The sequence below is a fragment of the Sander vitreus genome, chromosome 9 (genome assembly GCF_031162955.1).
Source record: "Sander vitreus isolate 19-12246 chromosome 9, sanVit1, whole genome shotgun sequence".
NCBI lineage: Eukaryota > Metazoa > Chordata > Actinopteri > Perciformes > Percidae > Sander > Sander vitreus.
The window spans coordinates 29,512,055-29,573,198 of NC_135863.1; the positions used below are offsets into that span (position 1 = coordinate 29,512,055).

The 61,144-nt window shown below is 44.7% G+C and overlaps 5 protein-coding genes across 7 annotated transcripts in view; 1 reads left to right on the forward strand and 4 right to left on the reverse strand.

Annotated features, from left to right (window-relative positions):
- slc5a9 (solute carrier family 5 member 9) overlaps positions 1-312 on the reverse strand; it is a 13,819-nt gene extending 13,507 nt beyond the window's left edge. Inside the window, exon 1 of the mRNA XM_078258200.1 lies at positions 280-312. Within this exon, the coding sequence (XP_078114326.1) occupies positions 280-297 (18 nt within the window). The 5' untranslated portion in view covers positions 298-312. The remainder of the gene's footprint in view (positions 1-279) is intronic.
- A 7,397-nt stretch (positions 313-7,709) lies between these two features.
- On the reverse strand, positions 7,710-10,333 carry ndufa11 (NADH:ubiquinone oxidoreductase subunit A11). Its single transcript, XM_078258201.1, has 4 exons — positions 10,205-10,333; positions 9,503-9,595; positions 9,037-9,159; positions 7,710-7,893 (listed from the first exon to the last, which is right to left on the reverse strand). Exons 1-4 carry the CDS (start codon positions 10,281-10,283, stop codon positions 7,781-7,783), a joined length of 408 nt encoding a protein of 135 aa, XP_078114327.1. The 5' UTR covers positions 10,284-10,333; the 3' UTR covers positions 7,710-7,780.
- Positions 10,334-11,148: 815 nt separating this feature from the next.
- Positions 11,149-13,978, reverse strand: mrpl55 (mitochondrial ribosomal protein L55). Its single transcript, XM_078259563.1, has 3 exons — positions 13,869-13,978; positions 12,920-13,148; positions 11,149-11,711 (listed from the first exon to the last, which is right to left on the reverse strand). Exons 1-3 carry the CDS (start codon positions 13,916-13,918, stop codon positions 11,562-11,564), a joined length of 429 nt encoding a protein of 142 aa, XP_078115689.1. The 5' UTR covers positions 13,919-13,978; the 3' UTR covers positions 11,149-11,561.
- A 1,150-nt stretch (positions 13,979-15,128) lies between these two features.
- Positions 15,129-26,591, forward strand: ctns (cystinosin, lysosomal cystine transporter). The gene is made up of 11 exons (XM_078259567.1): positions 15,129-15,236; positions 17,079-17,211; positions 17,723-17,801; positions 18,768-18,858; positions 20,021-20,124; positions 20,216-20,353; positions 20,736-20,835; positions 22,046-22,165; positions 23,568-23,738; positions 24,163-24,280; positions 26,184-26,591. Exons 2-11 carry the CDS (start codon positions 17,100-17,102, stop codon positions 26,312-26,314), a joined length of 1,164 nt encoding a protein of 387 aa, XP_078115693.1. The 5' UTR covers positions 15,129-15,236; positions 17,079-17,099; the 3' UTR covers positions 26,315-26,591.
- Positions 26,592-29,786: 3,195 nt separating this feature from the next.
- Positions 29,787-57,480, reverse strand: trappc8 (trafficking protein particle complex subunit 8). Of its 3 annotated transcripts, none has more exons than XM_078259565.1 (30): positions 57,219-57,480; positions 55,110-55,319; positions 53,532-53,615; positions 50,384-50,473; positions 50,031-50,205; positions 49,121-49,274; positions 48,925-49,033; positions 48,305-48,567; positions 47,618-47,733; positions 47,374-47,524; positions 46,970-47,070; positions 45,563-45,668; positions 45,323-45,454; positions 44,537-44,761; positions 44,297-44,402; positions 43,350-43,544; positions 42,354-42,526; positions 42,190-42,264; positions 40,558-40,663; positions 40,148-40,305; positions 38,793-39,226; positions 37,098-37,254; positions 36,916-37,012; positions 36,656-36,724; positions 36,510-36,568; positions 34,366-34,569; positions 34,135-34,236; positions 32,705-32,844; positions 31,909-31,998; positions 29,787-31,033 (listed from the first exon to the last, which is right to left on the reverse strand). In XM_078259565.1, exons 1-30 carry the CDS (start codon positions 57,373-57,375, stop codon positions 30,787-30,789), a joined length of 4,485 nt encoding a protein of 1,494 aa, XP_078115691.1. In that variant the 5' UTR covers positions 57,376-57,480; the 3' UTR covers positions 29,787-30,786. The 3 variants fall into 3 exon arrangements, with proteins under 3 accessions (XP_078115691.1, XP_078115690.1, XP_078115692.1); XM_078259564.1 differs by having other exon boundaries at positions 53,523-53,615; XM_078259566.1 differs by lacking the exon at positions 53,532-53,615.
- Between the last annotated feature and the right edge of the window lie 3,664 nt (positions 57,481-61,144).

Here is a 61,144-nt window from a genome sequence, read left to right on the forward strand (position 1 = left end):
CACCTGTTCACCTGAGATAGTTCTTGAGTTATGTTTAAGATGTTATTAGGAATAATGGTAAATATTGGTGCAAGTGTAAAATAGTCCAGAATTAACCCTTGTGTTGTCTTCAAGTCGACCATGCAACTTTATGTTTTTCTGGGTTGAAATTTCAACATTTTGTCGTTCTTTTTCTACACTTTTCTCGAAGTTTTTGTCGATTTTATTCCTATTTTTTTTGTCACTTTCTTTCCAATTCTTTGGTCACTTTTTTTGGCGTTTTTGTCACAGTAGTCTTACCCAGATTCCAACCCCCATGACAAAAATAAAGTAGACGACAACCACAGCGATGTCGGCAGCAGCCACACTGACACCTGTGCTGGGAGGGGCTGCAGTGGTGAGCCCAGAGGAGCTGCTGCCTGCATGATAAGGACAAAGAGTAGAGCATCACTATGATAACATTTCTTCTCTTTGGCAGACACCAAACACAGATATGCCAAATGTCAGCTGTGACAGCAGTGGGGTTGAATTTCCAATGATTATTATTACTTTATTGAACACACATTAAAGATCATACACAATCTTGCTGATAATACATACATAGAATATAATACAATATACATTAATCAAAAATAGATTAAGGGGGATTTATATGAAATGGTATATATATAATTAGTTTAGTTTTAGTTGTACTGGTTTACACACAAATAAATACTACAGATTAATATACACATAATCAATAAAAGATGTGATGGAGAGGAACAAAAAACCCTCAGAGGGGTTTAATCTGGCCACTCTCCAGTGCAAGCCAAAACTAAAACTACACACAATATCAACACAACAGAATAAATACGAAAGGTAAAATATAGTAATTGTCATTTCTTAATCACTAGGCATGGCTAAGATCAAAAAAGAACAAAGAGGAGCAATTACTTCTAAAATAAGGGGCATGAATCAAGACAACAAGAAAGGAGATAAGGCAAGGCAATTTATATAGCACAATTTGGACAAGATCATTTAAAGTGGTTTACATTAGCCTGGATGCCACTCAAACTTAGCCCCGCCCACAACATTGGTCGGGAAGTTCGGTCTGGACTCGAGCCGTTGTGGAGCAACTGTGCTCAAACCAGAGCTGTTCGGACCAATCAAATTGTCAGGGCGGGCTTGATACGATGATGAACAGATGATCAACAGTAACGTAATCAACCACGTCACCAAAGAACACTTGGGTTGAATTTGTTTACAACAAAGATGGCTGCCACTGTGTAGATCCCGCCATCGCCTCTGCTAAAGAAGATATCGACAGCGCATACATTTAAAAAGAGGAACAGAGAAAGTATACACATTGCCACACCCGTCCGCACGACACGGAAACTGCCGCCTCCGCCTTTGCTCTGTCGAAGCCTGCCTTTGACTTGCAGCTTCTGTGACGTCTGTCTCCGTTGCTCTGATTGGTTGTAGGTCTATCCAATTGAGTGCAGAGGCATTTTCTTTCCTGGTTTGGTTGAAACACCCCCCCCCCATAATCACAGCCCAATGGAGCAGTATCAGACTCATATTCTGACTAGAATCTGAGTATGACGACGTCAGGCTAGGTTACATAAGCATACACATATAGAATGGGAGCCAGAGCATTTAGCTATCAGGCTCCTCTCGTGTGGAACCAGCTCCCAGTCTGGGTTCGGGAGGCAGACACCGTCACCACCTTTAAGAGTAAACTTAAAACTCTCCTCTTCGATAAAGCTTATAGTTAGGGAGTGAGGAGTTGCAGTGTTCGCCTAGACCGGAAGGTGTGTAGCCACAGTCATGATGTACCGCCTCGCTATCTCGGCTTCTCTTCATAGAAAGCTTACTATATTTAGGGTATGAGGAGTTGCAGCGTTCGCCTAGACCGGCGGGGGTGGGTGTGTAGCCACAGTCATGGCACACCCCCACCCTATCTCTGCTTCTCCCCATAGAAAGCTTACATATACTTAGAGAGTAATGAGTCGCAGCGTTAGCCTAGACCAGCAGGGGAAGGTGTGCAGCCACAATCACGGAACACAGCCTCCCTATCTCCCCTTCTCTGCAGCTCTTAGTTAGGCGGTTATAGTTCTAGACTACCGGGGTACCTCTTAGACACACTAAGCTTCTCTCTCCTCTCTCTTTCCATCTGTGTGTATTCGTGTCACAGAAATGCTTGTTACTAACATAGCTCCGGGGAGCTTATTCCCCGGAGTCCTTATGTTCTTTTTCCGCCCAGCATCATCATCTTGGATCATGATGGCACCTACATCATGGTGGCAGCTGTCGCCGTGGTCCTGCCCTTCGCCCTGCTGTGCCCTATTACACCCTGCTACGCACTGCAATACCCGGCTTCGACTTGCTATGTCCGGCCAACGCCCTGCCACGCCCTGCTGTGCTCTACAACACCATGAAATATTATAACTATTACAATATCTTTATTGTGACTATTATTGCCATTGTTCATCACACCCCCAACCGGCACCGTCAGACACCGCCTACCAAGAGCCTGGGTCTGTCCGAGGTTTCTTCCTAAAAGGGAGTTTTTCCTCGCCACTGTCGCATTTACGCATTCATGCATGCTCTTGAGTGTGGTCTAGACCTACTCTATCTGTAAAGTGTCCTGAGATAATTCCTGTTATGATTTGACACTATAAATAAAATTGAATTAAAATTGAATTGAACATACAAAGCAATTAAAACAGAAAATTCAACAATCATAACAAAAACCAACTAAAAACAGACAGACGGTAGATTTAAAAGACTTTAGAACCATAGAGGTGTAGGAATGGCCAACAGAAAAGTTGTAAGCCTTGGTTTAAAAGAACATAGAGTCACGGCAGATGTCTAGTGTTGTGGAAGTTTATTCCAGATCTGCGGTGCATAGAAACTAAAAGCTGCCTCTGCACATTTGGTTTTGACCCTGAGGACGGTGAGCAGGCCTGTCCCAGATGATCTTAGAGCTCCGGATTTCTCCTAACGGAGCAACATGTCATGTATTTTGGTCCCAACCAATTCAGTGCTTTGTAAGTCAATAACTGTTATTTATCACGGATAACCCCAACCACCCTCTCCACCCCACACTGGTCCAACAGAGGAGCACCTTCTCTAAGAGGCTCCGACAGCTTCGATGTCGCACAGACCGCTACAAGAAATCATTCCTACCACAGGCAATACAACTTTATTAACACTTCATCACTGAGTGTTAGACATAGACATCACACAACAACTTTATCAATACTAGTTAAGTAATTGTACATTTTTATTCCCAACTTGTATATATTTTAAATATTTGTTCTTGTATTCTATCCTATTATTATTATTATTTCATGTATATTGTATCCTATTATTTCATGTATATTCTGTATGTGTGCTGTGTGTCTGATATTTTGCTGCTGTAACACTTTAATTTCCCATTTTTAGGGTCAATAAAAATCTGTCTATCTATCTATCTATCTATAACAAGATTTTGAAATCAACTCTTTGATTCATAGGAAGCCAGTGCGAAGCTCTAAGAACTGGGGTGATGTGTTTTCAAATGTCTTGGTTTAACTGAGGACTAGGGAGGCAGCGTTCTGAATACACTGCAGTTGTCTGATTTATTTTGTACAGACCTTTAAAGTAGGGCTGGGCGATATGGAGAAAATCAAATATCACAATATTGTTGACCAAATACCACGATATCGATACCGCAACAATATTGTAGTGTTGACTATTGGTACTTTCACAAAATATTTACACAATGAGATTTTTGATAAATAATCATCAGTAATGTGGATATAATGACTAAGTGGGTAAAGGCAAATAATAGAACAGTTACAACAGTCTGGTAAGTTCAGAAAATGACATCATTTTACTGTAATGCAGCCTTTAAAACCAGGAAAAAACAACACTTGTGCCATATTACGATATCCAAAATCTAAGACGATATCTAGTCTCATATCACGATATCGATATAATATCGATATATCGCCCAGTTCTACTTTAAAGACACTGTTACAGTAATCAAGTCTACTAAAAAACAGTCCAGTTGAGACATGAGTCCTTTAAGTCTCACTATGTTTTTGAGATGGTAGGATGATTTAGTAATTCTGATGATGTGGGTTTCGACACTGAAGTCAGAGTCCAGAACTACACCAAGATTTAAGAAGTCCTAAACATTAGAGCATCAAGAAGAGCACTGACATATGACAGATGATTTTTGGCACCAACAATAATTGTGTCAGTTTTATCCTTATTGGAACTGGAGACATTTTTTTTCCGACATACTATACTATGACTTCTTTTTACACAGTATACTATGACTTCTTTTGATAAGTTTTTCGACATACTATAATATGACTTTTTCATCATATACGATGCTGCCTTTTTATGACTTTTATCTACATACTACTATGACTTTTCAGGACTTTTCTCGACATGTACTATGATTTTTTATCATTTTTCAACATACTGACTACTTTTTTGACTTTTTTTATTTCAGGACCATGCACTATTTCAGGTTTATTTATCAGGGACAAACTAATTACACAATAGACATACTATAATATGACATGACTTTTCCATACCTTTTTTTAATTTACTAAACTATTACTTTTTTGACATAATATACCATAGTATATACTACATACTTGTAATATATTACGACTTTATTCAACATACTATACCTTTTTCATGATTCTTTTGACATATGACTTTTTTTTACTATACTATGACTTTTTCGACAAAGTATACTATCATTTTTGTCGACATATTATTCCTTTTTTGTGACTTTTTTTCGACATACTATACTATGACGTTTTTGTTACTTTTTAAAATACTGTATTATGACATTTTGTGACTTTTTTTAACACACTTTATTATGACGTTTTTGTGACTTTTTGACATACTATACTAAAACTTTTTGTGCCTTTTTTTAACCCTATCCCTTTGACATACTATAATGTTTTCGACATCCTATACTATGACTTTTTTTTAACCATCGACATACTATACTATGACTTTTTATAACTTTTTCAACATAATACAATGACTTTGATGATGTTTTCGTCATTCTATACTATGACTTTCTAGGAGCACCATCTGGATGTCACCAAACTGTGTGAGACTGGGCTACGACCTCCTCTCTACCATGTCACCTGGAAAGAGCAGAACCCACAAAAAACAAAACCAAAGCACATGACGTTATGTGTAGTATGTCATAAAAAGTCATAGTAAAGTACGTTGAAAAGTCAAAAGTTCTAGAAGGTGCGGACCTCTCTAATCCCCTATCTTCGCAAAATGAATGTTGAAATGTCCATTTGACAAATTTTAGATGTGCTTTATGTGGTTGATGTTGGACAGTAATGACATGTGGCTATCAGTGGGGGAATCAACCCCAGTCTCCTGCTGACTCTGGCATCCTACTAGCCAGTGGCAGGCATCGGGCGGTGAGCTGGCTGGCCTTCGTGGGTTTCCAGCAGGATGTTGGGAACAGTGGTGTCCTGTCATTGGGACTTCCTGGAGTCCTGATGCCATTCAACTGAGAGACACTTCTACTGTGTGCCGATCTAAAGGCCACATTCTGCTTAGTGAGGAATTATACTTGAAGGATCTGATGGGATTACGTTTCACTGAAATAATACTTTGTAAAGTTTTACATCACAAATAACATTGATTGATTGTCATAGTATAGTATGCCGAAAAAGTTTTTTTAAAAGTCATAGTATGTCAAAAAGTCATAAAAACTCATAGTATAGTATGTCACAAAAGGTGATAGTATAGTATGTAGAAACATTAAAAGAAATCGTAGTACGGTATGTCGAAAAAGGTTTAAGTCATATATATAGGTGGCCGGGTTAGCTCGGTTGGTAGAGCAGGCGCACACATGTCAAGGTTTACTCCTCGATGCAGCGGCTGCTGGTTTGACTCCGACCTGGGGCCCTTTGCTGCATGTCATTCCCCCTCTCTTTCCCCTTTCATGTCTTCATCTGTCCTGTGGAAATAAAGGCCTAAAAATGCCCAAAAAATAATCTTAAAAAAGTCTTAGTATAGTATGTCAAAAAATAGCCATTAAAAAGTCATAGTATAGTGTGTTCAAAAGGTCATAGTATGTCAAAAGTCATAATATAATTTATTTAAAAAAGTAACTAAAAAGTCATAGTTTAGTATGTCGAAAATAAAGAAAAAAAATTTAAATGTAAAAAGTGTAGTATGTTGTAAAAACTTATAAAAAGTCACAGTATAGTATGTCAAAAAAGTAATCAAAATCATACTTTAGCATGTCGTAAAAGTCTTGTATACCTGTATTGTATAATTATGAACGTGTAATTGACTAACCCTTTTTTTTAGAATATTGTGGATGTGTTTTGAAGCAGTTCTGTACAGTGTGTAGTAATTCATTTACTGCCCCAGCGCTCCCTGCTTCCCCTCCAGAGGGTGGCAGCAGACACTACTGTAGCTTTTTTACTTACAACTTAGGTTAACTGACACTTCCAAGATGTCTTTACCAGCTACAGCACAGGGCATTAACAAAGATACATTGCTCAACTGCTTCTTCCTTATTATACCACTATAGGCCAATAGGTCTCCACAGCCAAGGCTTTTGTCTTGCCCAGGTTTAACGGTAAAATGAAAAACACTGCTGATGTAGCGAAAAGCCCAGGAGGCTGTGTAATACATTCCAGTTGCTGAATCAGCTGCTTTAACACTCATTTATAGGCCGTATCTCTGCTTTGCCCTGTGCTCCTGTGTCACATACTGTATATGTCTTTAAAACCTGCTTTTGACATGCCATAAAAAATATGTCCATGAGCATAAATCTGAGTTAAAGAAGGTTCAGACCTGTGGTGAGACTGGCAGACATGTTGCTTCCGATCTTCCAGATTGTGTTGATTTCCTACAGACACTCCAGTCCTCCAGCGTTTCCTCTTCTGACAGTGTAACAGTTAGTGCTGGGAAAGCTGACAGAGGTATGTGTGAATCCGTGCCGTCAACCTTGAAGCTTAATTATTAACCCGTGTGTTATCGAAACGTGTAAATCTCTCATCAGGATGTAAATTAGTAATTCATCTCTTAATAAAGAAGCATCCAAAAGCCTTGTTTTCTCTGACCCAGTTCACCTGTTAGTTTCCCCACACATATGAGAGAACATACTGTATACTGAACAAAATTAATAACCCATTCAATATCCATTGCTTTGCAATGTTTGTATTTAATTTAAAATCTACAGATTTGCAGAGACTTTGTATGTTATTGCTACACAGGAGAATTAGGGCCACATTTGACATTTTGGAGTATTAAAAGCTGGAGTTAAAGCCAGAATATTCTGAGTTTGAAGTCAGAATTCTGAGGTTAAAGTCAAATAAATTTTTCACATTTGGCACTAATCCTCTTCCGTATATTGCTTTTCATGTAGTGTCTTTATTTTTCACCCAGCTGTACGTAGCCCGTTTTGTACCCTTTATTGTAAACATGCTGACGTTGTAAGGTTAGTGGACCTCTCAGACATGTCACTGCCGAGATGAAGACAGAGGGTTTCTCAAACCTGGATCTGATGTCACATGCACACCAGATCAGAACCAGGATACTAGTGCACATGCTAATGCACTCATTAATAATAAAAAAAACATTAAGAAAATCTGTAAAAATGATAAATCGGAATAATCAAACTGCTACTTTACTGTAGATTTGCAGATACTCTTTCACAACTTGTTTTCTCTGACCATACTTGACACTCTCAGACTTAATTGTTTTCACAAGAACTTTATTATATGAACTCTTTTTACAACATACAGTTAATGTTCAGCCATCTTCCTCCTCATAGTTTGGGGGGTGCAGAGATCTTCCATCCCTCCATCTTACCGACTTTTGTAAAGAAGGCCAGTGTACCAAGACCCAGACACGCTGACGTACCCGTCATAGCACTGTGGGCTGGACACACACACACAAAAACACACACACACACACACACACACACACAGTTAGACAATCGTTTGGCATATTTTTACACTTTCTCTGCCATAAAACAGTAATCAACAGTATTTAAAAAATAATATAACTAATCAACAGGGTTTCCCCAGAAGAGTTGTTAGGCTCCGTGTGATGTGTCTTTTTTGACACGGCCCGACAGACTGATGGCAGCATTAAGGTAGGGCTCTGTCATAACATTATCTTGGACGGAATCGCAAAATTAGGAATAAAAAGCTCTAGCACAGATTCCATAGGCCCCTACATTAAGTCTAAAACATGTTGTGCTAAGTGCTAAAAGCTGACTGGAGATTTGAAGTTTCCACTAGTTTAAAGGAGACCTGTTGTATACCATTTTAAGGTTCATAGCCTACTTGTATTTTTACTACGTTTTCTCATACTGCCCGTGGCTGCTGCTGCTGCTGCCCCCCGATGAAGTGCCTCTCTTTAAGCCCCCCCCCCCCTCCTGAAAAAAAGTCAACTGCGACTGAGTTCCAACCTTTCCTTTCGGTCCGTACTGCAGCTATCCTTACAAAGTGCAGTCTGCATACAGTTAGGAGATACTACTTCTTCATGACATTAAGCCTTGAACTTTGAACTACTAACAAAAGGATAGTTGGAGAGTCGACGCTCAGCGGAGCATGGCGGCTTTAAGCTCAGAGTGAGGAAAAAATCTGCTAACGATAGTAACACAATCAACGATAACTCGTAGTTTTGGTGTGTATTCCTAACTGTCATCGCCGCGTGACTGCCCCCTGGTGGAGATCCCCATACGCTGCTAGAACTAAATTAAACAAAAATGATCAGCATCGGCCCTCTGTCGGCAGATATTGCTCATTGACGATCGACAATCGGTACCGGCAGCTAAAAACGTGATCGGGGCATCTCTATTTGACATACTATGCATTGGGACATACTAACTCCTTTTCCTGGCACACTAAATAGCATGGTACTACGGGTACTGGAACGCAGGGTTTTGCACCTCAATAAGATATCATTTTAAACAAAGGATTGGAACATTCTCAATTATGGCGGACACAAAATGTGGTTCAGTGGCTGGAAGAGCGTGGTCAGGAGGAAGCAGAGTCAGCCGCGACGGATACTTACTTCTGGCTCCCAGGTAGATCCCAGAGGCACAGCCCCCGATGAAGTAATTCAGTGGGTCATCTGGGGCGTCCCGAGCCTGAGCACTGAGGCAAGTCGCCATGCCGAAAATGGCTCCCAAGGTGGCTGAAACAACACAGACAGACAGACACCCACATCAGCATTACACAAATTTGAATACAGTTTGTGGAATCCAAACAACAGTGGCGTCAACACATTTAGACCAAAATGACATATTCATCACGGTCGTGGCTTTGTACTTCAGCACTTTGGATTCAAAGCGAAACAATGAGGCTGAGAAACCTTTAGCTTTAAGGTAACACAGCAGTTCTGACAGTCATCAGAATAGGATTTTTAGAACTTTCCTTGGAACAGTTCAATGTATTTGCGAGGTTTCCTTGTCTAGCAGGAGAAATCTGTCACTTTATCACTGTGTTTTTAGCAGTAGGATATGAATGATGATATTTACCCATGGTAACAGTTGTGCTGGTGGCCCTCTGTAGCGCTGCCACTGCAGAATCAGGCTGGAATGCCACTATGTGATAGGCTGAGCCAACCAGACCTAAACACACACACACACACACACACACACACACACACACACACACACACACACACACACACTTAACCAAAGAACAAGGTTCTAATGGACCTTTTTCACAGTAGGAAAAGCACAGCTGAAATTGATAACCTTAACGATGGCTCAGTTCCATCAAGTGTCCCAGTAAGCTATTTTCAGTGAGTCAGCATGCACAATACTAGGGCCTCTAAGTGGAATGCAGCCATCATTAATGGTTTTGAATACACTTGTGCTTTTCCTACTATGACATGTCAGCCGTGAAAAAGGGTCTATCTAGGCTGCCTGTGGACTCTCTTCTTTCTCACAGAGTCTAAAAGAGGCAGTGGCAACAACAAAAGGTACTATTGGTAGAGAAACTCATTATCAGGGATATACATTAAAAAAAAAAACACCTCCTCAGTCAAAGAATAAGCCAAAACTAAAAGCTTTTTTTATCGCTTTACATTTTATTAACGTTGTGTTGTGTTGTATCCTGAACGCACCAGGCTAACCTGCTAGCATTAGCATTAACACTGGTTCAGCAGCACACAGTTAACGTTAGTTATGTTTGGACAGCCTGCCTCTCCAGCAGCATAGAGCTGATATATTTACCCAGAGCCGTGGCCAGCTTGGTAGTTATCCATGTCTTTTGGACGCAGTCTGTGCCCTCTACCAGGTCCCAGTACCCCATGTCGGACTGAGCAAGGACGCAATCTCAGGAATTAGCATTCTCGCGAGAAACTTGTTTCTCATATGTTTCTGGCGGCTGATAACCCAAGTTTATGGTGCATTACCGCCGCCTACTGGAGCGGAGTGTGAAGCCGTGGACTGCCAACCACCAGTGCTCGAGCGGTTTCATCATTAGCTACTTAATGAAATAGCTGTCAGTAACAAGGAGACATCTTAACTAACTTATCTTCCTCCACTCAACAATATAACTGATGCTGGTTCGTGCTGTATTAGAAAAGAAAGTGTTAATGAAAGTGCTACTCCTGACCAATGTAATAAAAGCATGGTTGTATTTCAGTTAGCCTGATAGCTGGTTTGATTTGCATTGAGAGCTGATTTTATGGAAAGTACCCCACGCCAATCTCTAGGTATGGTGAAGGGGATGTGATGATGTGGGGCTATTTTAATTCCAAAGGCCAAGGGAACTTTATCAGGATGCATAGTATCCTGGATCCACGAAATAACTGGCCTTTAAATAAACATCTGCCTGCCTCTATGGGAATTTAACATAGGGGTGTACTCACGGTTTAGACATTAATGGCTGTGTGTTGAGTTATTTTGAGGGGACAGCACATTTACACTGTTATACAAGTTGTACACTTAATACTTTACATTTGAGCAAAGTGTAATTTCTTCAGTGTTGTCCCATTAAAGATATAATGAAATATTTACTAAAATGTGAGGGGTGTACTCACTTTTGTGAGATACTGTATGTTCTAAACCTTGAACATCCCACCTCTGCTCCCAGCATGCCTTTTGTATTCTATAAATATACGTAGGTACACAACAGTTTTTCAGATTCCAGGAGGTAACACACAGTCAGTCAGTCTGCTCAGAGCCTGGAGGCTTTATTTAACTCAGCGTAGAGTAGAGAGAGGACACAGCATCAGCACATCAGTAACCAGGACATGTGTAGCCCAGCAACGCTTTAACAACAATAACAGGATTGTGTGCTTTATTAAAATTCACCACACAGATACACAGCTTTATTAAACCAAAGTATTAACTCAGCATGGTAATGGTTCCAGCTTTAGCAGGTACAGGTCAGGGAGAGAGTCAGCACCCAGCAGCAGAGCTCCGCCGGCTACACGTGGCCTTCGTCCTGCCGTACTCTGCCAGTGTCGTTGGTCTGAGTTTCAGTGTCCACCGTTTGATCTTTTCCAATAGAAAAAAATATACTGAATATGGACGAATGCAGGTATATGATCTTTATATATATATATATTCACATATAAACAAGTCACTTCTTCTTCCAGAAGTGGCTGTATTTGTCAGCTTCAAAGTCGTCTTCATAGTGGATGGTCGTCTGTTTCTTCGTCTTCTTCACTTCCTTCTTTTTCTGTCGAGCTCGACGCTCCTCCTCAGACAGACTGGACAGATCCACGGGCATCTTTCAACACACAAAGAAACACCGATAAACACACACATATATGAACACATACTCATGGACGTGTACGCTGTAGGAGCAGTGCAGGTTATGAGTTATGTTCTGGGGGAGGTCTGTCAGTCAGCAGAGCAGGAGGTGGTTTTGGAAAACGGCTGTATAATGTCCTCTGTGGCTCTGCCTGAGCTTTGCCAAGTCTGAGAAAATAACCCTGATGAGGTCATAGCGATGTCATCAGGGTTATCTCTTGGCTTGGCTGGAAAACATACTAAAAGTCACGATACCTCGGCTATTGACCATGGTTTTTCAAATGTCTATGGAAGTCTCCAAACTCAGACATGCCAAGATCGGAAAGTGTTTGATGACTGAGACTTTGACTTGCAAAATGGTGTGCGACAGGCTAACATACTGCTTTCTAATAAGTCAGTAAGACTCGGTTACTGCACATACACATGTATCACTATGTGTGTTTTGATGCAGGTCCAGACCCGTTTGAGATTTTTAAAAACATGTTTCTAGCCTGGATGCCAGCCGAACTTAGCCCCGCCCACAACATTTGAGGTCGGGAAGTTCGGTCTGGACTCGATCCGTTGTGGAGCAACTAGGCTCGAACCAGAGCTGTTCGGACCAATCAAATTGTCAGGGCGGGCTTTATACGATGATGGACAGATGATCAACAGTAACGTAATCAACCACGTCACCAAAGAACGCTTGGGTTGAATTTGTTTACAACAAAGATGGCTGCCACTGTGTAGATTCCGCCATCGCCTCTGCTAAAGAAGATATCGACAGCGCATACATATAAAAAGAGGAACAGAGAACCGCGATCACGTATATGTATACACATTGCCACACCCGTCCGCACGACACGGAAACTGCCGCCTCCGCCTTTGCTCTGTCGAAGCCTGCCTTTGACTTGCAGCTTCTGTGACGTCTGTCTCCGTTGCTCTGATTGGTTGTAGGTCTATCCAATTGAGTGCAGAGGCATTTTCTTTCCTGGTTTGGTTGAAACACCCCCCCCATAATCACAGCCCAATGGAGCAGTATCAGACTCATATTCTGACTAGAATCTGAGTATGACGACGTCAGGCTAACATGTTTCTGTACTATTATTAATATGATCCAACTATCTTGTCACTCACGTTAACATAAGCAGGAAGAATGAAAGCCATGTTGTGTAGAAAGAGAGCAGAGTGTACACTGTGTACTCTCACCATGAGGATGCGTCTGGGTTCTTTGTATCTGATGTTCACTGTGGATCCATCAGGTTGGACCAGCATCACCGGGTACAGCCGCTCATACTTCTGGCGGCCACAGCGCACCACCGACGTCCTGTTGGAGTTCCACTGAGCGCGGTGGGTGTGCAGCAGGGAAGCCTGGCCGAGCCCTGCAGCCGAGCCCCAGGCCAGGGCCACTGTCTGGGGGAGCACAGGGAAAACACACCTGCACGTAGACACACACACAGTAAACCACAACACAACACACACAGAGAGACAGACAACACACACACACACACACACACACACACAGAGACACACACACAGAGAGAGAGAGAGAGAGACACACAAACACACACACACAAAACCACAACACACACAGGCAGAGAGAGAGAGAGAGAGAGAGAGAGAGAGAGAGAGAGAGAGAGAGAGACAGACACACACACACACACACACAGAGAGACACACACACAGAGAGAGAGACACACACACACAAAACCACAACAACACAGAGAGAGAGAGAGAGAGACAGACAGACAGAGACACACACACACACACACACACACACACAGAGAGAGAGACATACACACACAAAACCACAATAACAACAACAACAACACACACACACAAAACCACAACACACAGAGAGAGAGAGAGAGAGAGACACACACACACACACACACACAAAACCACAACAACACAGAGAGAGAGAGAGAGAGACAGACAGACAGAGACACACACACACACACACACACACACACACACACACACACACACACACACACACACACACACACACACAGTAAATGTCGGATGGGCCATGAGCTGCCAAACCAGCACCAATGACGTGACCCTTCCTTTCCATTCTTTTCTGTCTGACAGTAAACCAGCACGAGCGCTAGCGTGCACGTTAACGTGAACCGAGTGTGCGTGTGTGCAGCCTTACCGTGAGAGCAGACTGCTCGGTGAAACGGGACAGAGCTTCGTTAGAAACATGTTGGCGAGCGGCTCTCTCTAACAGGAACCACGGAGCACTGCACCGGAAGGTCACATACTGGAGTCCACACAGTAAATGTCCTACTGAAACTTAACACGCAGGTTGGTTCCGACCTTTCAATGTAAATCTGTGAGACATCGCAACTATAGATTGTGAGATTGCTTTGATAACATTATCGTTATTATTGTCTTACTGTTTTCAATAATTTAACCTACATTCTAAACAAAAAGTGCATTACAGACCATATTATTTTCTCTAAATAAAGATGTATTAATATATACATCTAAATACCACATAGGCCTACCTGCAATTCCACAGCAGGGTGTTATGGAAACTAAAAGTATGCTTGTAGACCATTTTCCAATATAAACCAGCTGAGGACGTGAATAATGTAACCTAGTCGTATCTTAGAAGTTGATCCTTGTTTCCACCACAACACACACACACACACACACACACACACACACACACACACACACACACACACAGCGACAGAGAGAGACGCACACACACACAGAGACAGACAACACACACACAAAACCACAACACAACACACACACACACACACACAGAGACAGAGACACACACACACACAGACAGAGAGAGACACACACACACACACACACACACAGAGAGAGAGAGAGAGAGAGACACACACACACAAACACACACACAGAGACACACACACAACACACATAGAGAGAGACACACACAGCACACACACACACACACACACACACACAAAAACACACACACACACACACACACAGAGAGAGACACACAGAGAGAGAGACACACACATAAAACTCATAAAACTGCTGGGATATGGAACCAAAAGCTGCTTTCATTTTCATTTTTTTCTTTTCCAAATATAATTAAAGTTAGCCTGGTTTATAGTCTATAAAGGCAATCAAATCTATAAATGATTGCATTTTTGGGAAGTGACATCGAGTAAGCTAGATGATTTTTGAAATGCACTCGGCCAGTAATGCCTTTGAGAGACGAATTACATAAATCCTGATTATTGTGAATGTTGAGATTGTCCAGTGTCCTCATCCTTTGTAATGCCTATGGCTGATTGAACAGGTATTCATTCATTACTCATGTCTATGATCTAGCAGCACAGGACCATAGACAGTTAAAGAAAGGACTGATGATGCCAGGGTCAGAGTCATTCTGTGAGTGTCCAGCAGGGGGCGGCAGGGCACCGCCCGGCCGGCTGCAAACCACCGGGCGTGAGAAACAAAGAACAAGATGCCACTGCAACAGAAGAAAGAAAAGTCATGTGACTGAGCAGCTGCGAACAAGGAAGCTCAAGTAAGTGAAGTTTCATCTTTATATTTACGTGTTAAAGACAGTGAACCGTTTCAGTATTAAGATCGATAACTTGCTGTAATATACAGTATGTCTGTAGACTCTGACGTGTTCTAACCTAGTTCTATACAGTGTGTGGTTCTTACCTAGCTAGTTCTAAACAGTCTATGTTTCTTAACTAGTTATATACAGTCTGTGATTCTTACCTAGTTCTATACAGTCTGTGGTTCTAACCTAGTTCTATACAGTCTGTGGTTCTAACCTAGTTCTATACAGTCTGTGGTTCTAACCTAGTTCTATACAGTATATGGTTCTAAGCTAGTTCTATACAGTCTGTGGTTCTAACCTAGTTCTATACAGTCTGTGATTCTAACCTAGTTCTATACAGTCTATGGTTCTACCCTAGTTCTATACAGTCTGTGGTTCTAACCTAGTTCTATACAGTCTGTGGTTCTAACCTAGTTCTATACAGTATATGGTTCTAACCTAGTTCTATACAGTATATGGTTCTAAGCTAGTTCTATACAGTCTGTGGTTCTAACCTAGTTCTATACAGTCTGTGGTTCTTACCTAGTTCTATACAGTCTGTGGTTCTAACATTAACAGTAGATTAATTATAGATGTAATCTATAATTAATAGATTAGATATAGATGTAATCTATACATAGACTGTATAGAACTATGGTTCTAACCTAGTTCTATACAGTCTGTGGTTCTAACCTAGTTCTATACAGTCTGTGGTTCTAACCTAGTTCTATACAGTCTGTGGTTCTTACCTAGTTCTATACAGTCTGTGATTCTAACCTAGTTCTATACAGTCTGTGGTTCTAACCTAGTTCTATACAGTCTATGGTTCTAACCTAGTTCTATACAGTCTGTGGTTCTTACCTAGTTCTATACAGTCTATGGTTCTAACCTAGTTCTATACAGTCTGTGGTTCTAACCTAGTTCTATACAGTCTGTGGTTCTAACCTAGTTCTATACAGTATATGGTTCTAACCTAGTTCTATACAGTCTGTGGTTCTAACCTAGTTCTATACAGTCTGTGGTTCTAACCTAGTTCTATACAGTCTGTGGTTCTAACCTAGTTCTATACTGTCTATGGTTCTACCCTAGTTCTATACAGTCTATGGTTCTAACCTAGTTCTATACAGTATATGGTTCTAACCTAGTTCTATACAGTCTGTGGTTCTAACATTAACAGTAGATTAATTATAGATGTAATCTATAATTAATAGATTAGATATAGATGTAATCTATACATAGACTGTATAGAACTATGGTTCTAACCTAGTTCTATACAGTCTGTGGTTCTTACCTAGTTCTATACAGTCTATGGTTCTAACCTAGTTCTATACAGTCTATGGTTCTAACCTAGTTCTATACAGTCTGTGGTTCTTACCTAGTTCTATACAGTCTGTGGTTCTTACCTAGTTCTATACAGTCTGTGGTTCTAACCTAGTTCTATACAGTCTGTGGTTCTTACCTAGTTCTATACAGTCTATGGTTCTAACCTAGTTCTATACAGTCTGTGGTTCTTACCTAGTTCTATACAGTCTGTGGTTCTTACCTAGTTCTATACAGTCTGTGGTTCTAACATTAACAGTAGATTAAAGATTCAGATTATTTAGCCTCCATAAACCTCTTCAATGCCATCTGTGCTTTGGGATAGGCAGTCTGTCTGATTTAACACGTCATATGAAGTGAATATGTGTGCATAGTGAAACCCCCCCCCATATACTCACTGTACATGTCAAGGTGTTAGTGACTGTCCCAGCCAGTGTGGGTTACAGTTCAGTGACAGTGACAGTTGTGATTATCATAACCTCTGTGATTGTGTGAAAGGACTGCGTGCTGTGCGTGTGTATGTGTGTGTGTGTGTGTGTTGCAGACATGGCTGTTCTGGGCTGGGTGAACACAAGGCTTCCTGCCCAGCTGCTGCTGCTGCTGCTGCTGGGAGCGCTGAGCTGCATCTCTGGTGACTCACTCACTCTCCTGGATATTATCTGTCTGTTTCAATGACCCGTGAAGATGTACAGGTTCTGAAAATGTTAAACATGTTCAGTCACCCTTGTAGTAACCTCATGATGATGATGATGATGATGATGATGGTGATGGTGGTAAAATTGTAAACAAATATGCCCATGTACTGTTGGTTTCTGGGAGCATCTTGGATTGAATGTAAAATGATTATTATTCTGTCTGTGTGTCTGTCTGTGTCTCTGTCTGTCTGTCCATCTGTCTGTGTCTCTCTGTGTGTCTGTGTCTGTGTGTCTGTCTGTCTGTGTCTCTGTCTGTTTGTGTCTCTGTCGGTCTGTCTGTGTCTCTGTCTGTCTGTCCATCTGTCTGTGTCTCTGTCTGTGTGTCTGTGTGTCTGTCTGTCTGTGTCTCTGTCTGTTTGTGTCTCTGTCGGTCTGTCTGTGTCTCTGTCTGTCTGTCCATCTGTCTGTGTCTCTGTCTGTCTGTCTGTCTGTCCGTCTGTCCTCCAGAGTCCACAGTGTTCTTGTTTGCTCCAGAGTCTGTCACACTTGAGGAGAACTCTAAAGCCAACGTCACCATTACCACCAGGTAACCATGTACTGTGTGTAGCGTTAGATTCTTTCACTCCCAAGCTGACACCATGTTGTAGGAGGCTTATGATGAGTCTGCAGTTTCTGTTTGATTGGCTGTGTCTGTCTGCGTGCCTGTCTGTCTGTCTGTCAGCCTGTCTGTCCTTTTTTAAAGGGGGATTAGCACCAACCCTTTTACAGTTTCCTGTAAATCCATGAGCACTTTCAGTACAGTTGGATACACAGCTCAGTTTGTTGGCTGTACAGTAATATGTTGGGGAGATTGGCATTGGCCAGGCCACATTGTAACATTCAGTCTTTGACTCGCTTCTGTTTCCTGCTTTAGTAACTCTTTAAAATCCATAGCTTCAACCTCTGCACTACTATAGATTGTGGTTATTGTAAGATAGAACTTCCTGAAGGAAGTTACTGAATCTGTGGTCTGTTAATGAGTGAGTGTGCGGCAGCTAAAACTGGAAAAACATGTCAAACCAGGTGTGTGTCAGCCATGTCTGTGTAACAGCTTCTACAACATTACCATGTTCCACAGCAGTGCTGGGGCTGCTGGGGCCGCAGGGCTTTCCATTGTTAATATGTATTTAAAAACAGTTCTGAAATGCAAAATAACAGAATTTTATTCATGTGATAAAACATGCGATTAATCGCGATTAACTATAGAAATTCGGCGATTAAGAAAATGTAATCGTTTGACAGCCCTAATATATATATTACTTTAAAAAAAAAAAAAAAATTATTGAAGTTATTTCAAAATTAAATCGTGAACAGGATGAATCGAGATCGCGATTTTATAACGATTAATCTTGCAGACCTAACGGACGTTCATTAATATCAAAAAGTTACGCACTAAAGCTTTAAAGAAGTGAAATCCAGATCCTGGTCCTGTAGCTGTCAGGGCTCCTGTGGTCTGTGGAAGCAGCTGTCAGGATCGGTGTTGTTCTGACTGGACTTGTGTGTCTGTCTCTAGTTCCCCTGTCAACCAGTCGGCTGTCATTCGGTTCAACGTGACCTTCAGCTCCAAGACAAACTACTCGTCTGTGATCAGCGTGCCTGAGCAGGTAACCGATGCAGCAGTGAACCTACAGTCTGGATGCAGGTTCAGATGCTGAAGAGATGGAACGGAGAGGAGGATGAATCCTAATTCAGCTTACCTGAGGCACACTAACCGTTGAAGTACAACTCGAGTGCAAGTCTCATCTTATTGTGTTTTTGGTGACCCTCACTTTACCTTTCCTCTAGCACAGAGATCTTCAACAGGGGGTCTGGGTCCTCAGAGTCAATGCAGGGGGGGCTCTCCAAATTATTAAGTTTCTATAAAAAATTAAAAGGTCCTATAATGAATCCAACATATTATTAGCAGATATAAATCCCCACTGATGATAGGCTTACTGTCCTATAGGTAAGTTAGTCACTAAGCTCCACAGACCCAGTTCATCCTAAAGATTCACTGTGCCACATGTATGTTTAACATTAAAACATGATCTATAAAATCATGCCAACTATTATCATCACCAGGCTACAATATTACGTTGTTGTACACGTTCATAAACCCAGAGTATGAATCCTGTGAAATGCAAATCAATATGCATCATAAATATGAGATACTTCAGATACAGTATCAACAGGTGCCGTAGGTCGGATCGCGAAGATCCAGGACTTAGCCAAAAAATTTGAACATCAACAACTTCTCAGTCCCTCCCTCCTTTCTGCTAGAGCCCAAAACGGTCTCCTAAGCCCCTCCCCCCACAAGGGAGAATGAACAGTGCATGAGCAGTGATTGACACGCAGTTAGACACCCCCCCTGGCCCTGATTGGTGCATCTGAACAGGGAGCGGTGGATTTTTGCAAATCCCACTACAGGCTGTAGGTGGTGCCAGAGGAGCCGGAGTTTTTTATTTTTAATGACCTGCTTCATGTAGTTCTACTGGAACATAGGGTCAGTTTCAGCAAATATGACAGAAAGTTAGTTTTATAAGTCTTACCTACTGCACCTTTTAAAGAAGGAGAAACAAAGCAACAATGGTTTTCTCCTGCTAAGCTCTGATTTCCCTGGGCTATAGAGCTCCATTATTGTCCATAAAGATATCACGGTCAAACACAAAGCCCAGATATCTGTGAGCAAAATGAATCAACACAAAGATCACATTAATCTCCATGTACTCGGTACCGGTCCCCCCAACCAGGAGCCGTCGACTGAAAGCTGTTGTGCTTGTTGTTGAGGTGTTGCTGCCCGCGCAGACGTCCTCGCTCGCCTTCGACGTGACGGCCCACGACGTCGGCCAGGTGACCACGTACCTGCTCAGCAACAGCACGGAGCTGGACAGGTGGGTGTGTCTGACGCCGCTGCACCGTCCCGTCACAGAATCCATCACATCTCACTGCACGGTCTGACCCGCCTGCTTTTCTCTCCTCCAGTCCGTCCGTCAGGATCCACTTCCTGGTCGTCCACAGTGACGTCCTGTCGGTGCTCAGTCAGGTGATTGGCTGGATTTACTTCCTGGCCTGGTCGGTGTCCTTCTATCCACAAGCTTGGGAGAACTGGAGGAGGAAAAGGTAGTCTCATTCAGCTAAGTGTTCGGGACATTTCCCCAGTGAACTAAATCAGATGGTGTTTATATACTGTCGGATATCAGCCTCACGGCCTTCTCGACACATTACCCTAGGAGGCACTCAGGTATACTCTACACTGGCTAAGACGGACTTCGAGCTCCAAGGGCTCTCCTTGGATTTATTAAACTGGACTGCAAATGTGTCATTTCACTCAAACTGTCGACAAGAATCGGTTTCTGAATAATTTTAAGCGTAAAAACCGGCCCGTCGTTTAATTCCTGATAATGGACACCTTGTCGGGCATTAACCCTTACATATTAACCATGTATATGTTAATAAAAATAAAAGTGAGTCAGACTAATGATAGCAACGTGTTTGTGTTCAGTGTTGTAGGTCTCAACTTTGACTTCCTGGCTCTCAACCTAACTGGCTTCATCGCCTACAGTGTCTTCAACATAGGACTGTTCTGGGTGCCCTATATAAAGGTAACTTCGTCCTTTAAAGGTCCTATGACATGCTGCTTTTTGGATGCTTTTATACAGGCCTTAGTGGTCCCCTAATACTGTATCTGAAGTCTCTTTTATATAGGCCTTAGTGGTCCCCTAATACTGTATCTGAAGTCTCTTTCCCAAAATTCAGCCTTGGTGCAGAATTACAGCCACTAGAGCCAGTCCCACAATGATCTTTCCTTAGGATGTGCCATTTCTGAGTCTGTAGCTTTAAATGCTATTGAGGAGGAGAGAGGGGGGGCAAGGTGGAGGGTGGGGGTGTGGCCTTGACCAACTGCCATGCTTCGCTTGTTTTCAAGCCATGATGTCTCTCTCTCTTTCTCATGGGCGGGCCAAATTCTCTGGGCGGGCAAAGCAGAGAAAGAGGAGGTAACCTTTCCCTTATGGTGTCATAAAGGGAAGATTCCAGATCGGCCCATCTGAGCTTTCATTTTCTCAAAGGCAGAGCAGGATACCCAGGGCTCGGTTTACACCTATCGCCATTTCTAGCCACTGGGGGACCATAGGCAGGCTGGGGGAACTCATATTAATGTTAAAAAACCTCATAACGTGAAATGTTCATGCCATGGGACCTTTAAAGGGACACCGCACTGTTTGGGGTCAGCCCTATGGTCCCACATTTCTAAGAAATTGTTTTTCACTGAAAACACAGCCCTATGTTCCCTTCCCACATTTCTAAGATTTTTCTTAAAATTAGGCCCTATGTTAGGGTTAGGGTTACATTCCATCTGTAGTCCATTGCTACTGGATAACAGGTTGGGTGTAATTACCAAACTGGGAGAAAGGGGGATACAATCTGATCCAAATTTATGAAAAAGGAAATGTGGACCTAATTTTGGAAAAGAAATGTGGGAACATAGGGCTGCGGGAACATAGGCACGACCCCCACTGTTTTTACTCATGACGCTCAGTCTAGTACTGCTGAGTCCCTGGGTGAAATACTGAATCAATCCAGAGGAAGCAGACACGAATAAGTGAAGGGTCTGTGCTCCAGCAGAGGAGTTGTATTGTTCCACAGATAGAGGAGGTGCTCCGCAGCAGTAAACAGGGTCTCCCAGGTCACCGTCAGGGATGTTCACAACACAGCATTTGTCTGGACATGTTCATGTCTCCATATTTCCATGAAGGTTGTCTCCCCTCCTCCGAGCTGTTAATGAGCAGGGGTGTGCTGTGTCTCTGCCTGCAGGAGGAGTTCCTGATGAAGAACCCGAATGGAATTAACCCGGTCACCGCAAACGATGTCTTCTTCAGTCTCCACGCTGTGCTGCTCACCTTGGTCTACATCAGCCAGGCTGCTGTGTACGAGGTAATGTACACAGGTTCAAATCTATCTCAGTGTTCAGAAGGGGAGATTGTGCCAAATATACCACCAATGTTCTCTGGTTTATCAGTGAAGGCTATGAACTACTCCTGCAGACTCAAATCTCCACTAACGGTGAAGGATCTAACCCTACCTAGTCTCACTTTGCCAGACCTTCCTTCACAGCGCTGCGGAGGGGGGTCTGGCTAGTCCACACAGCAAACCAGTAGGTCCTGAGGTCCGTCTGCTATCAGCCACTGTCGGGTTGGACCCTGTGTTGTGTGGGGGGGATGCCGCTTCTTTGTGAATGTTAGCGGACTCCATTTCTAAGATAACGTTAGCTAGCGATGCACACTGCCGGCGCTGTCAGGGAGTTGAAGAGAGGCAATGGACTCGGGGCCGCCGTGACATCACATCCTTTTGGATTTTCCCCGAAAATCCATCCCAAGTCCTTGACAAATCAGCGCACAGGCTGTCCTAGGCAGCCGAGAGAGTGTCACTGTTTAAGTTGTGTTACAATCCGTTCACCCATTGGCAATGAAAATCCATTAAAGGAACACGCCGACTTATTGAGACTTAAGCTTATTCACCGTATTTAGATAAGTCCATACACACCCTTCTCATCTCCGTGCGTGTCGTAACTCTGTCTGGCGCACCCACCGCTAGCCTAGCTTAGCACAGATCCTGGAGGTAACCGGCTCGAACTAGCCTACTGCTCCCAATGCGTGACTAAATAACGCCAACATTTTCCTATTTACGTGTTGTGATTTGTATAGTCACAACGTGTACAAATAACAAGGTCACATGAGACACAGCCGTCTTCTAACCGTATATACACTAGGAACTATATTCTCAGAGTGATTAGCACAACATCTGAGAAGCCCCGTGGTGAGGAGCTTTTCAGGTGTTGCGCTAATCACTCCGCCCATGTAGCAGTGCTTCGCCTTCTGAGAATATAGTTCCCAGTTTGTATACGGTTAGAAGATGGCTGTGTCTCATGTGACCTTGTTATTTGCACACGCTGTGACTATACAAATCACAACATGTAAATATGAACATGATGGCGTTATTTAGTCACTTTTTGGGAGCAGTAGGCTAGATGGAGCCGGTTACCTCCAGGATCTGTGCTAAGCTAGGCTAGCGGTGGGTGCGCCAGACAGAGTTACGACACGCACGGAGATGAGAAGGGTGTGTATGGACTTATCTAACTCTGGGGGATACGGTGAATAAGCTAAAGTCCCAATAAGTCGACGTCTTCCTTTAATACACATAAAAGGTTCCTCTAAGTATTTGATTGTGTCATTGTGTCCTGGATTCTGTATCAGTGTGTAATGGTCTCTCTCTCTCTCGCTCTCGCTCGCTCTCTCTCTCTCTCTCTCTCTCTCTCTCTCTCTCTCTCTCTCTCCAGAGGGGGGGTCAACGGGTGTCCCGCATAGCCGTGTTCCTGCTGTTGATTGGCTGGACCTTTGCCCTGGTCAGCTTGTTTCTTGCCGTAGCCAAACAGATCACCTGGTTGGATTACCTCTACTATTTCTCCTACATTAAACTAGCAGTCACTCTGGTCAAATATGTGCCGCAGGTAAGCTCCACCCACTCACTGATGGCAACGCCACAGCCGTGCACTCAACACGGGAACTTCGTTCAAATGTTGAGTTTGTTGAGTCGTGTGACTTGAGACTGGACTCACGGTAGCGCTGTTCTTATTCTCCATGCTAAAAACAATCCAGTCCACCTCCCTGACACGCTCCGTTTCATAAGGAAGGACTGTTGCATTGCATTACAACGTGCACGTGTTTCTATATACGTCTATTCGCTCTATAGAAAATGTACTGACAAAAAGGATGCAGTGCCGTTAATTGTGAAAATGAGATTTATGTATATAGGAGTGTGTTTCAGTGCTGTTCCACAAACAGTGTTCAGTTCAGTGTTACATTCCATCGTACATACTGTAGGATGAATGAATGTATGGCCGACAGACGCTTACAGTGTTGCTGTCTGTCCAGGCCTACATGAACTACATGAAACAGAGCACTGAGGGCTGGAGCATAGGCAACGTGCTGTTGGACTTCACAGGTGGAACCCTCAGTATCCTGCAGATGATCATACAGTCCTACAACAACGGTAACTATGTTATGCTCTATCCTTGCTCTGTTGCCGTGTGCAGCGTTCATTCCATAAAACAGCCACACACACCACATCAAATAAAGGGGGCAGAAATCTGCCTACATGTTATTCATCACATTTATAAAGCCGCACATACACCTGATTCTGGTTTATGAATCTCAATCATTGTGGAGCTGCACGTGCTGCGACCTCGTTCCCACTCCCACAGGTAGCTATGAATGGATATATTATGGATACTTGTCCAGCACGCATGAGAAGAACGGCAAAGAAGAAAAAAAGAATTGTAATAAAAGTGTGTGTAAAATGCTCGAGGGTCTACTGGTGATATTGGAGTTAAAAAAAAAAAATAATTAAAAGGTCCCATGGCATGAAAATTTCACTTTAATATGAGTTCCTCCAGCCTGCCTATGGTCCCCCAGTGGCTAGAAATGGCGATAGGTGTAAACCGAGCCCTGGGTATCCTGCTCTGCCTTTGAGAAAATGAAAGCTCAGATGGGCCGATCTGGAATCTTCCCTTTATGATGTCATAAGGGGAAAGGTTACCTCCTCTTTCTCTGCTTTGCCCGCCCAGAGAATTTGGCCCACCCATGAGAAAGAGAGAGACATCATGGCTTGAAAACAAGCGAAGCATGGCAGTTGGTCCAGGCCACACCCCCACCCTCCACCTTGCCCCCCCTCTCTCCTCCTCAATAGCATTTAAAGCTACAGACACAGAAATGGCACATCCTAAGGAAAGCTCATTGTGGGACTGGCTCTAGTGGCTGTAATTCTGCACCAAGACTGAATTTTGGGAAAGAGACTTCAGATACAGTATTAGGGGACCACTAAGGCCTATATAAAAGAGACTTCAGATACAGTATTAGGGCACCACTAAGGTCTATATAAAAGAGACTTCAGATACAGTATTAGGGGACCACTAAGGCCTATATAAAAGAGACTTCAGATACAGTATTAGGGCACCACTAAGGTCTATATAAAAGAGACTTCAGATACAGTATTATGGGACCACTATGGCCTATATAAAAGAGACTTCAGATACAGTATTAGGGGACCACTAAGGTCTATATAAAAGAGACTTAAGATACAGTATTAGGGGACCACTAAGGCCTATATAAAAGAGACTTCAGATACAGTATTGGGGGACCACTAAGGTCTATATAAAAGAGACTTCAGATACAGTATTAGGGGACCACTAAGGCCTATATAAAAGAGACTTCAGATACAGTATTAGGGGACCACTAAGGCCTATATAAAAGAGACTTCAGATACAGTATTAGGGGACCACTAAAGCCTATATAAAAGAGACTTCAGATACAGTATTAGGGGACCACTAAGGTCTATATAAAAGCATCCAAAAAGCATCATGTCATAGGACCTTTTTAAAAACTTTTTTTTTTTCTGTTTTGGTCGTTTTTTTCGACATTTTTGTAACTTTTCCTGACATTGAAGCTTTTTTTTCCTCAACGTTTTTGAAACCTTTGCCGAAGTTTTTGTTTGATTTTTTTTTTTCTGCACTTTTTTTCACAGTTTTGTTGTTTTTTCCAACATTCTTTTAAGCTTTTTTCGAAATTGTTTTGCCATAAAATTGAATAAAACTGATCATTTATTATACTTGTGAAGAGCATTGTATGGAACCATCCACGTTATAACTTTTGACAATTTGGTTGAAAGAAACCCAAATTTCTGATACAGAAACTTTTTGAAAATGGGTCAAACAGGGACAACAGAAGGGTTATTAGTAGGCATTAGTTTTTTAGCTAATGTGCTTGATTCTTGCTCTCCGGAGTTAAATGAAAGCACTTAATTGGAAGTCGCTTTGGATAAAAGCGTCCGCTAACATGACATGTAATGTAATACTGAGCATACAACAGAGTGAACTGACTGCAGCGTCTCTCCTCAGACGAGTGGAGGCTGATTTTTGGCGATCCTACAAAGTTTGGTCTGGGTCTGTTCTCCGTGGTTTTCGACGTCCTCTTCATGGTTCAGCACTACTGCCTGTACAGACAGCGAGCGTACGAGCCTATCGACTAGCAACAGGAGGACTGATGCTGGCGGAGGACACGCTTTCCAAAGACTCCCAATCACAAGACTCAGCTCCTCTGATCGACCAATCAATGACTGCTGAGGAGAAGTCACGATGATGACTGGCAGAGGTCTCTGCAGCTTTTACACATTTACACTGATTTGTATCTCCGCCTTCTTTTATATATCTGCAGCAGAACTCTTTTTTACCACTGTCTAAAAAGAAGAACTGATGTAATGATGACAATGTAAAAACGTTTAATTAAATGCAATATCACACCAGAAACCATACTCGGTTTGAGTTAATATAATGACTGGAGCCTGGTGGATAAACTGCCAGGACAATAATATCACACACATTCAGCTTATCACAGAGGCGCAGATCATTTCAGTGGATAGGAAACAAGAAATGACAGAGAGATTTTTGAGGTCATACATTTACAGAGAGCTGGCTGAGTTCTTTATGGTGTGATTAAACATTTGAAACTGATGGAGGCGTTCCATCCACAGCCACGATGCTCCATACTGGTTTGATTAGAATAATGAATGAGAATCACATGCTGGAGCCTTCAGCGTCGCCACTGACAGATTGCGGAGCGCTCTCCGCCTCCAGCATCAAAACACCAAGTGAGGGAATAACTTTTGGAAGAACTGTGTTCCATCGGTGTTCCATTCTCCTTTAGTTTGTGTTTGTAGCTTTAATGCTAACCTGACTGTGAGTGGCTTGTGTGGTCTCCCATAGCCAGACCTTCCTCCACAGCGCTGCGGAGGAGGGTCTGGCTAATCCACACAGCATTCCTGGATGGGAGAAAAACGTGCTCTGGTGTATTGGCATTTCTTTAAACCAATCACAATCATCTTGGGCGGTGCTAAGCACTGGGAAGCAAATTTACGAATCCCACTATGGCCACACCAAGACCTGCCCTACGAAGCAGCTCGATTGGTTGGGGTTAGGCATTTGACCATGAGTGGTTAAGGTTAGGATAGCCGATTGCTCAGGGGATAGGACCTGAACAAATGGGGTTACGTTACCTTGCGTAAGCATGGACGCCTGGCCAATAAATGCTATTGAAGGGCGGGTCTTGGCGTGGCCATAGTGGGATTCGTAATATCGCCAACGGGAAAAGCTGCGGGGCCGCTGCAAAATAGCTTGGGGAAGGAACTTGTTTTGGTGGAACGTGTACGTTCACAAGTTGATTTCAGTCGTGCAACAGAAAACTCAGATTGGACAGATAGTCTAGCTAGCTGTCTGGATTTACCCTGCAGAGATCTGAGGAGCAGTTAACCATAGTCCTCAGAAATCAACCGGAGGTTAGAACACCAACACGAAGAGGAAGGGGACGGACATCCTGCGAAACCTCCGGCGGCACCGGAACAATCCCAGAAGTGGAACGTCCTCGATATAGACTTGGCTTGTGTGACCAAACACAATTAGAACAGTGTCTTTCTCATGAATCCAAATCAGGTCAGATACATAATGGCCCAATCCCAAAGTGAGCCCTGAGGACTAAGGATTTAAGACTCACAGACTGAACTGATCTCTGGTGCTAAGTGAGTGAGTGTGTGAGGCCACATGGGCTCAGATAGGTATAAATGGGATTGGGACAGCACTTAACGAGATCACACGTTACTTTGGCTACGTTTAGTAACGTTTAGTTGCTGACACTTGCCAGTTTGGGAATTTTCATTTTAAGTTTGTTGCTTTCCACACGGCCAAGGCTCATGAGACGACTGCCTCATTCCAAATTTTTTCAAACTCTTGTTTTACAAGCTCAGGTTGGTCTGTGTTCCGTGGTCGTGTGTCGTTTACCTTTGTAATTACCGGATTTCCCTATGGTCTCCGCGGTAAACGTCACAACGCTTTGAACTGGGTGCCCTTAATCTGCGTACTTGTTGATCCCTTTAAATAGCAGGTGCCAAATGTAAGGCGTTTCTTCCTCCCCTGCTTACACTACAGGGATCGTCAGGGCAACGGCAGCCAGCTGGGTACAGTCAGCTCCGTCATTGTGGCCAGCTGAGTCTTGTTCTGGAAAAGGTTAATCCAATGACCTACACAGTTTTCATGATAATGTCATGTGAAAACCACATTTGAAAGAGTTAACGTGGAGTGGACCGGAGAGAACTTGCTCCCTGAAAGACGCCGAACCTTCCCACCAGTGTCTTCATGTGTGACACACCTGGTTCATCCATAGCAGCTCCGAGTGTGCAGTTATTGTGATGCTGCATACCCTGGAATGATCAAACAGGTGTGTGATCGGGAGCGTGCCTATGTTCCCACATTTCTATGATTGTTTTCCAAAATTAGTGTTTGTTGTTTCCACATTTCCTTTTTCATAAATTTGTATCAGATTGTATCCCCCTAATCCTAAAAAATGTGGGAGGATAGGGCTTAAATTGAAGGGAAATGTAGGAACACAAGAACTAATTTTGAAAATGTCCTAGAAATGTGGGAACATAGGGCTGTGGGCGGGACCATTGGGCTATGGTAACATAGGGCTGTGGGCGGGACCATTGGGCTATGGGAACATAGGGCTGTGGGCGGGGCCATTGGGCTATGGGAACATAGGGCTGTGGGCGGGACCATTGGGCTATGGGAACATAGGGCTGTGGGCGGGGCCATTGGGCTGATCCCGTGTGATCGCTCTCACTCCATCTTTAAACTGAGTTAAACCAGCTGAAGGGGACTTTGTGGAGCCTCAGACCTTTTTTCATTTGAGCCCATTAGAACTTCAGTTGGCCGTTAAAAGGTTTGAACCTGAATCGCTGCTTACAGCTAGATGTATTAGTATTACTATTGGTCATATTTTCTAGTTATATTTCCCACCATGAAGTCTCCACTCATTGCCTGGCACAAAACAATACTGAAGCCCTCATTTAGTTATTTTGTTGGTCTAAAAGTATTTACAGTCCATTTAAATATGCCAAATTTAAAAGTATCAGTCAGTGAAATACAAAATATGTTTGAATGTAAGTTTGCTTAAACCCCCAAAGTCTAAGAACTAATACAGGACATGAGGTCGCAGCTTGGTTGTGACTGGTGATGTCAGCACTCAGGGAAGTGTCCAGACCTCGGACAATTATTCTTCCACAGCAGAATGGGTTCCCACACCATACTGCAGTCTGCTGTAAGGTCTGGCTGCACCGCCTATCTATTCTGGGATAGGGGGAAGAGATGCTCCAGCTTATTTGCATTTCTTTTAACCAATCACAACCGTCCTGGGCGGAGCTTAGCCGCGGATGTGTCAGGCTTTATCCCAACTCTGTACTGCTGCTTGCTCTATTCTTCTCCGTGTTTCTTTATGAGAAGACCTTCCTGTCTCTATAATGTCTCTGTGTTTCTTTATAAGAAGACCATCCTCTGTATCTATAATGTCTCCGTGTTTCTTTATAAGAAGACCATCCTCTGTCTCTGTAATGTCTCTGTGTTTCTTTATGAGTCTCTGTTTCCCTGGCCAGATATCAGACAGGCTCTCACAGCACATACAGCATCATTAGTTACAGTTTTATTTTCTATTTACAACCAATTTGTTATATAAATATAATACATCATTTTTCAGAAAAGCTGTCAGGTCAATGCATACAAGATACAAGAGCTCGATCACAATGGGGTGAGGAGGTTAAATACACAGGTGGGGGTGGGGTGGTTTTGATTGGATTGGCTGACTCTAGAAAATCAACTGTGTGCACATGAGGACATGACAGAGTGACCACCGACAGAGAATGGGCAGTAAGACGAGACGAGCTCTGTCAGCGTTAGTGAACAATGTGTAAACGGCTCTTGTTAGAACGTCCCAGTGACGGACATTTCACACGTGGACTCCAGTTTATTAGCAGATTGCGGTCGTTGCATCAGTCCACAGAGTGTGCAGCTGTAGGCCCGTCCCGCTACAGAGAAGCCTAGGATGTGATGAGGTTTGATCGGAGAGGCAGATACAGAGCCAACACTCTGCTCACAGCAGCAGTGTCTGCAGCACAGCCGGCTCTGGTGTGGCGCTCTGAGATGTGCGTGTGGATGGCTGGAGGGTCCGAGGCTGAGGCTGAGCCTGTGTGTGTGTGTGTGCGTAGGGCTGGAGGGTCCGAGGCTGAGCCTGTGTGTGTGTGTGTAGGGCTGGAGGGTCTGAGGCTCTGTGTGTGTGTGTGTGTGTGTGTGTGTGTGTGTGTGTGTGTGTGTGTGTGTGTGTGTGTGTATGAGAGAGACTGGTACAGAGAAAGGAACATGCAGGTGAAACTCTTTGATTCTCGGATGACGAAACTAAATCCTTCTGAGCTCCGTGAACTTGTCATCTCTATAAACTGCTTTGTTTTAAATACACCTTCTTCTACCTCAGTAACTGTACAGACGTGTGCGTGCGTGTGTGTGTGTGTGTGTGTGTGTGTGTGTGTGTGTGTGTGTGTGTGTGTGTGTGTGTGTGTGTGTGTGTGTGTGTGTGTGTGTGTGTGTGTGTGTGTGTGTGTGTGTGTGTCCTGCTGTCCCCGTGCCCTCAGGCGCTGCTGCTGCTGCTGCTGATGATGATGAGAGCAGGACTGGCCGTCTGCTGACTCGTCTCACACATGGCGCCCTGCTCGGCCGGCTTGGCGAAGACTCGCGGCGTGTTGAGGTTGTAGACTCCCGGCTGGAGGAAGCAGGCTCGCAGGGTCAGGCCCAGCACCTGCTGAGGCTGCAGCTGCAGCTTGTACTGTGTCTGGCCCACCCAGGTGAACGAGCTGTGCACCTCCAGAGACTCGCCGCTGAAAAAGGCACGCACGAGCCGACAGCTTAGAAAACACGATCGACCCTCGACTATTCAAAGTTCAACTTGTGTTTAACGGGTCATCATTCAGTCAACGCACTGTGAGGCAGCAACATGTCTTCACCGAGGACAATGAGTGTTGGGACTGAAATATATATATACACAGTATATATCCATTGTATAAAATAGAACAGAAAAGAAGGAATGGAAGGAGGGGAGCGTGGTTTCTCGTTTGAGGCTCTGCAGGAACTTAGACCCGTCGGAGGAACTAACCTTCAGTCTAATGAAGATGCAATCAAGTTGCATGATGGGAATCAGACCCATACAATAGACTAAAGGGAAGCATAGTCACTCGGGGTTTAAAGCTGCCTTCAAACAGTCTCTTTAGCTTCAGCTCGGCTTTATGATCAAATAGTTTGAATTAATTTTCTCCCTCATCAGTCCACACTCAATGCCTCAGAAGGACAAAGCCAAAACAGGACTTTTTTTATTGCAAATATATTAAAAAGAAAATACCGAAATCTCACAAAATGTGAAAAAGGGAAGAGGTGTGAAGACTTTCATATTGTTCTGTATTTATATTGCCCTAAATAACAATATTCATATACATAAACATTCCTGATATGACTAAATGAACTGAAAAATATATTATTCATTTCAAGAACATACAATTGTTTGTGGTTGTTTTCATTTTGATGTATTATTTATATTTTATACAGAAGTTTTTTTTACTGAACTTCTGATGTTACGGTCTTCTTACGCTTACATATTACTTTTTAATACAGAAATGATAGCGGTATTATCGGGAACAATATGATACGGCATACCCAAATATATATATAGATCAAATAAGTCATTTCTTCCGAGACTGACCTGGTGCTCCTGTGCCTGAGGTCGATGAGGACGTCCACCTGAGCCGCGGAGCAGTTGGACAGCGTCAGAGACACCGGCACCACACAGAGACTGCACACAGAGACAACACACAGGCTCGCTTTTACTCCGACAACACACGCCGACAGGGCTTTGCTCGCTGAGAGCCACACAAGTCATCACATTCGGTATCTTTCTGCTCGTACACATCGCAAAGACGTGCTCTGGTTTATTGGCATTTATTTAAACCAATCACAATCTTCTTGCCACTGTGCTTGTTTTGGTGGAACATGTGTACGTTCAAAAGTTCAGAAAACTCAGATTGGACAGATAGTCTAGCTAGCTGTCTGGATTTACCCTGCAGAGATCTGAGGAGCAGTTAACCATAGTCCTCAGAAATCCACCGGAGGTTAGAACGCCAACACAAAGGAAGAGGAAGGGGACGGACATCCGGCCGAAAAGAGGGACATCCGGCAGGACCGGAACTGTTCTCCCATGTGTGGACAGCATCCCTAACCCTCGTAGAGCTACGCTGCTTAGCATTAAATCGAGCTGCGTCGTATATTTTGGCTACTTGTATTCCAAGCTGGTTCGGTCAGGTGTTACCTCTTCTAGTAAAGATGTGTACAGAACTGGAGCAGCTAACCTCTGCTGGCTTGGCCAGGAGAAAGTGTGAGAGCATTAACAAAGTCCTCTCACAGGTAAATGTAAGCCTACATGAAAACTTTTCCAAATGGAGAGGGACCATTTTTCCCCAGAGAGACATTTCAGGGTGCGTGCGTGCGTGCGTGCGTCTCACCTGTCCTGGACAAACGGGTGTGTGTAGGTCTCGGGGTAGTGCAGGTTGGTCTTGATGAGTTGGGACAGCTCTGCAGAGGGCGGGACGGCCGGAGGAGGGAGCTCTGATTTAAACTTGAGCAGCACCATCTCCTGAGCTTCCTGAAACACACACACTCAGGAGTTACAGCCTGACAGCACATCATCCAATCACTTTTCAAAAATAAAACCCCACGAAGAGTGCGGATCGGGCCGCATTTTTCTGTCCGAGCCCGACCCGAGCCAGACACAGTTAAAATCTCGTTTTTTTCCTCATACTAATGACACATGTACATTCAAAATGTTCAATGCCTTATTGTGCTGATGTGACCGAGCCAGACCCGAACATCATTTCTAAATATCTGTCCGAACCCGGCCCGGCGGGTACCGTTGGGTCCCGACGGGCTCGGTTCGGGTATCCATCCTCTAGTCCACACACAGACAGACAGGGGGACGGAGGCTGTCCATTGTCTGAGCTGGCCACCACCGTTCTGCACAGTCGTTACATCCCACAATCAGGAAGTGAATGTTTCCATCAGCTGGTTTAAACGCTCTGCCTGAGCACACGGTTCCAGTGTCAGGAACGAGAGCCGACTGTCTGGACCTTCCTGCTGTCGGGCAGGTTCTTCGTATGAGCGTGTGACCGAGAGACACGCTTGATTTAGAGGCAGTCTCCTCTACAGGTGTGTACAGCGGTGTGTCTGACAGCTCTGGGGGAAGCTGCGCTGGAGATCATGTACAGACAGTCCTCAGCTGCTTCACATGTTTAAAGCCAGTTTATTTTTGTGCAATGTAACCCGACGAAGCGGCTGATCTGTCACCTTATATTCACTTCATCATTATTTATTCGCCTATTTGTGGCATGAACTCTTCATGGCTTGCTTAAATGTTGAATGGAAACACTGCTTTGAGTTTCCTTGTTGCATGTTAACGTTAGAAAATAAAATCAAGTGTCCTTCGACATTAATGAAATGTCTTGAACCACTTTTTGTGCGACATACATTAGGCCAACACAACAGTTTGTGCAGCCGAGCCAGAGGTTTATATCACAGACAGGCATGTATGCCTCTACACTCTGTTCCACGAGTAGATTTGCACATATTTTAGTATGAGGCCTTCTTCTCTGAGCGGCTCCTGTTAGCCCTCATCATGCTGTTAATACACGCTCCACACTTCATGTATTTGTTTCAAATTAAAAGCCTTGTAGCGTGGCACGGCCACACAGAGTCCCTTCAGTTCCTAACACGTGAAACATTGCAGGAACACGTTGACGGCTGCTGCCGCTGGAACGTCACTACGACATCCAGTTTGGCTGACACATGAACACACAAACACTGTCCGTGATCCACAAATCATTCTATTGTTCAATTTATTTATTTGTTAGCCTTTATTTCAGCACAACTGTGCGTGTACCTCTTTAGGAGTCAGAGAGCTGGCCTCCTTGCCGATGCTCTGCAGCGCCACATGGAGCTGGCCCTCCAGGATCAGCTGTTTGTTGTCCTCCACCACGTAGGCCTGAAAACACACACACGCACGTCCCAAGACCATCTATTTAATTGTGGGGAACAAGGGTCTTGAGCCCAAACAGCAGCCTGATCAGGCTGTCTCTCTGACTGATCTGGACACCGAGCTCTGGATACGTACCTTCCAGATGACGATGATGTTGAGGTCCAGCTCGTTACACTTCCTGACAATGCTGCTGATGTCAGCAGCTCTGTCCTCAGCGGGGACACACTGACTCTGTCTGCTGCAGGATGTCCTGGACGGTGCCTCGTCCACTCGCTGAGACTCGGAGGGGCGACAGCCCCGGAAGAAGAAATCTCCGCAGGGCGTGGAGGAGCTGATGATCTGCCGGGAGACAGCAGGGAGATCACCGACAGCCTTCGCCATGTGCTACCATCAGCTCATCTGCGTTGTCTACATCTCCCCAAATTGCATTTGCATCTAACCGCCCCGTCTAGACCACCAGCGCATCGGACCGGTTTTTAATTCTACGCTCTCATTCGGAGCTATGCACCGGCTCTGCCAGGCTCCGCCCCTTCTAACCGGCTCCGCCCAGTCTCTAAGGCTCCGCCCCACAAGCCCTGCCCTGTATCTCCGGCCCCGCCCCTTCTCACGGCAATAACGCCACCTGAAGCTTTTATTTATGTTTTAGGTATATATATATATATATATATATACATACATATACATATATATATACATACATATATATATATATATACATATATACATACATATATATACATACATACATATATACACATACATATACATACACATATATATATATATACATACATACACATATATATATATATATATATATACACATACATACATACATACACACACGAGGTAGATTCCCAATACTACTTTACTACATGACTGCAATTCACTTTATTTTAGAGTTTTACCAGTTGTTTTATCACTTTAATTATTAAACTTTTAGCATCTTTATTTTCGTATTATCCGACATTGCTCAGATTTTATTGTTTGCATCTTTTATCCTTTATTGCTGTTTATTTGTTGAGTTGGTATTGTGTAGTCCTTATCTTAACGTGTAATGAGGTTTGAAGTAGGGCTGTCAAACGATTCAAATATTTAATCATGATTAATCACATTAATGTTATAGTTAACTCGCAATTAATTGCACATTTTTATCTATTCTAAATGTCCCTTGATTTCTTTTTGTCCCATTATTTTTTCTCATTTTAATGCTCTTATCAACATGGAAAAGTGGATCGGCTTGCTTTGTGCAAATGTTTATTTTTTTATTGAAAACAACATTGGCATATACTGTAGTGTTCAGTTTCACACTAACATTCTCACTTGGAGCAAATAATCTTTCACACAATGTAACGGCTTTGACGAGGGGGCGGAGAATTGGCCATCAGCTGTGTGCTTGGCCATCAAGTGGTATTTCAGACTGGACGTGCTGCGATGATAGCTCAGTTCACAACGACAAAACACACAGATCACTTTGGTCTTGTCAATGCAACCATTTGGCAACTTTTTAAAAGTAAACTTTCCATTCAGAATCTTATTGGCATCCATTTTGGCATTTCGCGCTCGCCATCCAGTCAAAACGTACCATTGGCCTACTACTCTTTGGCCGGCTCGCAAAGCCCAAACAAGTGTGTGCGGCGTACCTGTTGCTTTGTTTCCAGTCTAGCTAGATCCGGTGTGGTGTTGTAGTTTAACAAAAAATCTTGGTTTGCGTTAACAACGTTAATAACGCGCTTAACTGACTAGCACTAGCTTGAAGCTTATTTTTTTTGTCCACTCTCCTTTCAAACTTTATCAGAGCCTAAAGGATTATTAGGGGGGGAAACGCGACACTGCGGTCTGAACGAGGAGAAACACAAACCCTGGCTATATATATATTTTTATGTCAACAATGGATCCCATGAGGACGTGTATGGGAAAGGTGCATCTTGTAGTGATAACAACACTGGAGAAGCTGTAAAACCACTTCCTGCTCAGCAGCGGCCAGCAGGCCGACACAGTTAGAGACCAGCTGGAGAACATGTAGCAGCTAAAAAGAGTGAATATTGGATGCATCAGGTAGACATAAACATGACTCCAAATGAATGCTAGTGTTGCTCCATGTCTGGCTGATGTGTTAATAGACCGAGAGCTCTGTTACTGCAGGCTGAAATGCTTTGCGCAGAGAAAAGGTGAAAGCACTTTTCAAGATTGAGTTACCTGTAATTTAGTTTGACAGAGAATGAAGAGGAACCCACAGAGACAGACACTAAACTGACAACCCGTCGCTTTCATCTTACCCGTTCATTTCCCAGATTCAGGTCTGCAAAGGTGTATTTCTCTACGGCGTCCGAGGTAGCTAGAAACAGACAAACGGGCGAATCAGCACTTATTGAAAAAGCCCGAATCTGATCAGAGCAGAGTGATGAGCTTGTGTCTGAAGTACCTTGGTTGGGCTTGCATCGCGTGGCCCTGAAACACAGCTTGGCTCTTTCTCTGCTGTTGAGTTTACAGTCTGGAGGGGAAGAGGACAGACAGTCAGACAGACCTAGATCTAGATTTTTACAAGTAGAGGAACACAGGGCGCTGTGAGGGAAGATTGGCTCCTCGTGTTCAACACACAGCTGAGTGACAGCAGGCAGGGGACAGGGGAAAATCACCTACTACAGGCAGGACTGCTGGACACACTGAAACAGACTCACACACCTTTGTCCTTGGCCGGGTTGATGCACCTGTGGAGGCGCCAGTGTTGACTGCTGCTCGACACCTGGATGATGTGGAACTCGCGCACGCCAGCTTCACTCTGCCAGCCAGAGGACGCAGATTAAAACCTGACAGCAAAGCAAACAGCGGCAGACTTTGTGCGTGTGGCGGGCTGCGCATCTCACCGTGTTGATGTTCTCCACGTCGACAAAAACCAGCGTTCCAGCACCGCCTCTGTCTTCCACGCTGTGGTGTGGGGGAACGCTGCTGCGGCAGGCCGACGCCTGCACGCTCAGGGAGCGGCTGGCACAGATGAACACTGTGTGACGCAACACCCGATGGCTGGACATGAAGAGAGAGGACGAAGAGTTAGAGAGGAGGGGACCAGCTGCCTACATGAGGGTCAGTGCAGTGTGCATGAAGAGACATGGTGTCACTACGCTCCTCGGTGACCGCAGGAAGTTTCCCCTGAGACCAGGAAGATTCTAAGGAACTTGTTGCGTTTCGACCGCAGGGACCAAGTTTTTTGACCCTTTTAAAGCTCTAGTCTCGCACTGAAGTCCCGTGGGAATTCAGTTGTTACAGAAAATGGTAAACCATGACGGAGATGGGTTTGTGTTTTGGAGGGCACATACAGCACGTGGCATCGTATCTCATTTCTGAACACAGGTTTATTGGGAGGTGGCACCTGCCTGTTCTCCGCCCAACACATTGGTGGAGGGCACCGACGAGTGGGGAACATTTCGCTTTGTGTGATAACACCAAAGAGTAAAGTTAGGCTGCTTTGTGTTCAGTGCCACTCACTATGTGTGAGCCTGGTCCTCAGTGATACTGAAGCACGGGTACGTTCCTGCAATGGGAGTGGGCTCTATGATTTGGCTGAAGGCTGGTCAGGATACATACGCGTATAGATCTCCTGTTGTTAAAAGGTCCTATGACATGCTGCTTTTGGATGCTTTTATATAGGCCTTAGTGGTCCCCTAATACTGTATCTGAAGTCTCTTTTATATAGGCCTTAGTGGTCCCCTAATACTGTATCTGAAGTCTCTTTTATATAGACCTTAGTGGTCCCCTAATACTGTATCTGAAGTCTCTTTTATATAGACCTTAGTGGTCCCCTAATACTGTATCTGAAGTCTCTTTTATATAGGCCTTAGTGGTCCCCTAATACTGTATCTGAAGTCTCTTTTATATAGGCCTTAGTGGTCCCTTAATACTGTATCTGAAGTCTCTTTTATATAGGCCTTAGTGGTCCCCTAATACTGTATCTGAAGTCTCTTTTATATAGGCCTTAGTGGTCCCCTAATACTGTATCTGAAGTCTCTTTCCCGAAATTCAGCCTTGGTGCAGAATAACAGCCACTAGAGCTAGTCCCACAATGAGCTTTCCTTAGGATGTGCCATTTCTGTGTCTGAAGCTTTAAATGCTATTGAGAAGGAGAGAGAGGGGGGCAAGGTGGAGGGTGGGGGTGTGGCCTTGATCAACTGCCATGCTTCGCTTGTTTTCAAGCCATGATGTCTCTCTCTCTTTCTCATGGGTGGGCCAAATTCTCTGGGCGGGCAAAGCAGAGAAAGAGGAGGTAACCTTTCCCCTTATGACCTCATAAGGAGGAGATTCCAGATCGGCCCATCTGAGCTTTCATTTTCTCAAAGGCAGAGCAGGATACCCAGGGCTCGGTTTACACCTATCGCCATTTCTAGCTACTGGGGGACCATAGGCAGGCTGGGGGAATATTAATGTTAAAAAAAACCTCATAAAGTGAAATTTTTATGCCATGGGACCTTTAAACATGCTTTATTATGAGGTGTTCCTCTGTGATCCAGTCTGCTGATGTTTAAGGCTGCTACCTGTAAATCAGCCCTCAGTTACTTCAGCGTTACCTGATTCGGATTCCTTTCTCCGTGCTCTCATAGTAGAACAGGAAGTTGATTTCGTGGACTCCCTCCTGGTCTGGTCCTCTGAGCCAGAGAGGCAGCTGGGTGGACTGCCCCGGCTGCAGCGTGCTGCCATCCATGGGGATGTCCATCACACCGGATGGCTGGCTGAAGTCCTCCGCTGAGACCAACATCTCAGACGCCACGGAGCCTGGCTCGCGTGCCGTGGCCAGCGTTTTATAGGCCGAGCAGTTCTCAGCCGAGGTCGGGCTGAGGGGCGTGACGGGCGTCGTGGTCTGGCTGCCGAAGGTGAAGAAATCTGGGTGTGTGGACGCCACCCGGAGGCCACACAGAGCAACGCCGCTGACGTTACAGAACTCAACGTAGGCCTTCCTGATCTCACCACACAGCAGCGCCGTGGGAAACTGCAGGAAGAAGACCTGACACACACACACACACACACACGATTTATGTTTGGCATTTGTTTTGGTGACGTCACAGACAGAGGGTTGTAGAGAATGAAAATGAGACAAACTGTCAAATATGACATCATGTGCACATTATTGTAAGAAAAAAACAATAGATAATAGATAAGAGAATAGTTCATAATAGACATTATGGGAAAGAGTTAAGATCATGAAGAGTTAAGATGACCTGAATGCTAAACATGAAGCTGGAGCCAGGAGATTTAATGCTTCCTACTACAGTACATTAACCATTACACATACACTCTCAGTACTACAGTAAAGTCACGATCACTGCATTATTATTCCTTTCCTGATCTTGATAATCTCTGAAATCCCATGGCTGACGCCATTACCGGCCAAGCTGGAAGCATGCTTTACTGTCTTAATGTCAGACAGCGTAGGCTAATGGCATTTTTCCACTACATGGTACCTGCTCGACCCGGCTCGGCCGCGATGCCCCGTCCTCCTTTATCCATTGCAGACTTTTAGTCATTGACTTCAGCAGTCAATGACTGATATGGTAGCATCAAAATGGCGCCATAGGAGGTTCGAGTTCTGAAGCGAAGCTTACCCCCTCGTGATGACGCAGTGATTAGTGATGATTCTCTCCGACCAATCAGCAGTCTGCAGGTTTTCACGTCACCTTTTGGTATCGCCTCAGCTCGCTTGGAACCTGGACGGAGGTGATACTAAAAAAAGTACCAGTAGCAGGTACCAGGGATTTTTTTTTTCATAATTGAAAACCAAAAAAGGCGAATAGAGTCGAGGCGAGTCGAGCAGGGTACCACGTAATGGAAAAACGCCATAAGTGGGTAAAGTTGTATTCTGTAGGAAAATATGAGTCAGAACCAGACTGGATTCAGACTGGGTCTCTACAGTGGTGTTCAGTGGTACCTCCATCAGGGGCATGGGTGGAGTTATGATGGGATCCAGACGCAGGTCTAAGCCATGTCGAATCAACATCTTGTCCTCTTTGGTCTGGTTGAGTCGCGGGCCCCGGATCTTCAGGTCCTGTCTGCCACGAACCACCATGAGATCCAGCATCTGCTGGCCTGGAGACAGGAGGACGTCCACACTGTGGGTTAGTGCCCTTCTTTTCAACTCGGGCGTCTCTAAAACATTTTTTTACCCGACACAAACGAAAGAGAGTTGAAAGAAACGGCAGGAAGCAAGACAATGCGAGTCAACATTTAGGAAGCAAAGCTACGAGTGAAGGACATATGACTCGTGATGTATGATGCATGGTATCTCCTGCCAGCTTGAGAGTAAAGCAGCCAACAGGAAGGGACGAATGTGCGCCTGACCTTCAGTGCTGGGAGCCGTCTCTCCAGAGGACGCTGCAGCCAGGTCGTACACCACACCCACAATGTGCAGCTGGCCAGTGGCGTGTGGCAACAGCCGGAGTCGAGCCTGTGGTCAAAGGTCAAAAGTCACAGGACTGTTAGCAGAACAACAAACCTACATGTTTGTCCAGGAACAGTCCACTTCATTATGTGATGGGATAAAAGAGATGGAAAGGATTTTTTATTTTTATTTTTACAGTTAACTTTAATGATCTTTATGCATTTTATAACCAATGTGAGCGAGCATACAAAACTAGAGGACGGATACCGGATAGCTCGGGTCGGGTTCGGTTACTGCTCTGTCGGACGCGGGCCGGGCTCGGACAGAAAAATGCCCGATCCGCACTCTAATGCGCACACACACGCGCACACACACACACACACACACACACACACACACACACACACACACACAATTCCCTGGTCCTAAAACTGAAAGGCATATAGAAATTAAGTCTCACAAGCCTTTTACGTACAGTGGTCACTGCAGTGGACGACTATGTAAAGCTGCTTCCATGTATATGCATAGGTTTTGATGCTTGAGCTGCACGTCTGTCGCTGCAGCGGACCGGAGAGCGGCATGCCAAACGCTGCCACCTACTGGCCAGCCGTCATAAGTGCAACACATCTCTCAAAACAAAAAGGTGGCCGACGGACGGTCAGAAACTCAGCCAACCCAAGATTTGCGAAAGTCTCTGATTATGGTTAGAGCAAATCTAGGGTTAATTCAATAAGACTCAGGAATATCTTGCCAATATTCTACAGTACAAGACCCTTGCAGGTAAATAAAATTGGTAACCTCTAAGGAGTAATGTAGTTGATTACATTTCCAACTATTGACTTTATATTGGGAGGAAATGACTAAGTTTGACATCATGCATCGCTGGCTGTATTTCAACAGTTCACACTGTTACTGCAGCTCTGTGGTTCTTGAAAGTACTTTGTCTGCTCTAACTTGTGTGGCTGTAAATCTTATGTTAGTAGAATGTAACTTGCAGCTTTTGTAATAGAACATATTTTGTACAGATGGGAGTCTCTATATCTCTCTCTATGTTGTGTAATGTGTGACAGAAAGGCCTACAGGACAGGGGAGCAAAACCCATCAGAAGATGTTAAAATATGTGTATTAGTTTCACATCATCAGTTTTCACAAAAAGTATAATTTTATTTCATTTGAAAACTCAAACATATGCCATCCACCTGAGTGGATGTTTTAAAAAAAAAAAAAGGGACAGAGGTCCTGACTGAGGTTGTCATAAATAATGCCTCTAAGCCTCTAGCAGTCCACTGCTGAATGTTTCCTGCAGCTCCTCCCACTGCACCTGCAGCCCTTAAATAGGAGCCAGCGCATCGTACCACTGAAAGCCAAAAAATCGGTTCGCTACGCTTCCAAAATAAGGTCAGGGTGAAATCTTAGTACTGACCTGCTGCATGGAAATAAGTCTTACATGCTCAGACAGTTTGAGTGAACAGCTCATTAGGACATAAAAGGAGCAACTGCAACTCCACTAATCAATCTATAAGACAACTCCTAATAACACAATGCAGATAACTGCACACAGTCTCTGCAGACACAAACAGCCGGAGCCTCACCATCTTGGTCTCCTCTGGCCCCAAGAGAAACTCCACGATGATCTCAGTGGCGACCACGTCGTCTCTCTGTGCCATCTGCAACAGGAAACAGATATTGAAGGGACCATTAAAACTTTAGTTGTTTTTTTTAAAGCATCTGATCATCACAGTGGCCAGGTCCCCACCCCGACAGACACCGTCTCCTCGTTGGTGATGACCTCTGCTGCCGACCAATCCGTGGTCCTGTCCTGCGACGGAGACGCGCCGTCGGCATTGAACCTCCAGAGGAGAGACAGGTTGGACAGAGCCAGAGGCACCTTCAGAGGGTTGCTGAACGTCACCTCCACGATGATTGGTTCTGCGGAGACAGAGAGGCGGAGCAGACAGTTGAGATTGGTTAGTGTGCTGATGGCGTAGAGTAGCACTCAGCAGCAGGGATGCACCGAATCCAGGATTCGGCTTCGGATTCAGCCGAATATTGGGCTTTTTGACGGGGTTCGGTTTCTGCCAAACCTTAGAATTTTTTTTTCCACTGAACCGAACCCTACGCTTGCACTACGCGCGCCACGCTGGTCTACGTAATTGATTAAGGGAAGGTGTTTACGTAGGTGGAGCGTTCAATGCAGTAGGCTGTGAGAAAGTCAAAATGGAACTGGTGAGCAGAAAAAGTGTTGTTTGGCAGTACTTTCAGTTAAAAGAAGGCCATTCAAGTCCAGCTACATGTTCAATTTGCAATGCCGATTTGTCTCGTGGTGGTGAGGACCCTAAACAATACACAACATCACCGCTGTTAAAACATATGCGTATGAAACTTCCGAAAGAATACGAGTTGAGCATGAAGGAATCTACAGACAGCAGCCAAAATGTAGCAACTTCAGGTACGGCAAAAGAAGGACAGTCACAGCTAAAAACTTGTATTAACCAGACGACCATTACCATTTTTTTTTTTTTTTTACAGTTAAAATACAAAAAAAATAAAAAATTTTAAATAAAAAATACAAGGCTTTGGACGTTGTTTACTTCATGAATGTGTTTCCTGTGTTAATGGACTGAGGATGGGAGTAGGATTCGGTATTCGGTTTCGGATTCAGCAGAATCTTAACCAGTGGATTCGGTATTCGGCCGAACCCCAAAAATCTGGATTCGGTGCATCCCTACTCAGCAGTAGTTCCACCTCTTACCCTCGGCCACAGCCAGTGGGTGGCGCAGGTTGTCTGTCTGGCTGTTCAGGCAGCACTGGGTGGGCTGGAAGTTTGCTGGGACAGTCCCCCTGTTGGCGGCGGCCACAAGCTGCTCCTCTAGGTGGCCCCACATGGCTGCCGTATCCTGGTCATACTCCTGGTCCAGGGACACGTGGGTGGCTGCCTGCTTCTCCCCTGCACACACCAGCTCATTACAATCAACAACGGAGCATTAGTCGCTCAATATCTTGTTTTTCCCTCTGTCACGCTTACACATGCACAAGTTAGAGAGACCCTTTGCTCAAAGGCCCCTCAGTAGCTCATAAATAAGGTTATCTTGGTCAGGCGTCACTGGCATTGCATGGTATATAAACTGTACCACATTACAGGCTGTCTGCACACTTCACCACATTTAACACGTGAGACCTTTTAATACCACAGTGTGCAAGAAGTTTAACACTGGCCAACAGTGGGGGCCTGATATTATTATCCTATCACATTTCTATATAAAGTATAGCAAAGGGATAGCATTATGTGTAGCAACAACTTCTGATGATGGAATTTATTACAGTAATGCCACCTGGACCAGATGAGCAGATGGCAGAAAACGGATGGATGGATGAACCAGTTAAACTTTTTAATAAATCGGCACCTGCCCATTATAAGGTAAGATAAACCTTTATTGATCTCCAATGGGGAAATGTGGTTGTTGCAGCCACTTTTACAATTAGAAACCATTAGATTAGAACAGTGGAGACAGACGTGTCAATGTGAGCGTCTTAGAGAGCAACACATGTCAGACAGATTCACCCTTCAGGCCGGGACTCTTTGAACTGGGAGTATGTACTTGAAGCAAATGGTGGAGGCTGATATGAACTGATCAGCGCTCTCTTCTTTGGATGGAGTCGAGCTGGGAAGAGATCACAGATGACTGATCGCTGCGTTACCTTCTGCAAGGCGGCGTTCATGTCCGAAGTAGACCCTGGTGGCTGAGCTGTGGATGCAAGGCAGAGGCAGCTCTGGGAGGCTGTCTGCGTCCCCCCCCATCACACTCTAAAAACACACACACACACACACACACACACACACACACACACAGTGTTTCTTAATCTGAGCTGGAGGAGGCGTGTAAATGTGAAGCAGAAGAGTTTTGAGAATGTTACCGACACAAAGTAGACTGCGGTTACCTTATAAACGTAGAGATACTCTCGGAGGAAGGCGCCCTGCTGCGTGGCCGTCTGCCTGCTGTCATTGGTCAGGATGTGTCTGAAGGCTGTCACCGCGTTCTCCGGCTGGGACAGGGTGAAGGACTGCCGGCCGATGGTGAAGTTGATGTGGTCCTCTGCCAGGGACCAGCCCCGCTCCTTGTACACCTGCATGGCCTGGCAGTAGCAGCGCAGCGCGTGCCTCCTCTGCATGCAGAGACAGAGGACAGGCCCAGGGACAGGACGCATCAGCCAAGAGCAGAAGATACGGAGACAGGCCCAGGGACAGGACGCATCAGCCAGGAGCAGAAGATAAGGAGACACAGTAGCACAGGAGGAGACAGGACGAGAAAAGTCTTGTTATGATAACCCATTGGTCAGTTAATAACGGATGACTGAACTCACTCCATATTTTGTCTTTGTGAGCTTTCAGCTAAAAGAAGCTGGACCTGAGCTGTTTATCATGTCCAGGATTCCTCTCACGTATTGCATGTAACACTAACAGTAAATCCCAAAATCCCCAAAACTGTCCCATGATAGTTCTTGGTTTTTCCCCATAACCTCATCAATAATGTCAGCGAGATCATAAAAGCAGGAAACGCCTTCACCCCCTTTAACTCCTGGGGAGTGCGGTGAGGATGGTGATGGACTCAGGAACTCAGGGTTGAATCAATAAACGTAACAATATAAAGCTAACACAAACAGACCTGGGACAGCATGGTATAGATTCACACATTCAGTAAGATCAGTGACGGTCCAAAGGCTCACCTGTCCCGCTTTGCTGAAACGATGACCAGCCAGGATCATATGGAAGGCAAACTTGCGCACCATAGGGTTCCGCATATTAATAAAGCAGTGGGCAGCCTGTTCCAACAGCAGAGCACTGCGCAGGTCAGAGTCCTGCACAAAAAAAAGGTCCAAGCTGAATGAACAGTGCATGTGTCAGTTGTGCCTGTGCACATGAGAGTACTGGAGCAAAGTGGAGTGCAGTGTGCAGCGTTTATTTACCTCGCTGGTCATCTTGATGAGGAGCGTAGCAGCCTCCGAGTATTTGCCCTGACTCTTGAGGATCTCAGCACTGAGTAATGCACAGCGCTCAGCCAGCACCATGTTCCTGTAGAGGGCAGAGAAACCAACACCATACGCTCAACTAAAAGAGAATGCTCTCTCTCATGTCCGTATTACTCTGGTAGATGTGGCGCAGTAGAGCCAATCATGTGCCTAATGTAATGCACATTCTGTCATCCAACGCTGCGTGTCCTCAGAATGCGACCTCAAGTGAGGACAGCTGGGTGAGCTCCACTGTGCTGCTGTCTTTTTAACTTTTCTTTATGGATGGAAAATGTTATTCATTCTTACTTTCATAATCATTTTCTATTTACTGTATCCACAGTTATTGGTCGTTATTTTTTCCCTTCTTGTCGTGTCTGAGCAGCTACATGCGTTTCTATTCCATTCCTTCACTAACAGTTTTAACATTGCCAGATTCTCAGATGGGATCTATGAACTCAAACTGTAGCTGAGCCAGGGAAACCTGCTGTAGAGTTTAGATTCTCTGGCCGAGCCCGAACTTGACGTCGATATTTTCCGCCACTATATTCGGGCCGGGCTGGGCCAGGCTGGGCCGGGCCCTTGATCAAACATTTGTGTTTTTTTTAATCATTACTTTATTAGCATAACAGGGTGGGGAGAAAGCTATGCCCCTCCAGCTTCTCCCGTATAGCTCTGGGTATTGCGGCCAGTGCGTTGGCATGCAGACCGTGGCGAAGCACAGTATTAATTAGGTGATCGAGACTAGAAAGTCTCCTATATGGTTCCAGGGCTTTGATAATGTTGCTGCCTTGATCTGTTACCTACACTATTCGGCTGAGGGAGCTATGGGTCGAGGATTCATTCGGATCCATTTGCGATCCGTTCCATTCTGAATAAACAAACAAGGCAGTTTACATGCTTCGTCCTTGTTGCATTAATCATTAAGATCATTCTAAACTGATTTCTGTAGTTCAAACAACTCAGAACTGTAGTTGAGAACGTCAGTTATAACGGCCCACATATTAAAAAAATGACGGGTTTAAATCAGGCTGGAGCTCATAATTACAGTTAATGTGTCGGGCCGGGCCGGGCTCGGACACAACGTGCACGGGCTCGGGTAGGGTCGGGCTTGATTTTTTGGGCCCGATCTAAGCTCTAACCTGCTGCCCAGTCAATGTGGTCCTGGGTAACCAATCAGGAGAAGACTAAAAGGGATTTACACGCCGAAGAAAATGCAAATAAGACATTAAACTAGGGCGCACAAAGAGAGATTCACAATGGTGAGCCTCTAAGTGCCACTGCATTAGCACAGCAGCCTGTTAGCCTAACCCTAGCCTTACACTGAACCAGCAGACAGAGAGACTTGGTGTAATGAGGTCATACTTGCAGACATCTCTGTACGTCTGGATGGCGGTGTCCATGTAGTGTGCTGGATACGGTCTGGGAGCTCCAGGCTGCAGGAAGGCCGACACTGCAGCCATTTCCTACACAAGATGAAGGGACACAAGATGAGGACAGCTGGAGGAATGAAGAAAGACGTCATGATTCAGTCCACCCGCAGGTTTTTACAGAGCAGTAGTGTTGTCTGATGTTAAATAACACCGTGAAACTGAAGCACTGTGGTGCTGCTGTTGCCCTGCAGCAAGGCAAGGCATGTTGATGTGCTTCTGCCTTCCACGTGTAGCTGTGCTACCATCTGCAGATCAACTGTCTGTTAGAGAGGCCTGCTAACACGTGGTCCTCATTAAGGACAGACAGAAAGGTGTGTGTGAGGTGTGTGTTCTCACCAGGGCTCCTGCAGCATACAGCATGGCCTGGTCTGACAGGAAGTCCTTCTTGGCAGTGTGGTAACAGCTGTAGGCCAGCTCGTAGTGCTGGACCAGGAAGCACAGGTCGGCCATCTTCCTGATCTGCAGCTCCGGGGCTTCTGGGGGATATCTGCCATCACAGACGGGAAAGATCAGCCAGCAGTGTGTACAGTGTTCACGATGTGGAAAACACACGCAGTCTCAGATGAAGTGTGATGCTTACAGAAGGCCACAGGTGCTCTTTGGCTCACTGATGCTCTTCTCCGGAACCTTCCCTCCGCCAAACCACTTCTTGGTGGCCGTGAACAGAGAGCGACTCAGCCCTTTCCTGGAGACCAGCTGGGGACAGAGAGGCAGGGGACCTCACTTAGTGCTGCTCTCACACTCTACAGGCTATTACTGGAGCACTGTACGTGGAGAGCTGTGGAATCTGGAAATCGTACACTGCACCCTGCCGTCGTAAAAAACTCTGACGTAGAAAGACTTGTGAGGCGGAACTCGTTCATAAAAAGCCGTTCGTACATTCAACGCGTTCACATTCTTTTCCACGTGCACTAATCGGAGTACGCACATACGGCTCCAGGTACAGTTTCACAACTCTCCACGTACAGCTGTAAATAATATTGCTACAATAATGCCGCCATAAAAGGCCACTGTCCGCGTGGTTACTCAACCTCAGGGTTCAAGAAGTGCTACATAATGCCCATATTTTTGGGCCAAACTTTCATTTGAAATTCAATGTTTTAAAAGTAGTTTTTAAAATATCCTACTAATGAACAGACAAAGAAACAGAAGCAACTGAAAAGGAAAAAACTGTTCCAATGTACTTTGCATATTTCCTGAAGTTATTACACAGTTTGTCAGGTACAGCAGTGAACACTAACGCAGCGGGGGGGTGGGTGAGTTGCACCTGGTCGTTGAGCTGTCGGATGTTCTTCTCTACGTGTGGCAGCAGGCCTCTGAAGGTGAACTCCTGGATGAACTGTCTGATGTGGTCGTGGTCATTCAGGGTCAGACAGGCGCCGTGGCCCCCTGCGCCCCCCGCCAGGCCCTCTGGCTCTCTGGAGCCTCTCTTCAGCTCAGCGTTAGCAGCGGTGAGGGCGTGCAGGCTCCCCGAGCTGCTGGCTGGGTCCAGCTGCAGAGGATGGCTGTCCAGGCTGGTGGACGCTCCGTCTGCCAGGAGACAGGGAAGAAGCTAAGCTCACTCGCTCACAGATACAGAGAAACAACACTGTTTGACTCAGAGTATGTGCGTGTGTGCGTGCATGCGTGTGTGGGTGCATGAAACTCTGCTTAAAGCTGCAGTAGGTACTTGATTTTTATCATTGTTGGGCAAAAGAGCGAGAGAGAGCGTTCATATTTGCCGTTCCACAGATGAAGACAGAGAGGGGAGAGGAAGAAGTCTCACTCTGCTTCAAATTCTGCCGTTGTTTTTGCTTTCTACCCACTGCAGCTTTAAATAACTTCCCTTTAACGTTTCAGTCAGCTCAGAAGTGTGAAGCAGAGAAGCCAGAGTCAGAAGTGACGGACCTTTCTCCGTTAGGTGCTGGCCGTCCCCCTCAGCTGCACTGATGTTGTTCTCTACAACAGCAGCAGCAGCAGCAGCGCTCCCAGCTGCAGCTCCTTCGTCCGGCACATCCTGCAGGCAGGGTCACCATGTTAACACACAACACGGCAGACTCGTGTCAGCCTCTGCATGTAGCAGGGAGACGCAGGGGCAGCCTACCTGGTTCTGCAGAGTGTTCCTGTGCAGGTACTGACTCCAGGGGTCTGGAATCTGTTCATCTTCTTCTGCCGAGGACGTACGAGAGTTCAGTTTCAACAGATAGCAGCCCTGATGACCGTACCTCTGTTTCATGTCCTCATACACCGAGTCGGCCCTGGAGGGGGACGAGAAACCAACCAGGACCACATTAGCCTTTTTCATCCACCCTAGTTCTTCTTTTAAACCATTGAACATTGTCGACTCATCTTTAACACTGCTTCTTTTCTTATTGACTCATTTTAAAGTGCTCATGTTGTGCTCATTTTCAGGCTCATAATTGTATTTATATCAGAATAGGTTTACATTGTTTAATAAAAAAAAATTAAAAAAAGAAACACTATATTTTTGTTGTACTGCACATTGCTGCAGCTCCTCTTTTCACCCTGTGTGTTGAGCTCTCTGTTTTAGCTACAGAGTGAGACATCACACTTCTGTTCCATCTTTGTTGGGAGTCGCACATGCGCAGTAGCTAGGTAAGGACTACTAGCCAGTCAGAAGCAGAGTATGAGGGCGTGCTACACCAGCAGCTAGGTGAGCATTATAACGTGTGTTACAAAGTGACGCACGTTCGTCACGGAAGTAAAGGCTGGACTACAATAGAGCTGTTTGGAGCAGTTTGTGAACAGTGTTTTCTGTTGGAGATGGTAAGGCCCTTTGGGGTGGACTTTGGGCTTTTTCACTTTGTAAACCTATAACGTGCACAAAAAAAGATATATACCGGTAATACAATAAAGGGAAGGAAAAAAAGCCAAAACGCATAATACGAACACTTTAAATCAAGAAGCAGCTGAAACGGAGAGTCCAGTCAGTCACGGTTCTTTAACAGAGAAAGGAACATACAACATGCACACAGCAGCGCTGCGTTCGGTACCTCTGCTCGTCGCCCTCGCTCATGTCGTGCAGTAAGACGTAGTACTTGAGCGTGTTGGGGATGAACCACTTGGGGTTGGTGTACTCTCCGCTGTGCTGGACCCTGTGCTGCTCCTGGGAGAGCTTGAGGAACTGCTCCACCGGGACGGCCTCCGTGGAGGACACCACCAGCAGGCCTGGGGCGCGCGTCAAGGAACACACACTCTACAGCAGGACTGCTGCTACTGACAATACTGGCCTTCATCCACAGGAAATACTTCACATGATGCAAGTACAAATGTCATTTAACTCAAGAAACAAAGCCGTCATGTGGTACAATAACAGTATTTGTTTGGTGCGCTGGCGGAAGGATACAGGCGAGGTAGTGGTTGAGAAACTCGTGGTCGGAGGCGGGCATCGACTGCAGGAAGTTCTCCCTGTAGGCTTCGAACCAGGGCGTGGTAGCTGCAAACACACGGCCACAATGAGACGGAGGACTTCATCCAGCACGCAGTCACACATCAGCTGTGTTCAAAACCGTTCCCCATCACAGAAATAGTTCCCTATAAAGTGTGTTCGCCATTTTCGTAGTGGTGTTTTGAATTCTCCGCGGTTAATTTCATTCACAATATAGTCCACTATAAAATACCCACAATGCACTGCTAATTTGAGCGTACACACAATGTACCCTACGTGTTACTCCCGTATCCCACAATGCAATGCGGCCGTGTTTTCCCGGAGGAGAAGAAGAAGCAGAAATCACCGTGAAAACTGAAAAGGAAAAATGGAGCGGGCTTTCGTTTCTCAACAGTGGAAATGTAACATGCAACATACATACAACCTTTTAGTATTCTCCTGAGTGCTCGCTTTGTTTCGGGGACGTTTTAGAAGTATTTTTGTTTGGGTTTGTTTACATGATGCCTCCGTCACACAAATAACCGGAGCATCTACTGACGCAACGGTACTTTCAGTAGAGTGTCCCAAATCTGGTTCGGTCGTTCCCAATGTAGTTCACTATTCAATACTCACAACACTATAAAGGGACTAGTGAGTGAATGAATGAGGAAACGGTTTCCAACACTTTTTTTGTGTCCTACGGCAGGGTTTCCTGTTTAAACTTTTAATTTCCCAGAGGTCGACATGTGTCCACCATCTTGGCTACAGCGTCATTAATGACATCACAAAGACACAGGTGCTCAGGTTGTCGGCCATCAACCCCAGTGTGATTCATTCAGTGTGAGTCCTCTATCTACCATCTTACTATGCTACTACTCTACGTAACACATGACCACAATTGCATTAACAGAATGATACATCACACAGCAACATGTTTACTTGCGTTATCAGTTATAATCAGTGACACTGGTTCAGGATGGTAACTTCTCCCCTTCTGTGAGCCTTTTGACCCAACCTAGCTGTCCTCTCTGAACAGGACCAACTTCTTAAAGTGCTCATATCATGCTCATTTTCAGGTTCATAATTGTATTTAGAGGTTATATCAGAATAGGTTTACATGGTTTAATTTAAAAAAATAAAAAAAAAACTGCACATTGCTGCAGCTCCTCTTGTCACCCTGTGTGTTGAGCTCTCTGTTTTAGCTACAGAGTGAGGCATCTCACTTCTGTTCCATCTTTGTTGGGAGTCGCACATGCGCAGTAGCTAGGTAAGGACTACTAGCCAGTCAGAAGGGCGTGCCACGCTAGCAGCTATGCGAGCATTATAACGTGTGTTACAAAGTGACGCACGTTTGTCTCTGAAGTGAAGGCTGGACTACAATGGAGCTGTTTGGAGCAGGGTGTACAGTGTTTTCTGTTGGAGATGGTAAGTCCCTTTCGGGTGGACTTTGGAATTGTTCACTTTGTAAACCTATAACGTGCACAAAAAAGATAAGTAACACAATAAAGGAAAGGGGAAAAAGCCAAAAAGCATAATATGAGCACTTTAAACATATTCACAGTCCTGTCCCTGTCCTTCCTGATCTGTAAAGGGCTGCAGAGAGACAGAGCTCAGAGAAGGGAGTGACACCCATACTGCACCAATGCTTGGTTTGAACTGCCTGCTTCACAGGGCTTCCGCAGCAAAATCACAAGTTCTCAGTAGAGATGAATGATCTTCATCGCAGCTCTGTAAGTCTCCTCTCCGATCCTACAGGATCTGCAAACACCTCAATCACTTTTTGGTCTGAAGCTGCTGTCAGGGCTATAAAATTGCTTAAAATAATAACCAACTCTCCAGTTAAAATGGATCTTTGTTCGAGTGATCTGATATCGATTAGCAAAATCCAGAAATGGATCTCTTCATCATGGATACGTACGTGGGCATCCCATGGTGTAGCTGTACAGTTGTGTAATGGTCTCTCGGCTCTCTGGCGTGTTGATGACTGCTGTAGTCTGTTAATGCCGGTCATGTTAGCCCTGGTCGGTAAAAAGTCCTTTAAACTAACTTTTTGGGGCTCAGTTCTTAATGTAAACATTAACCTGCTACCTGGGTTGCTTCTTGCTTGTACAATTTACAGCAGAAGTTCTCTGAGAATCTTTTATATCCAAGAAAAAAACCTAACTGATATCCAATCGGAAATGTAATGGAATCGGGACCTTGGGAATTGGAATCAAATCCATCTAGAAATCATTGGGGATACCCAGCCCGTCAGGGATCAGGTGAACCACCACCGAGTCATGCTCAGCGCCGCACAGACACCGAACCATACGCATACGTTTTATTAGACACCTGTGGATATGTACTCAATATCGGGAACTACAGCTATAGGACTCGGTACAGGCAGGTGATGAGTAGAGGAAACACTGGGGAAAGTAGGTTGAGGGGCCAGATGCATAAAACTCTGCAGACCAGAATATGCATAGCTGCAATTTTCCTGGTTCTGTGTTATAAATGTGAGTCACACGTGCACGCGCCTCATTCCCACAGGTAGCTATGAAGCAAAAGAAAAGCCCTGAAACATCAGTTTGCGTATCGATACTCCAGCACTCGTTATATATATTAAGGCTGTGTATAGTGTCTGTACCATTACACCCCCCCCACACACACACACACACACACACACACAATTATAAATAAAACAGCAGAGAGAGGGTCAATGATTACTCAATAGAACTTATATTGAAACACAATTCAAGATCAAATTAAGATATCATGCACCCGGTGGAAATGATGGCTCAAATAAAGATAAAATAAGATATTTCATCTCCTCCTGATCATTTCCCCTGCAGCTGGCTGTGGTAAACGGTGTGCAGCTGGTCTGAAGTCTGCGCCAGGCGACACATCCTTCCTTTAGAAATACCACTTTAGGTGTGGGAAACGGTGTGCGCATGCTTTTTGTGTGCACACGTGGTTTATACATCTGGCCCCCCCCCCAAGGTCAAAAATAAGCAGTTATCAATTGATACAAGAAGCACCCACCACATTGTGACAGAAAGCAGAGGGACAGAGCAGCTAGAAGGAAAACTAGCAGGAGAGACTACAGCTATCCACACGTGAGCCGGAGTGACAGTGGTACCTGGGATACCTGTGTGGTGCTGGGAGGTGCTGACTTCCAACAGTGTTTCTCTCCAGGCAGTGTACCAGGGAAGGCTAGCTTTAACACAGTGATCTGATAGGTGGAAGCAGACAGCCAGGGCTAATGTTAGCAAGGTCTCTCCATTCAAAGTGAGAGCTTACAGATGATCACCAGGGAGGAGAAGCATTAGGAAACCATGTTACATCAACTCTTACAGTGCACCTTCAGTAGAGACCAGAAGGAAAAGTAATGGTCTGCAGATTTCACTTCACGCCGATTCTATTTCACATATAGTCATGTCATTTTCATAATGTCATACAATTTCATACATGTATCTATTCTTCTTATCTGTATTTTCATCACAGCGAAACTCCAACTGGTGTGAACATGGTGACATCACTGAAAACAAGTCCAGCTGGTAAAGAAAGACGAGCGGTGTGACAGAGTTACAATGCTTTCAATAAGTTGTTAATACCAGTTATTGATAAACCGGCCCCTGGAAGAGAGCAGTTTCCGATAAGTAACAAGAAATTGAAGGAATGGAAAGCCAAAGATATGTGCTTGAGCTGTTTTACTAGCGCTGTCGCTGTGGTGCAGTTTGTCCACTAGAGAGCACTGTGAGCACAAGGATGTTCCCTGAAGGCATCACAGCGGAGGTGACCACTGACAGAACAGTGTCAGAGGCTGTGTGTGGGTCTGTTGCGTGACTTTGTGGTAAACTGCTTTTGTGTGGGTGGGTGTTCGCGCGTGCGTGTGTGTGTGTGTTTAACTATATTCGTGGGGTCCAAAAACCGGGTGTCCAGTATATTTGTGGGGTCCCGACAGCTTTGTGGGGCCAAAATGCTGGACCTCACAACTTTAAAGGGCTGTTTGAGGGTTAAGACTTGGTTTTAGGATTAGGGTTAGAATTAGGTTATGGTTAGGGTGAGGGTAAGGGATAAGGTTAGGTATTTAGTTGTGATGGTTAAGGTTAGGGAATGCATTATGTCAATGACGGGTCCCCACAAAGATAGTACCACCAACCTGTGTGTGTGTGTGTGTGTGTGTGTGTGTGTGTGTGTGTGTGTGTCAGGGGTGTCAGAATGCCACTACGCTCATCACTCACCTCAACTACTGTAGCTGAGTGGTGTGTAAACCGTTGCTAACTAAACTCATGTGACACTGATCGGTGAACAATTCTAGCAAGAACAGCCCTATCATTGTCCGCCTTGTTAGCAGAACACTCTAAAACAGGCCTTCTGTTAATCTGTTGCTAAATCAGTTCCCTAGCATGCCAGAAAGCGAGCCAATATCATTTCTTCTCAGAGTCGCTGCAATGGAGACCAGTCTGCACGTAGCTCCTCCTTCCCGATGACACCACGCACTTTGTGAGATTGGTCAGGGACCAACGTGTAGTCTGTCATCATGTCAGCCAAGTCACGGCAAGAATGCATGACTATGAATCCCCTATTCATCTGACACAGTGACCATCCTAACAGACAAATAAACCGCATTGTAAACTGGGCATTGTATTACACTGTTCTGTTTAAACATTAATATCAGCCGATTTATGGTCATCTGATGATGGTTCCGGCTTGGGGTCCTTACCACTGAAGCTGAGGTCATAGTCTCCTGCCGTGATGACGTTGGTGGCAGCGCCCTCCTGTGGCTGGCAGGACAGCACCACGTCGTTGAGCAGTCGCCGCAGGGCAGGGCTGGAGGCAGCAGACGCGGGGGTGGGGCTCGTCACCACGTTGTTGACACAGATGCGCAGGTTTTTCACAACCTGCATCTGGTTATTGGGGTCCCGGATGTGACCTGGAGAAGAAGAACACAAGACATTTATTTATGCTGTCAGCAAAGAGGTTTTAAGCCTCCAAAAAGACCAGAGAGAAGTGTGAAGTAGAGATGGCCCGATACCATTTTTTGCGTCCCGATACCGATTCCGATACCGATACCTGAACTTGCGTATCGGCCGATACCAAGCACCGATCCGATACCAGTGTGTCATATATTTTATGTTTTAACAACTGTATACTACTATCCCTGTATGGATGCGATATGATTTCTATATCTTTGTTGTCGGTCTGGCTCAGGTTAAACTCTTTGTGAAACATGAACAAACACAAACAATGAACGCCACAGAACTTTCTTTTATTATTATCCAGTTTGACAATCCGTTATAACAGAAAAAGAACATAAATAAACTAATGTAGATTTTCTTTAGGGCTTTCTTACGTGGTATCGGATCGGTGCATGAACTCCAGTACTTCCCGATACCGATACCATTGTTTTAGGCAGTATCGGAGGTATTGTTACCAAGTCAATGCCAAAATATCCTGAAAACGTGGAGGTGCTTGTTTTCCGACAGCACCACAGGTACAGGAAAAACCTACCTACGTATGTCACTGGGGGATGCAATTCTTCCAGACCTGACAGGGCAGTACATATATACGCCTACGAATGTTCTAGTCTGCCGCTAAATGCTGAAGAACAACAATGTCTACCAGCACGGAATAACTGAATAGCGCATGCTCTCTGTGCACACCATGGTGAACACAGACGGCTTGACCGCAGTCAGCATCTGGCTTTATCATAATGCTACTCCACCAACTGTTGACACAATACAGTAACGTGAGCTATTTAAATTAGCTGGATACATGGTTAAACATCATTAGATCTTCCCAGCGTATCTTTGTGTGTACTTCGTCCACAGCAATCCCACCGATCGCTCCCAAAACAGAACTAGACAGGAAATGCCGTAAACATATTTTTTGTATATCTTTACAATCATTCCCCGAAAGAACCAAGCAGGCCTGTCTTGATGCACCATCCAAATTGTCTTCTAAACTTGACATTTTCAGCATTTCGCCAAAGCAAACGATCTCGGGGACATCTGGCTTGTGTCAATTATCCTGGAAATGTACTTCCGTTGATCCACAAGACTAACGTTAGCTATAATAGCTGATATTATCTAACATACAGTAAGTGCTTGTTCCAGCAGACCTCTGCATAATGTCAGTTAACTTTAACTAGCACGGTTCTATTTGGGATGGGATTTATTGGTTTGCTGTTTAGAGTGGTATCGAGAATCTCTTTCACTGGTATTGGTATCGACTGCTGGTATACGTGCAGTTTAGTGTCCCAAATGATGAGGGTCTTATTTGAGACAGGTTGCCCTAAACCTAACCCTAACACCTGTTAAACAGGTGGTTTAGCAGGTTCATAATTAAGGACATTGTATGAGGAATTTGGGACACTAAACTGCACGTATACCTCGACGGTTAAACGTATGTTATGGTGACAGAACAACTGTATCGTGTTACCAGGGTCATGGTCCTCGGGACTTCCGGACCGTGCCGCCGTGGCCTGAAAGCAGCCTGTTGTTTGCGGTGACACGGCGGCTCGGCACTATGGAGTCAGCCTGAAACTAGAGCCTGGTAGCCCAGTGACGGCCTGACTAATTCACCGAACAGCACAACAGCTAGTTAGTTAGCTGCCTGTGTGTCCAGAGCCAGAGGCTCAGAGGTCCGGGTGTCCGTTTTCACCTCCTTCCCGCTTAGTCAACTCACACTCCAGCCTGCTCTGCTAGCTCAGAGCTAACTAACCCACCGCAGCTAAAGACGCTTCCTCGCTCACTGACAGACAGCTGGGAGACAGACAGCCCGGTCTCTCTCTCACTCTCTCTCTCTCTCTCTCTCTCTCTCTCTCTCCTACCTTCGGACGTCAGTCTGCAGAAAGGCCGCAGCAGCTCCGCGAAGCCCAGCTTGTTCTTGCGGGTCACTCTCTCCGCCTCCTCGCTGCATAAGACGGCCACCATCGGGACGAACGAGTCCTGGACGAACTCCTGCACCGACTGAACACATTGGGCCATGATGTCGACACCAGCTAACACACCGAAACCGAGTCAACACTGTTCCTTCTCTATTCGTAGACAGCAGCCATATTGGATTCAGCAGGCGACTTCCTGTAGAGCTGAGACGGATCAGCTGATGCTCATGCACTTCCTTTTCCTCTCTGCTCTTTTTTTTATTTATTAATGAAGTAGAAAATGTACAACAACATATGGCCAGAAATGTGTATCATCGTCAGCAGGAGGCTCAGTAGACAACAGAGCACATCAATGGGAACAAACTTATAATAAAAGTAAATATCTATTAGCCTCCTCTGATAATCCAAAGGCATCAGTATTGTTCAGTACATTTCTTTTCCATATGCTACAGTGATGCTTGCAGTGTTATTTCTGTCATAAAGAGTCCTAATACATTTATGGATAAAAACATTTACCCAAAATAAAAAGAAATTCGTTTTTTTATCCTCCATTATGATTTATTTATGTATGTATTTATTTATGGGCAGCGGCCATTATTCAGTTTGCACCTCAGATTAAATGTTAGACAATGAGCTCATTTCCCTCTGTGGTCCCTAGGTAGGTTATTACCTGGTTATTATCTATGGCCTTGTGTTATAAATACTATAGTACAACACCATATGTTGGAGCCGTTTATATTATTTTATGTTATTTCATATTTTGTTAGTATAATTAACTATGGTTTATTATGATATTGCCTGTTCTGTCTGTCATGAGTGTTTTGTGATTAGAGTAAGCATATGGTGTCTCAGCTCCGCCTATTTGGGTTGATCACCTATACAGGTGGTAGTCAGTGTGCAAGTGATTTGTAATGAGGTGGCGGGAGTAGAAGGGACACAGTTTTTTGACCGTGGTCGTGACTATGATATGTAACAGAAGGAACTGCGAACATAATAAACATTTTAGTTGTTTACAAGTCAGCTGCTGCGTGTCCGAGACAATCCTTTCTCCTGACGATTAAAGCGAGCATGGTGATGTTCTCTGCCAGCTTCCTGGTCCTACCAGTGTACAAGTCCTGGAGGGAGGGCTGATTTTTTTCAGCTGTCCGAATTGTGTGTTTTAATCTACGTTTGTCCTGTTTTGTGGCTGCTCCAAACCAAACGGTGATGGATGTGCAGAGGCAGTGTAGTCTGATTATACTCATGATAGCAGGTTTGGTTTGCTCTAAGCATTGTGTTCAGTTTCTGTGTTCAGGTTAGGTGGATGGGGCTCTGACTGAGGACACGTCTCTCTCTCTACTGTCCACACAGTCCCCTCAGGTCGCGCTGCATCATGAACTGATTCCTCAAAATGTTTCAAACCATCCAAATGAAATCAGTTGTACTTTAGTTGTGTGTGGCAGAGCGTGGTGATAGCTGCAGGCCTTTGGCCAGGTGTTTCACTGAGACTCTGTTGATCTCTGTTTACCCATCTGTCTAACCCTGATGCATGTCATCCATTGTGTTCCATATATTCATAGTTTTACTTAGTTTAAAGGTGCTGTAGGTAGGACTGCGAAGATCCAGGACTTAGCCAAAGAATTTGAACATCGTCTACTTCTCAGTCCCTCCCCCCTTTCTGCTAAAGCCCAAAACGGTCTCCTAAGCCCCTCCCCCCACAAGGGAGAATGAATGCGTGTGCATGAGCAGTGATTGACACGCAGTTAGACACCCCCCCCCTGGCTCTGATTGGTGCATCTGAACAGGGAGCTGTGGATTTTTGCAAATCGCACTACAGGCTGTAGGTGGTGCCAGAGGAGCCGGATTTTTTATTAATGACCTACTTTATGTAGTTCTACTGGAACATAGGGTCAGTTTCAGCAAATATGACAGAAAGTTAGTTTTATAAGTCTTACCTACTGCGTCTTTAATATCCTGTGTAATATGCACACCTCAGTATTTTGACCGTCGTTGTAATGCGCTGCCACAAGAGGGCAGTCTACAGCTAATATTTCACACTTTTTCAAGATCAGCTGTAAAGCAGATGCTTTGGGAAATAAATCAAGGATCTGCAACAGCAGGATCTGGAAGCTGCTCCACACTTTCAGAAACAGAGCTGTGTCATCTACTTGGTTCTCAAAGACAATCAAGGTCTCAATATCTGGATTTCTAATCAGGACCGAGAGATTAGACAAGTGATGGTGAAACGGGGCAGCCTTGTTTTATTCCACCTGATAAAGATATTGAGCTATAGTGTCATGATAAAAGCCTTTTATTACATTCCTGAAATTCTGAAACTAAAGAGGATGTTCTGCATGTCAAAAGCTTTATAAAATATCAAGAACAAAGCCGTCCTCATTATGTATAGAATTACTTAATAATTAGCGAGTGTAGGACCAGACAACATGCTGATGTGTTGGTCAGCCATTCATAAAACCTGAGGGAAGAATGTGCTGCCAGAGCCCCCGCCCCGATCTGTACAGCAGGGAACTCTCTGGAACCTTCTGCACTGCCTCTCTCCCACTATAAACATATTACACTGATATTACACGTATTGTTGATCACTTTTGTATTGTTCTATACACGGTACTGTATATTCACACACACACCGCTCTGCTGACACAAATACATAATAATAATCTGCTGCTGAAAATACACAGTCCCTGTTTCCTCCCGTTTGGTAGATAAAAACTACAGTGAGCAGCTGGTTTAGGAAGTTACTAAGCTGGGTCCTCTGGTCCTCTAGGCCGCTGGACTTCTGCAGGATACTGACTGAAGCTGTGTCATTATACAGACAGAACAAATCCACTTACAGGCCACTCTTCACTCTCTGCAAGAATGTGCTCTCTGCTCAGCACTCCATTTGAGATATATATATATATATATATAAAATGGCCGCTCCGTTGTATTTTAACGTAACGGTCGCAGTATTAAGCCATTTTAAAACACAGTGAACGTTGTGACAAGGAACTAGTCAAGTTTAGGCAACAAAAAACATATTAGTTAGTAAAACATCAAAATTATTAGCTTGAAGCAGCGGTCCCGGGTTCGACTCCGACCTGCGGCCCTTTGCTGCGTGTCATCCCCCTTTCTCTCTCCCCCATTTCTTCAGCTGTCCTGTCCGAGGACAAAAATGCCCAAAAAAACTTACTTACAGTAACTGTGTCAAAAACTAAGGTCCGTAAAAGTCAGTTAATTTAAAAAAAGGTTAGTTCCCAGTTTCACACAGGACACAAACCCTGGTCTCCTGAAGCCCTGTGTTTATTCGGGTTATCGAGATAATTACTACGGCCAGGAGAGGTCTCGGCCTAACAACAAATGGAAAAATGGCTGGTTACGAGCTGCTTTTTGCACAGTCAACCTATACGATGGTTTTTCTGGGTGAGGACAGTTGATAAATCACATTCTGTGCATTGCAATCGTTGGTACTAACAGCAAATGAGGCCCATGATTTGTTAGGAATATTTACTAGTACTGTAGAGTCATCTTAAAAGAAAGTTGGCTGTTCTTGGGTAAAATCACACACACACACACACACACACACACACACAGAGCACTGACATTTGAGGGTGAGGGGGCAGTTAGACTGGTTGAAATAGTTTGAATTCCTCTTAAAGTAACCTGACACCATCTTTGTAAACGAGTGAACAATTACCCGAGGGGGTGAGGGAGAGCGGGAAATCTCTTTTCAGGGTGTCGTCCTCTACCATTGGATGGATCGAGTGCCAAGAAGCTGGGACCAGTCTGTTCACCAACCAGGAAGCTCCAAAGTTTAAACCACGGCAGCCTCCCGCCTTAGTATTAACCAATTACAATAGCACTGCACATTTTTTCATATGTTGGACTGCGGCTGT

Bases quoted from the DNA above. Each gene is read 5' to 3' on its own strand.
- trappc8 (XM_078259564.1), bottom strand. From the start codon at position 57,375: ATGGCCCAATGTGTTCAGTCGGTGCAGGAGTTCGTCCAGGACTCGTTC. The intron at 40,306-40,557 runs GTCAGGCGCACA...TCCTGTCTCCAG, and splicing joins GACGGCTCCCAGCACTGAAG to GCCAGCAGATGCTGGATCTC. The intron at 32,845-34,134 runs GTACACGCACAG...TGTGTGTTTCAG, and splicing joins GCTCTCTGACTCCTAAAGAG to GAAGCTCAGGAGATGGTGCT.
- mrpl55 (XM_078259563.1), bottom strand. From the start codon at position 13,918: ATGTTTCTAACGAAGCTCTGTCCCGTTTCACCGAGCAGTCTGCTCTCA. The intron at 13,149-13,868 runs GTAAGGCTGCAC...GTCTACGTGCAG, and splicing joins CCGAGCAGTCTGCTCTCACG to GTGTGTTTTCCCTGTGCTCC. The intron at 11,712-12,919 runs GTGAGAGTACAC...GTGTGTTGAAAG, and splicing joins AACCCAGACGCATCCTCATG to ATGCCCGTGGATCTGTCCAG.
- ctns (XM_078259567.1), top strand. From the start codon at position 17,100: ATGTGTGTGTGTGTGTGTGTTGCAGACATGGCTGTTCTGGGCTGGGTG. The intron at 17,212-17,722 runs GTGACTCACTCA...TCTGTCCTCCAG, and splicing joins AGCGCTGAGCTGCATCTCTG to AGTCCACAGTGTTCTTGTTT. The intron at 20,354-20,735 runs GTAGTCTCATTC...GTTTGTGTTCAG, and splicing joins GAGAACTGGAGGAGGAAAAG to TGTTGTAGGTCTCAACTTTG.
- ndufa11 (XM_078258201.1), bottom strand. From the start codon at position 10,283: ATGGGGTACTGGGACCTGGTAGAGGGCACAGACTGCGTCCAAAAGACA. The intron at 9,160-9,502 runs GTAAATATCATC...GTGTTGTTTCAG, and splicing joins CAGCACAACTGTTACCATGG to CCACCTTGGGAGCCATTTTC. The intron at 7,894-9,036 runs GTAAGTATCCGT...GTGTGTGTCCAG, and splicing joins GATCTACCTGGGAGCCAGAA to CCCACAGTGCTATGACGGGT.